The sequence below is a fragment of the Manihot esculenta genome, chromosome 11, assembly GCF_001659605.2.
Source record: "Manihot esculenta cultivar AM560-2 chromosome 11, M.esculenta_v8, whole genome shotgun sequence".
Lineage (NCBI taxonomy): Eukaryota > Viridiplantae > Streptophyta > Magnoliopsida > Malpighiales > Euphorbiaceae > Manihot > Manihot esculenta.
The window spans coordinates 24306306-24378394 of NC_035171.2; the positions used below are offsets into that span (position 1 = coordinate 24306306).

At 34.8% G+C, this 72089-nt stretch overlaps 3 protein-coding genes and 1 pseudogene across 4 annotated transcripts; 1 reads left to right on the forward strand and 3 right to left on the reverse strand.

Moving 5' to 3' along the window:
* Positions 1-3588: 3588 nt before the first annotated feature.
* On the reverse strand, positions 3589-40956 carry LOC110626769. The gene is made up of 21 exons (XM_021772845.2): positions 40541-40956; positions 40366-40450; positions 40174-40213; positions 39804-40052; positions 37363-37462; positions 37212-37286; positions 29844-29942; positions 29409-29525; positions 29172-29287; positions 28943-29042; positions 22015-22373; positions 21183-21513; positions 20441-20655; positions 18940-19158; positions 14779-14965; positions 7581-7831; positions 6994-7086; positions 6744-6845; positions 5873-6230; positions 4623-4760; positions 3589-4543 (listed from the first exon to the last, which is right to left on the reverse strand). Exons 1-21 carry the CDS (start codon positions 40670-40672, stop codon positions 3938-3940), a joined length of 3972 nt encoding a protein of 1323 aa, XP_021628537.1. The 5' UTR covers positions 40673-40956; the 3' UTR covers positions 3589-3937.
* A 2774-nt stretch (positions 40957-43730) lies between these two features.
* On the reverse strand, positions 43731-47412 carry LOC110626743 (protein GAMETE CELL DEFECTIVE 1, mitochondrial). 2 transcript variants are annotated; one of them, XM_021772811.2, is made up of 4 exons: positions 47193-47412; positions 46230-47065; positions 44987-45176; positions 43731-44665 (listed from the first exon to the last, which is right to left on the reverse strand). In XM_021772811.2, the coding sequence occupies exons 2-4, from the start codon at positions 46964-46966 to the stop codon at positions 44447-44449; spliced, it is 1146 nt and encodes a 381-aa protein (XP_021628503.1). In that variant the 5' UTR covers positions 46967-47065; positions 47193-47412; the 3' UTR covers positions 43731-44446. The 2 variants fall into 2 exon arrangements, with proteins under 2 accessions (XP_021628503.1, XP_021628502.1); XM_021772810.2 differs by having other exon boundaries at positions 46230-47015; positions 47193-47409.
* A 12287-nt stretch (positions 47413-59699) lies between these two features.
* Positions 59700-61278, forward strand: LOC110626267 (annotated as a pseudogene).
* A 1724-nt stretch (positions 61279-63002) lies between these two features.
* On the reverse strand, positions 63003-64568 carry LOC122725094. Its single transcript, XM_043961701.1, has one exon. The coding sequence runs from the start codon at positions 64559-64561 to the stop codon at positions 63536-63538; it is 1026 nt and encodes a 341-aa protein (XP_043817636.1). The 5' UTR covers positions 64562-64568; the 3' UTR covers positions 63003-63535.
* Positions 64569-72089: the final 7521 nt, after the last annotated feature.

The following is a 72089-nucleotide window of genomic DNA, read 5'->3' on the forward strand; positions in this document are numbered from 1 at the left end:
TCTTCTTAGGGCTAGGTCTCCAACATTTAAGTTCCTCTCATGAACCTTCTGGTTGTAGTACCAAGCTGCTTTCTGCTGATAGGCAGCTATTTGCACTTGTACTTCATCCCTAATTTCCTCTAGGGTATCCAAGTTACTCCTCAGTTTCTCACCATTGAGGTCTTCATTATTAACTAAACTCGATGTGTGGGGATTTGCAGCTCTATGGGAACTACAGCTTCTGTCTCAAATGCTAGTGCAAATAGAGTCTCTCCTGTTGGAGTCCGAGGTGTAATCTAGAATGCCCACAGAATGCTATACAGCTCGAATGCCCAATTCTTCTTAGCACCGTCTAATCGTTTCTTTTACCCTTGTAAAATAGCTCGATTTGTCACCTCAGTCTGGCCATTTATCTGTGGATGAGCTACCGACAAAAACTTATGTCAGATATCCATGTTTCTCGTAAAATCTTTGAAGAAGTTGCAGTCGAATTGCTTTCCATTATCCGAGATGAGTGTCCTGGATATCCTAAATCGGCAAATGATATTGCCCCACACAAAGTCTATTACTTTCCGGGCTGTGATGGTGGGAATAGCCTTTGCCTCTGGCCACTTGGAGAAATATTCCACGACTACTATTACGAACTTCTTCTGCCTCACAGTCTTAAGGAATGGTCCCATGATGTATATTTTCCATTGCGAGAATGGCCATGGACTTGATATACTTGATAGTGGTGTAGCCGGTATATTGATTGCATTAGTGAACCTTTGGCAGACATCACACTTCTTCACAAATTCTCCAACTTCATTCTTTGCTATTGGCTAGTAATACCCTTACTAGAAAATCTTATTTGCCAGCGTGGTGGCTCCCTCATGAACTCAGCAAACCCTTTAGTATATTTCTTAAATTATCCTGGATGCCTATTCTGCCTCTACACACCTTAGCCACAAGCTGGATTTTCCTCTTTGATACAAAGTTTCTCTCACCATCTGGTAGTTAGCGGCTTTAGCCGCGGTTTTTTGAGCCTCTGCTTTGTCTTCTAGCAATTTTCTAGCTTCGAAATAGTCAAGGTACAGGGTCATCCAGCTCCGTTCTTCATCAACTTGCATAATCGAGGCTGGCTTTTCAAAAGTAGGTGTGTCAATTTGTTGCACATACACCTTATCCAGGAGTTGCTCTAGCTCTTCTACTGATAGTTTGCTGAGCAGGTTTGCTTCTTCATTTTCCTCCCGAGGTATTCATCTGTATTCAACTATAATCCCTTGCTCACTGAGCTCAGCTCCCAAGGCTCGTACTTTAGCTAAGTACTTTTGCATAATCGGGTCATTCGCCTAGTATACCCCTGTTATTTGGTTCATCACTAGTTGTGAATCGCTATTTATTCTGAGGTCGATTTTCCCCACTTCTAAAGCTATTTGCATCCCATTTAGAAGAGTTTTGTACTCAAGTCATTTGACAGTTCTTGATTAGACATGAAAGTTCGAGGCATGGTCCCGGTTGAGCTTAGTGACGGGTTGAGTAATATAGGTGGCTGATTTACTGGGGCAATTAGGCTAGGGAATGAGAACTGCGGACATTCCTGAGTCGAGCTCAAGTCATTTGAGGTGATTCCAGTATGGTTTTCACCGTGATTGGCCATGTGGATCTTAGTGGGTGAATGAAAATGAGAACTCCGGTGATGAAAAGATCTCCTTCGTTCCCACAGACGGCGCCAATTGATGTCTGAGATCCAAGAATAGGTACAGATTTCCAGTATATTTTTGTAAGCTTGGCTTCTATTTTCCTTGCATATCCTTGTATTCCTTTTCTCTTTTGTCTTTTAGTGACGTGTAACCATCGTCCCGTACCCGTACCCGTACTCTTCTGCCACAATTATGTTGGCAATACCTACAAACATACGACGTCCTTTTCTCTTTCGTCAGGCGACTATTTAATTCCTTCTGCGCCACTTGGACATGATTCCAAGCATTACAGGGTCTATTTTACCATAAAGAGGAATGGGTATTGGGGGCAAGGATCCTAAGGACAGATTCATGTCCAGCTCGGTTTGTCCAGACTGTCTCTGATCCCAAACGAGGCTTAGAGCTGCGCATTGGGCCCTCCTAAAGCTTAGGCCCAATCTTTTTAGCTTGGGTTTCGCCAAGGCCTGGGAGCTTGGAGCCTGGCTATCATCAACTTTAAACAAATTTTCATTAAACAGGTGCAAAGCTTACTTTCCTCAATAAAGGACACAAACTAAAAAACATTTCTCTCCTAGTTAAAAGTGAATAAAAGAATATTTAGACCGTAAAAAAATCAGACAACTTAAAATTAAACATGTTCATAAATTGCAAACTACTATATAAAATTAAGGGAGATTTATAATTTAGTTTCCGAGTGTTATCATTATTTATAAATCAGTTCCTGCATTTTTAGAAACTTATTAAAATGTCCTTAATCTTTTACTCTGTTAGCTCATTCCATCCAAAATTTTCCATTTCTACCGTTCAAGGACCACAAAATGACCAAATTACCCATATTAATTAGTTGTATCTTCTTCCTCAAGCTCGACCTAAATCTTTTCTCCCAATTTCAACAATCAATTTTCTTAAACAGCAGCAACACCACCTCCACATCCATTTGGAACACCGACCGTCCAACCCTTACCTTCACCAAATCGAGTCCGGACATCCTCTTTCTCTTTGTGCCACATGTTAATAGCCCCACCACACTATATTGTGACATCTCCTTCATTCTTTTCAGAGTTGCATGTCTGTTTCTTCCTCTCCATAGCTAGCACCTGAGGCTCTTTGTGAGCATTATATTTGTGGACTAGAAGGAAGTTTCTGCACAAGGATTTGGATCGTCACATCAAACAACTCATGGATTGCAAGCCTTTGCTAGAAGTGGTTGAATTAGTTTGCTGATTTAGGGGCTGAATTGGTTTGTTGATTTGCTCTTAAAGATTTGAAAGCCACAATTGGTAAGGGATGCAACTCTAGATCGATGAAACCTAGCTGGAGATGAGCCTGAAACAGTTTTGAGCAGTTTATGCACTAATTCACCTTTTTCAAACAACTCTCTGTCCATTAATTCATTCATATTCTACTTTCAGTGTGGTAATTTTGATTCATTTGTTATTCCAGCTTTGGATAATGCTGTGAGTTAATTGATTTATGATTTGGAGCTAATTCATTAGTATAAATGAATCTCTTTGGATAATTTATACTCATGATTTTTTCGGTAATTTGAATGAAATTTCTAATATGCATTAGGGATTAAAACTTTTATTTGTATTGAATTAGATTGTATGAAATTTCTCCTGTGCATTAGAGATTGAAGCTTTTGTTTGGAAGGTGATTCAGTAATGGTTTGTTCCAATAGTGTCTGATTTGGTTTTAAATGATTCTTTACTATGGAGAAAAAATCGTGAGAAGGATTACTCATATTTTTTCTGGTACAAAAGAAAGTTTTGAGTTTTAATTAGAATTCTATTATCATAAGAAGTTCCATCTCCATTTACCACAATTTTAATATAAAAATGGGATTAAAATTGAATAAAAGGACTATTTCATTGACAGAACGAAAACTGAAAATACAAAATCACGACCTGTAAATAATGGCAATATCTGGAAACTAAATAGTAAATCTCTCTAAAACTGAAAAATGTGGTAAAATTTGTTAGTAACACTGGAAAATCCTGAACACTAGCAGATCAAGACAATATGTTGCCTTTATAAGAAGACACTCTGCAACTAACAATGCCATAATGAAACAGTTCCCAGACAAATCATTTCTAAGCATATATAAGATTTCATCACCAACAAATTATACAGATAAGGGTTCAACTTGAAGTAAAACTAATCTCTTGATCCAAATTCTGTTATTGTATCGCTAGACCCTGTAATTGTCCGCAATCAATCCATATAAAGATAAAAAGAATCATCATTCCAACACTAACGAATCTCAAACTTGATGTTCAAGCAAAATCATCACTCAAGGGCATGGAATTTTGAATTTGTGATCCATGGTTATCTGGATTTTGAGGGGGTACCTCTATTGATTCTGTGTTATCCGTAGATGTTGGTGTGGTGTTTTCTCCTGAAGCAACTAAATCTGGATTACTTCCTGTGGACGGCATAGGGGTTTTATCAACGGAACCATGGGGTTCACCCGCTTCTGATAGGGGTGAAGCAATTTCTGCATCTGGTGTAGAACTAGGTGCACTTTCTGGTACTGTAGCAGTAGCAGTGGCTGTGGTTGACGCAGTTGCTGTTTCAGAATTAACAGCAGGCGGTCCTTCTAATTGTAATGGTTTGTTGGGTTGCTGCTGGGAACTTTGTGTACCAGGACCAGGCTTTTTCTGACTAGTAATAAAAGTAGAAAGAGATGGCATCCCTGGAGGAAGAATTTCAAGCGGTGGTTTTTTCCCTGCATCTGCCAAACTTGTAAGCTTGGATTCCTCGAGGGAAGCCAAAAAGGCAGCTGTAGCATCTGTCTTTATAGATGGGCCATGTTCAACCTCCTTCTGTAGCATTTTGTTCCACGCTTGAACCAAGTTTTTAAGTGTAGGTCGCCCATGAGCCTGGAGACATGTAAGCTAATTAGATACTAATTTCAGGATTTGAATAACCTGTTTGTATGTGTGTGTGTGAAAAGCATACATGGGCATGCAGTACAGCCTCCGCAAGCATCCCTGTATCCTGCCAAGCCTTTTCCATCAGAGCATTGTCTCCCAAAACCGCAGCTGAAAATGCTGCTTCACGTCCCAAGCCAATTGAAGTCAAGTTGTTTACCAGGCCCTGCAGTTGTGCATAGAATTACTTTAGAAATAGACTAATATAAAGACATCATAAGGGCATTGACATTGAAACATGTAACATCACACAAACTGAGAACCATGTCTGAGGTAATTGATTTGACATACCTGGAAGTCATTCTACAAATTTTGGATCTTTCATTTATGATCACCCAGTAATTTACAAAAGCACAAAAATTCCATTTTGCAATATTTAGACAAATGTTCAAACGAATCCTAAGCAAACATAATCTATAAAAGAAACCAAGAAGAAAAAAATAGAAGCTAAGTCAGAATTTCAGAGGACAACCGAGTGTAGCGGGTTGTACTCCTATTTTCCACGCTTACAGTATATGCTTCACAGCTAGGAATTTCAAAGCTTCAGCGATGTTGGCAAGATGCATGATAGGAACGCATATAATTTAAGGATGAGCCTAATATTCCTAGAAAAGCAAGTCTAGCACATTTCATTTCCCATTTCCATCTCCTTTTTAGGTTCTTCAATGTCAGGATGTTTCAAAGTGTTTGAAAGGAGTAATCAATTTTTATAATCAGCTTGAAAAAATATGCCAAGAAATTATCACAAGAAAGATGAAAGGTGTTTGAGGTAAAAATGATTGCTTATGAATCATTGATCTAAGGCCATGTGAGAAATCACCACATGGAAAAGTTTTGTAGGCATCAGATAAGTCATATGCATGCCCAAAATGTCTCTAGTAACTGCATTCAACCCCATTAGCAAAGGTCAAGAGATTAAATTCTCTATTACTTCAAGCCCACAAGGCCAATTCTCCCTAATCCCATAAATGAGGGATTAGAACTAGCCCATAATTAATCCCTGTGGTTGTAGATAGTTATGGTTCAACAATATATTAGCCAAATATTTAATTTTTCTTGAGATTTGCCAAGGATGCATCAAATAACTAAAGAATAAGTAAAGTAGAATGGCTGTAATTTTTTTTATCAAGAACACATTCATAAAAGAATAAATCATGAATTTCAAAATGGAAGAACCGACAGACTACACAGAACATGTAGGTTGCTTAAAGTTTCTAGCATCCATCAAACAGTTCAAAAGGCCAAATAGGAAAAGTATAAATCAGTATAGCAACATACACTCAGCCTTGTCAACTCGCCATGATTTGCAAGGCGTAGAGCAAGTCCTCTTAACTCATGACCCTGTAAAGCTCCTTTTACAGAACCAGCAGCAGCTAACCTCTTGAGAGCTTCACGAGCAATGTCAGCTTGTGCAGTGGCATCTGCAGCATCAATGAGGTCCAAGAATTCCTTTGCAAATTTCACTATTCCTTGAACAGCTTCAACGAGATTTTCCTTTTTTGCTGTTAAGTTAAGAATGTCACTCAAACCAAGACCAGTACCATCTTGCCCTACATCCCTGCTGTTGCTCATTGTAAGAAGGCACTGAAGTGCTCTTTTTAAATCATTGCTCTGCATGGCTAAATCAAACTCCAACCTAAAGAAAAAGAGAATATAATTAGATTTGAAACAAGAAAAGCATGCATTAGAATGTAACAATAAAATGCTCTTAATGCATTTAAATTGACACGGATATAGTTTGGAAGTAGTTGAACTTCATTGATTATCATAAATAAAAAGAGAGTATAATTAGATTTGCAACAAGAAAAGCATGCATTAGAATGTAACAAATAAAATGCTCTTGAGCACTTAACTTGATGCAGATATAATTTGGAATTAGTTGAACTTTATTGATTATCACAAGAACTTATAAGCCTTTAACCTGACACATAAAAGATGTCTGATGTACAAATCAAAAACAGGATTGTGCATGCTTGCATGTAAACATGCTCACATGCACACATGTATAATATGGATCACAGAAAAACATTTGTATGTGGAAGCACATTTGCTTACAAAAGAATACTACCGACAGGTTTGAACCTCAGCAAAAGAGATGGCATGTGTAATATCCAAATTAATGGAGAAACTAAAATTATGCATGGCAGACCTCTTAGATATTCCAGGCAAATGAAGTGCTTCAGTAGCATAGCCCATTCCCAGCATAAATTGTGCCAAATCGTCATGATGTTCTCTACCAAGCCTACTTGCCCTGTGTAAAAAAGCGCAACGACAACAGAATAAAGATTATAACCTTCTTTCTTTTTTTTTTCTTTTTTGAGATGATATGTAAGAAAAAAACTAATAACATCTCTTGTAGCATTAATATGTAAGATAAGAAAGCTGAAAGAGTAGCATACCATTTAACAGCACTAACAGCATCTCCATAAGCAGCAAGACACCGGCAACGAATACCAGGATGACTCAAGGATAATGCATGTGCACACATATATCTACCAAAAAAGAACTTTCATATTTTTCTTGCATTACATAATAAGGCATCATAAATTCACAACAAAAAGATGTACACAAAGGAACTCCCTCATTCCAAATGAAAAGCATATCAAGCTTTACATGAGCTTTCGTACGTTGCACTGGAAACAAGTATATTGATAAAGAAGAAACTAATAAACTAGTTATTTGTGTTGATGAGCTTGGTACAATAATTTTCTGCCATCAACTAGAATCTAAAAAAGAAATTTAACCAGCCAAAACATTTCGAGTTTAGGACTCCAACAAACTTCATGGAAATGGTGGAGCACAGTGAGAAATGTAGGAGGAAGAATTAACATCCAGCCATCCAGGCATGATGACCAAACTTTTAACACTGCAAACTAATATCATTTGCAGGTAAATGATAAAAAAAGATGAGAGTAGAAACAACAATTTTATCTTCTTTACTCAATTGAAAAGATAATATGACTTTGAACAAAAATCATCTAATTACCTGTCAACAAGCCAAAGAACTCCATCTCTTACGCCCACCACTACTAGAGGCCCAACAGGTCGTTTCTGCTCACTAGGAAAACGAGTAACTGCCACAGACACCCCTCCGCCACCAACTGCTATCTCACTAACCCTTTTCTCTTCTATCTCCTTTGGCATTGCCAAATCAACATCATCAACTTTAGTCTGCTTTGGCAATGTCAAGAAAGGTGGCACAGAAGGAACATGCTGAAAAGAAGCTAAACGAACCACCTTCAAAGAAAACACATTGATTCAGATAAGAGAGGAGGAGATAAAGTTCTTCAATCATATAGTCATTATAGTTCAAAATAAACAAAGTCTGGATCTATTTATGATACTTTCAGCGCAAAAAAATTATAGAAGTATAGAAGCACATAACTACAAGAATTTATCACTAGATCTCTTGCTGCTGAATATATATTAAAGCACACAAAATTCAACTTAAGTCAATTACACCATTGGCCTGACTAAACTAATTTGGTCAGCATGGAAAAGATTTTTAAACAATTTCTAGTTTGACTTTCATCTTCATCAAAGTACCTATTGTTGAAACTTACAATAAAGCAACAATGTCTAAATCGGGTCATGCAATATCTATATAATTAGACAGGTTGGTTTCATTTACAATCAAGAATAGTTCTGTTCAATTTACTTTGATATGTTCCAACTTCTGTTAGAACTAAAACTTCAACATTCAGTTTACTTGAGAGGAAAGGGCCAAAAAATTCTGAACTCTCATACTTTCTACTATTTCACCTTAAACTAAAAATTTTAATAATTATACTTGTAGAAAGATAATATTTTTTGTATTTCACAATAGAGATTACAACCTATTTATACATGAGAGACGGTATCTAAATAGGAAAGAAAATCAAGTCTATGATTATACAATCCCTACGATTAAGTAACTGACCCATCTATCAATATTTACTTCCTATAACTTATAACACTTCCCCCTCAAGTTGGAGCATAGATATTAATCATGCCCAACTTGTTATATATATAATCAACTTGAGTCCCATTTAGAGGTTTAGTTAAGATATCTCCTAATTGTTCTTCAGTTCGAATATGTCATGTTGATATTATCTTTTGTTGGTCCTTTTCACGAACAAAATGACAATCAATCTCGATGTGTTTAGTCCTCTCATTAAATATTAGATTGGAGACAATATGGATAGCTGCTTGATTATCACACTACAATTTAGCAAGCACCGAATTTGTGAACCCAACTTCTTCCAATCACCGTCAAATAATTCAGCTTGCAAACTAATCTTCTATACCTTTCAGGATCTACAAATGGCTCACTGTCTTCTGTGGTAAGTTGAAGGTTAGGGGTCATTGGGGTACTATAAGGCTTAATACCCAATTTTCTTGTTTCTGCCCACAAATCAAGAACATATTTTCTTTGAGATAAGAAGATGCCTTTCTTACACCACATAACTTCGATTCCCAAAAAAAATATTTTAAAAAGCCCAAATCCTTTGTATGAAACTGTGTTAAGAAATTCTTTTAGAGATGTGATGCCAGCAAATGTCATTTACTGTGATAACGATATCATCCACATATATTACAAGCAGAATTACTCCACTATCAGAAATTTCTATAAAACACTAAGTGATCACACTTGCTCATTGTTATAGGTTATAGGAAGTAAATATGTTAATATAGGAAGTAAATATTAATAGATGGGTTAGTTACTTAATCTTAGGGATTGTATAATCATAGGCTTGATTTTTCTTTCTGTTTAGATACCGTCTCTCATGTATAAATAGGTTGTAATCTTTATTGTGATATAACAACAAATATTATCATTCTACATGGTATCAGAGCCTTTCTCGTAGAGATTTAATTTTTTTTTTCCTTCTCGTCAAGTTTTAAATTTCTTTTTGGAGACTTAGGGCTCTGTTCATTTGGGTTACCCATAAAGGGTAACATTTGGATCTCACCGTCGCTGGAGTTGCCACATGGTCCCCTTGTCAGATCTGAGGTTTGTTTGCCGTTCAAGTGTTGGGTGGAGGTGTTTTTTTTTCAGTACTGTTCTACAGAATAAGAATCAGTGCACACAAATGGCGCATATGGCAATTGAGACCCCTTCAGATAAGGGAATTTTGATATCTACAGATGAATATGCACAATTCATCCAATACCAGGCATCTCTGAAATCCTCTAATTCCTCCTCAATCACTGCAATTGCCGAGTCAGGTAACTCTACTGCATGTCTTGTATCTTCATCCTCCAAATGGGTTATTGATTCTGGTGCTACCGATCATATGTCAGGTAATTCTACCCTTTTGTCCAATCTGGAGTCTCATGCATCGCCTTCTTATGTTACTCTTGCTGATGGCATTAATTCTTTTGTCATGGGTTCTGGTCATGTCAACTTAACCTTTTCTCTTTCTGTATCCTCTGTGTTATGTCTCCCTAAGTTCGCATTTAATTTACTTTCTGTTAGTAAACTCACTCGTGCATTGAATTGTTATATCTCATTCTTTCCTGATCACTGTATTTTTCAGGATCTTTCGACGAAGCATATTATTGGTAGAGGGCGTGAGTCAGAGGGTCTCTACGTCTTGGATCAACAACTACCTAGATCTCTTGCATGTTCCGCGCGTTTCACACCTTTTGATGTTCATTGTCGTTTGGGGCATCCTTCTCTCTCGGCTTTGAAGAAGTTATATCCACAGTTTCATTCTTTGTCTGTTTTAGATTGTGAGTCTTGTCAATTTGCCAAACATCATCGTTTACCTTCAGTGTCTCGAGTCAATAAACGGGCTTCGTTTCCCTTTGAGTTAGTACATTCAGATGTTTGGGGTCATTGTTCTACTATGTCTAAGTCTGGCTTTAAGTACTTTATTACTTTTGTTGATGACTTCTCTCGTACTACTTGGTTATTTTTAATGAAGAGTCGTTCATAATTATTTTCTATCTTTTGTGCGTTTCATGCTGAAATCCAAACCCAATTCAATATTCTCATTCGTATATTGCAAAGTGATAATGCTAAAGAATATCTCTTTAGGGAATTTCAATCTTATTTGTTACAAAAAGGGATTCTTCATCAGTCCTCTTGTGTTGACACTCTTTCATAAAATGGAGTTGCCGAAAGAAAAAATCGACATCTTCTTGAAGTAGCCAAAGCCCTCTTATTCCAAATGAAAGTACCTAAATGTTTTTGGGCTGATGCTGTATCCACGGCTTGTTTTTAGATCAATCGCATGCCTTCCTCCATCTTTCATGGTGATATTCCTTATAATATTTTGTTTTCCACTAAATCTTTGTTTCCTATTGAGCCACGTATCTTTGGGTGTACTTGTTTTGTTCGTGATGTTCGTCCACAGGTTACTAAATTGGATCCCAAATCCCTCAAATGTGTCTTCCTTTGCTACTCTCGACGTCAGAAAGGGTATCATTGTTTTTCTCCTGATCTGAATCGGTATCTTGTGTCTGCGAATGTAACATTCTTTGAGTCCACTCCGTTTTTTCCGCCATCATCTGTTTATAACACTCAAGGAGAGGAAGATGACCTCTTGTTATACACTGTTCGCTCTCTATCTCCTTAGACTACTCCTACACCTTTCGCTCATGTGCCAGGTCGCTCTCCCATCTTTCATGTGTATTCCAAACGCTTAGAGGACTCTGACTCCGCTCCACTACCCGCTTCTTCATTGACAAATCCTGCTCCCACTGATCCTTCACTGTCTGATTTGGATTTGCCCATTGCTATTCGCAAAGGTAAATGTACTTGCACTTATCCTATTTCAGCTTGTGTCTCTTATGATCAATTATCCTCTTCTTCTCGTTGTTTTGCCACTGCTTTAGATTCTATTTCAGTTCCCAAAACTGTTATTGAGGCTTTGTCCCATCCTGGTTGGCGTGCTGCAATGGAAGAGGAAATGATGGCCCTTGACACTAATGGTACTTGGGAGTTGATGTCCTTGCCCCCAGAAAAGCGGGCTATTGGGTGCAAATGGGTGTTTGCAGTGAAACTAAATCCTGATGGATCTGTTGCTCGCCTCAAGACCCGTTTAGTGGCCAAAGGTTATGCACAAACTTATGGAGTTGACTATTCTGATACATTTTCCCCAGTTGCCAAGCTCGCATCTGTTCAATTGTTTATTTCCTTGGCAGCTACACATGATTGGTCTTTGCATCAACTGAATATTAAAAATGTTTTTCTTCGTGGTGATCTTCAGGAGGAGGTTTATATTGAGCAACCACCTGGTTTTGTTGCTCAGGAGGAGTGAGGCAAGGTTTGTAGACTTCGAAAATCCCTTTATGGCTTGAAACAGAGTCCTCGGGCATGGTTTGACAGGTTTAGTGAGGTGGTCCAACAGTTTGGAATGAAGATGAGTAAGTGTACTGTATTCTATGCTAGGATTATACAGATTATTAAGGAGTAAATCATGCACATAATTATAGGGATTATTCATAGTTACTAATTGTGTATTTCCCTATTTTCTTCAATAAAAATATATATAAAAAAAAATCCAGCTGCCTAAGAGAATATAACACAACAACTTAATCCAAAATTAGGGGAATACAATGACAGCTGCTTGAGGATAAAATCGAACAATTCCATTCATTCCCTTCTATCCTTGTCTAATTTTAACATGGTATCATAGGATTTGAGTCCAAAAGCTACTTTTCTCTCATATTTATCCTCCTTCAATTTAGCCTAGGGTTTGAGACCCAAAGCTATTTTCTCCCAAATTTCTCTTCTTCTCCATGGTATTCAGCTAAAAATGAAAGACATATTACCAAAAAAGAAGAAAAGGAAGAATAATAAAAGAAAGCTTAATGATGAATCCATAACTTTAGCAAAAATATTATTAAGGCTCTGTTTGACAACAATTTTGAAGGTAGTGTTTAGTGTTTTGACTCCGTATTTAGAGGTTGAGGGAGCAGAATACGAAAAGTTATTTCTTGCAAGGTTTGGCTAACCATTGCTAAAATGGCTACCGGTTACTAAAGTAGCTAACAACTACTAAAATAGCTAGTTTGTCGAAAAGAGTCTAAAAAGAGTTCTCCAATTGATGAAATATTCCATTAAATTCACGGAATGTGCGAGTATTAGCAAAATCACCAAATTGATTAAAGCTTGTATTAAGGAGTGATTTTTGGGATGCCATAAATATCTTGTATCTTCCATGATAAATATGGTCGTATGTATTATGCTAATACGCAAGTGAATAACATGTAATCTTTTGAGGTTTTATTTCTATGGATGTAAATTTTCAAAGCCAAACCACCTAAATCTTCTCTAGTTATTTTCTCTTACCTTTTTATATCATTCTAAATTTCAATATGGTACTAAAACCTGTCTTGACACCAAGTGAAATATTTAGATCTTTGGGCTTGATTATGGGGAAATATTTTCTTCAATGGTGTCTCTATTTGATTTCTTATTGCCCTAGCTGCAATCCCCCATCGAATACTTCATCAATTACACATTAAAGTTGTCTTATCCAAGCATATATGGAGCAATTTCTAAGGTTTGTTGCTCATGGGAAATTTGAACGAGTATGACGACTACAACAATTATTGTATTATTTAAACAATCTCCAAGTGCATAATTTGGATGCTTCAGTGCTATTGTCCAACAATTTTTCATGCTTTAAAGTGAAGCAAATCATTCAGTCATTTACGTTATGGTGATCATGATAAATATAGGCTATATGGATGATATTGCTATAATAGGAACAACCAGGACCTCATCTCTCAAGTCAAACAACATATATTTAGTCATTTTCAGCCAAGGATATAGGGAAGTTGAAGTATTTTTTGGATTGGAAAAACACTCAAAACAAGCATTATTATTTCAAAATAACAATATGTCTTGGACATTTTGGAAGAGACTAGCATATTAGACTGCAAACATGCAGATATTGACCCAAATAAAGGAGCACTTCTTAGACAGTGGGAGCCAATGAAGGATCCTGGTAGATATCAGAGATTGGTTAGCAAGCTAAACAATCTTACAATCACACAACTAAAGATTTCCTTTGCTGTAAGTATATCTAATAAGTTCCTTGGTGTGGATGAAAGTAGGGGTGAGCATTCGGTCGGTTCGGTTCAAAACCGAACCGAACTGAATAAACTGAAAACCGAAATTTTAGTGTTTATGAAAACCGAACCGAACCGATTTTGGTCAGAAATCGAATCAAACCGGTCTGATTCGGTTCGGTTTGATCGGTTTCAATTTTTAATAATTTTTTTATTTTTTACACTTTATTTTTAGTATTTTAAAATTTAATTAAAATATTTTAATCTTAATATGATTTAATTTCTCTATATTATTGAAAAAACATATTATTATCACTAATCGGTTTGGTTCGATTTTTTCGGTTTTTTTATGATCAAAACCGAACCGAACCGAAATAACCAAAATTTCTAAAATTAAAAACCGAACCGAACCGAAATATATAAAAAACCGAACCAAAATTTTAAATCGGTTCGGTTCGGTCGGTTTTTTCGGTTTGAACCGAATACTGCTCACCCCTAGATGAAAGTAGTGAGGACTGAGGAATTTTTTGGAAAGTAAAAAAACAGCAAGCTAAGAAACAAAGGAAGAAAGCATGATAGGAACAAGGGCAAACGAAGAACATTTTAGTAGGGACAGCAAAAGAACACAGAGAAAGACATGCCCTGGGTGTGTACCTAGTCCCAGGAACATGCTCAAGGGATGCAGTCCTCCACCCAACGGACTAAGGACGCCTTTTCCTAGGTTTATTATGTTTCTAGCAGTCCAAATGCACTTTGGATTTCTTGTCTTTTTCAATAACAGCAGCAGAAATTATTTAGAGATAATTTAGGAGCTTTCCAACTCTATCTAGGATTTATTCATGTTTTACCATTTTAATTACCATTAGTTTTATCTCTTTCTTATCTAGATTTTTTAAAGTAGTTGGGTTTGTTAACGTCTTGTTTAGTCGAATTATATTCTTCTTGTATTTATGTTAAAACTCTATAATTACCCCTAAAATATGTGTATGTAGAATTATATGGGCTAGTTTAAATGTTTCATCCAATTCGGGCTATTATGATGTAACATCAAATCCCACATCATTTCCCTTTTTTAAAACCCTTAATCAAACCTCTAATTTATCCTCTTCCCTCCCTGGAATCAAATAAAGAATTTCATTCAATATCAACAAGAACATGGTAAACTATGAATTCTCAACCTGTAGCATAGGTGGCCTTAGTTTTATGCTCTCTTGTGTAGCACTTTGGGGACCTTCTACTGTGATTAGGGCCAAGTCTCCATGTTCAGCAACTGCTCTTGCCTGTGCCTCTTTCAATCTCATCTCTTCTTTCATTCTTCTTGTTTCTATATCAATTGCTGCAACTCCAGCATCCACAAAAACACATCTGAAAAAGTACTGAATTGTTAGATATTTAAAATACATTTCTTCCTATACTTCAATGTCTTTCTTTTTAAAATAAATTCCATGGACACAAAATGATAACAATACACTGAAGGGAATCATATATACAAAAGATATGTTCAGTTAGAGGAAAAGAAAAAGGAAAAGGAGACTATGAATAATCAAGGAGCATCACATTAAACAATCAACGAATACCAATTCCTAAAAATAAAGCTTAAATAACTCCAATAATAAGCAGTGGCAGTTGAATAGATGATGGGGGGCACCTCACAGAGCTGCAGCTGTTGTTACATGCCCCTCTTTGAAAGCCAATCACTCAGAGAATACAAATTTCAATTCAAGTTAAAGTTTTTGCTCACCCTGTCACTACTAATTGCAAAAGTATTATTTTCCAAAGGCCAATAATTGGGGAAGGAGGAAAAGATTGCAGCTAAGCTAGCTCCAGTTGCTTCCAGCAGCATTTTCATAAACCTTTTCCTTAAAAAACTGAGGTTCAACTGATTCCATTTTCTTTTTCAAAAAAAAAAAAAAAAGGAAGAAGAGTAACAGAACATATAAATTTTGACCTTGAAAATCATGCACCAGTCATCTAGACACACTACACTACCACAATTATGACACTCCCCTAAGAAAATTTCTTTCCATCCTTTCTATCAACTTGGTGAACGGTAATTAAACAAATGCAAAGAATGAAGGATGACAGTATAACGAGGCACTAATCAAATTGCAAGTATCTACTATTTTAAAATTGAAAAATAGACCAAAAGGATACCATTAGAAAATTGATATCTAGAAAGTTACTTCTAAATTAGTAATTAATAATATTCACTTAAACATTTGTATGTAATTTTTTTTTATGAAATCACTGTGCAGCAATTGGCATAAAAAAAAATAATCAGCTAAACATTCTTAAACCATTAAAGAATTAGTGAAGAAAGAATTTTATGCATTTTTAGTTAAGGTGTACCTCACATTGCTCAGGTGCCTTTAGACCTTGAGCACCTTCAATCATAATTATTTCAACCACATAATTCTTCAGCTTATTTGGAGAAAATACTTAGCATGATAAGTTAGAGAAGCGGACATTGAACTCAAGAGAAATTCATGATGTGACCACAACTTTGACAATTCTATAATTGAATTGTATTCCAAACTGACTGGGACTCTGGTTGTTCAAAGAATAAAGTAGAACTCCACCTTATTTAGGTTGTTGGATTTGGAAGAGAGAAAATATTATCTGCAAGCTAGTTGCAGGAAACTGACTCATCAACCAGCTTGACTTGCTCACAGACAGAACGACTACGAGCTAGAAACAACTCACAAGCATTAAAGAACTCTACTTCTCCCAAAACATTATGAAAATCATTTAAAGGTCAGAAGGATTTAATAATAAAACCTTACTAAAGTATCTGGTACAAAATATAAGGAGAAGAATTTCCAATTGTGTCTTCTCTTCTGCCACAGACACAAGCAAAAAATCATTCACTAGCAAATTATTGGTGAAGCACCTAAACCATATGTGTACTTAATACAAAACTACTTATAGCCCCAAAAGACCCTTGGCTTGGACCCTATACATGAAGTGGGCAAGTGGCTGCTTATCAACTAACACCGACCAATTCCAAGTGTGGCAAACTGGCAATAGAAATCACAATTAATAGAGCACTGTATATTAATTGAACTTTTTCATTGAGATTTAATTATTACCTGAGTATTTACCAATGCAGAAAACTGGGATAAAAAGGCTTAATAACCTGAGGTTAAACCTATATGAGGGCCAGGCACAAAAACCAGAAAAACAGAATCATATTCCCCCATTCCTTGTAACTAACTGATGCATTACTGTACCAGAAGCATGGTTTTAAATAACGGCCGTTACGTTACTATTTACAGGTTTTGGAGAAGGTCGTGGCCGTTAAGGCTGTTATTTAACGGCAATAAAATTTTGTTAGAGTAACGGCCGTTACATAATGGTCACGGCCATTTCAGGCTGTGACTTTCTTTTCTCTGCAAGAATTTGCAGAGAATGTTGTGTTCTTGCTGGGACAGCCTTCTTCATGTGATATTTGAACAGTTGAAGGATTGAAAACTCTCTTTTTAGCCTTATCACTTCATTTCCTAAGCCAAAGTGCCAAAACTATAAAAAAAAACATTACATTTCCCTTAATTCTCAAGCTCTCTTCTCAACTTTCTCCTAAATTTCTGTAAGCTTGACTACTAAGGACTGCAGATTCCTCTGTTCACTTCTTCAAGTATCAAGAACTCTATATTTGAGAGTGGTTTCAAAATCTATTGTGCAAAAAAATTAGTTTTTATCATTTTTTTCAACAAATGTTAAATATTTTTTGAATCATTGTTGTAGTTAATGCAAAAATAAAAATAATTAGAGGTTAGAATGTTATATAACTTTGATTACAAATTCAGAACTTAAGTTTTTATTATTTTTCAATAATTTTTAGAGTTTTTTTGAATCCCTTTAGTTTTTATTTTTGTAGTGAATGTATAAATAAAAATGATTAAAAACTACTTTTATTAGAAAAACAAAGTGGATCTACTCAACAACCTACTAAACGCTCATTCTGGTGATAATTGAGGTTAATCATCATGCATGATGTTTAAAAATTATAAATTTTGTGTTTATTTAATATTTTTATACTTATTATTAAGTTGTATAACTTAGTTTTGATTGCACCTTTAAATATTTATTAATTTCATTAACTTTGCAAATTTTTCAAAAAAATTTGCATAGCAACAGGCCGTTCCCATTACGGTACGACCATTACAGGCCTATTTCCGTTTCCCGCGTCCACGATTTAAAACCATGACCAGAAATCTTACCAATCTACAATAGCAATCAGAATCTCTAATAGCATATCTTCCTTTAAAATTGATTGATCATACAAAACTTGATCCATAATTATGTCTACTTCGAGGGAATTTTAATTATTTTGCTAATATAGAAACTCCAACATATTCAGCATAAACATCACGAAATTGGTCACCTAATGCTACATTGTTGCAAAAAGAAGTTTCCCAAAATTGTTATGCACATTATATTGTCCTCATTTTCATATTTATAAATGCTCCATTACATGGAAAATAACCAATCTTATCCTAAGTCCCAGCCAAGGAAAAACTGATATATTTTCATCAATAATCTAGATCTACACTGCAAATAAAAGGAAATGGCTTCAAGCTCCATTCTTCCTTCAAGTGGATTCCACTATAATAATCCATATAAATTTGAATCACATTTAAGCTAGTGTAACGATCAACTGCCTGCTTGTGGATTACGTCCCACATTGGGAAATTACGGCAATTCTGAATTGTATATAATAGTTAGCACGAAACTACTAAATAATTTGGGTTAACTATTTTGGAGCAAGTGGAAAGTGGGTCCAAAAGTTATTTGGGCCAGTTTAGGCCGAGCTGTTTCAATTAGTATTAGAGCCACTCTGGGTCAGAAAAATTGTGCGGAGCTAGTGGACCTGCGAGGAAAGAGCTACCCATGTGAGACGAGATAGAGCCGCCCGAGGTACTAGCGAACCACAATACCCGAGGGTATGGTCCTGATTTAGCAATTGTATTCAATTCAGTTGTGACGAGGACGTCGCAAATTTGGCCGGACCGAGTGTAACGGTCAGCTGCCTGCTTGTGGATTACATCCCACATCGGGAAATTATGGCAATTCCGAATTGTATATAATAGCTAGCACGAAACTACTAAATAACTTGAGTTAACCATTTTGAGCCAAGTGGAAAGTGGGTCCAAAAGTTATTTGGACCAGCTTGGGCCGGACTGTTTCAATTGGCCAAACATAATATTTCCCTAAGTGAGCAATACTAGTTTATATTTAAATTACTAACCAGAGATACAAGAAAAATCCAGTCTCTCTGAATAAACCAGGAGTCCAACTTAAAAATAGACATAAAACATTAATCAATAAAAAAAACTTACTCAATAGTAGTTGGTGTAGCCACAAAAAGCTGTCTACGATGCCAAACAGCTCCCGTAGCATACGGAATTGCAACATCTCCTAGATATCGATATTGAGGCCTCAAAGAAGATATGACAATATACTGCTGATAGGCAAAAGCACAGTACTCAACTGTTTGATCCCATGCAGTCCATTCTGGCTGAGGAAGCAGACCACCCACAGGTTCAAAAGTTTCCCAACTGCAAATTATAATTTTAATCAAGCATTAAAAAGGATCAAAAACCTTAGGTCTTACTTACCCTAAGGTAAAAGAAAAAGTACATTAATCTGCTTGGATAAAAATTGCTAAATGCTTCAGATAGCAGCCAGCACACTTTCATGTTCAGTATGCAATTAATGTATGTTATAGGAGCCTGATGGACCAATGCTTGTAGAATGAATCAACAAAAGCACAATATGACTTGTAATTACTTGAAAAGATAGCATTGTTGAGCAATTATGGGAAGGATGAGCAAGAATGTACTGAAGGGGAGAGCAATTAGCAAAAATGTTGGTTAGTTTAGAGAGAGAGAGAGAGAGAAAGAGAGAGAGCACAGTTAGAAATGGTGCCAGTTAAATACAGTGGAAGACTGAAGACCTGCAATTTTTGAGTTCTTTTATCTCTTTTGTTCCTTCTCATTGCCATTTAATCAAGTGCCAATACTATCAGAAAAATTCCATGTAGCAACTCTTCCGTGATATCAAAAAAGGCAATTACATATTTACATGACCTTATTCAAACAATTTCTCCATTAAACTTGCTATTTTACAAAAGTTGGATTCTTTTCAATTGTCAATTATGGAATAAAGAGGGAAAAGGATAAGATAGTCTAAAGAATGGAGACAAGGTTGCATGTATTGGGAGTCAGCTTTGAAGAGGGGAATGCAACCCTAGGAGTTGCTTTGTGTTTTGGTACTTAAGGTGAATGGCTTTGTGTAGGTGTTTTTTAATCTAACTTGTGAGTTGCTGGTTGTGTTTTTTGGTTTCAACAAGAATCGCATCAAGGGCAAGCGTTGAAATTGATGAGAGATTCCATGCTCCAACTTAAGGGGGAGCATTATGGAAAGTCGATATGTATTTTATATTTTTCTACGTAGGAGGATTTATATACCCTATTTAGTTGGAATCCCTTGATTTATGATATCATGCCATATATGTCTCGAATCTTCCTTTATAAATAAAGAAGCTTATGCATTATGACATATAAAATACAATTAAATAAAGATGTAGCCCTTTAAGATTTTGTGTCCATAGGCGTAGATGTGGGCTTTCATAACTGAACCACGTAAATCTCATTATTTTCCTCTTTATTCTTTATTATTCCAACTTTAACATCATAAAAATGTTAGAATGATGCATTTTAATGCGCCTACCTAGTTCATCCATGAGCAAACAATGATAAAGAAGTTGACCGATATTGGTGTCCCAACTCGCATATCTCTTGCAATTAACTAACAACAGAGAAGTATTATGACTCTCACCTAAACAACTGAAAGTTTTGAGGGGCTGCCTCAGCAGGAGATCTCTGTGAAGAAAATCCATCATCAAACGTACTAAATGAAGAACCAGGACTACTTCCAAATCCTGACAGAGGCATAGATTGAATTGTGGAAATAGCTGTTGCTGCAACAGCGCTAATCCTCCGAGATGTTCTATAGGCCACACCTAGCAGTGCCCCCCCATGCAAGCCAATGACCTAGAACAGATAATATTCAATAAGAGGACAACTTCACTCCACACAAGAGCAACAATTGAACATAGTCTTTGCAATTACAATGGAGAATGCAGAAAAAGCAATAAGATGCACAATGTTGTTGAACCACATGGATTATGGAGTTATAAAACTTTCTAATTATTAACAAACTATCAAAGTATCTGTAAGGCATCAGGAACTGCAGCTTTTTTTTTTTGTCTACATGATACTTTGATGGTTTAAAATATAAGAAATTCTGAGAATAAAGTGTCAATTCCATCTGTACATGCTTTTTGGGATTACTAAGAAAAAATGGGAAACTTTGTATGTGTCTATGTGACGCAGATATATCAGAAAATTCAGCAGATGTTAACACCAAAAGTGACTACCTGCATAAAAAAAATTCAGAATGAGACAAGTCATGAGCCTGAATCCTATTGCACTTGATTGCAGGAAAAAATTCACAAAGAATGAACTTAGATTAAGTGGAACTCATATACACCCTGGAACAAGAGAAAGGCATCAATTACCGGTTCAGAACGACTTCCTACAGATCTCATCAGGATATTTGATGTACCATCATCAAGCAAGATACGAACTTGCACACTGGCTGCAGAAGCAGCACTAGCTGCTGCTGCTGCTGCTTGAGCTGCCGCTGCAGCTGCTTCTTTCGCTTTCCTTGAGGAAACACCCTTGGGAATTATAGGAATTCTAGGAGCTATTGCAGATTCTAGTATAGCAAATCTATCACGACATGTATCCCAAGCCAGAAGTCTTGCACTGCCTGAATCTACGATGGTCCAATCACTAACCTTGTATATAGAGAAGTAAGGAATATCAGGCCACACAATTGCGAGGTATCTGCAAAAGACATTTGTGGTTAGAAAGTAACTTCACTGCCACGAGGATTTCTAGCTCCAAAATGGGAATGCCAAAACAACTAATAGATGAATAGAAGATGACAAAGCAAAACCCCGCACCCCCAGCTTCAAAACGTCAATGCAAAAAGCTAAGACATGCAGAAAAACAACATAAGTAGAATAACCTTTGCAGCAGCCACCACTATTTGAGTAAAGGAGATTTACTCCATGTTATATTAAAAAAAAAGGAGAAAAATAAATAATTCAGTGCAACTTCATCCATCTCCGAAACATGAACAAGAATAACTAGCTGAAAACCTAAATGCCATATTAGAAGTTATTCAGAACTAACAGTCCACTTTTATAGGTGCCTGCTACTTACCTAATGATGATGTCTGCACTTCATATTTCAAATTACAAACAAGAAATAACAAACAAATCAGTGCAAAGGTATGTCCACGTGCAATATATCAACAGCATTAGAGAAAGTTAGGAAACTTACTTTCCCGAACTGCTCACAGAAAGAACAGAATATGAATCATGTGGAACAGGTGTACTAATATGCTTCTTAATCTGCTTGACATGCAATGGTTCAGCTGAGTCTCCCCTGTGCTTTCCTGTTTCAGACAAGGAACCATTGCTACCGAGAGATACATTTGCTGTGTTGGACAATTGAAAGTTTAGTAGTTTCAATTCCCTTTCAACTACATAGACAGCCGAATGCTCCCTATTTCCTGATGGTGTTGGCAGAGGAGCTACACTTGGGAGGGATGTGGCATCAAACTCACTAACAATAATACCAATATTGGTTCCAGTAGCAACAAGGTGAGGCTGCAAAGGATGTGCAACCATACAATAAACCTGCTATGACAATCCAATGCATATCCAGGATGTCATATATATGGAACAAAGCATGGGAAAATATTAGCGCTTATGAAGCATGATTAATAACTTCTTTAAACCAAATTTTACTTAAAGAATCTCAAGCGCAACAGTAATATATTGAAGATACAATTGCCTTTATTACAACAAGCACACAAAAGACTAGTAGTTATCAAATGCCAAACTGCAAGAAACACTGATTTTTAAGAAAATAAATTTGCATAATTCTAGTTTAAAGAAAGTTTGGAGGCTAGAGAGTATGGAACAATAAAGTCTTAATCTCAAACTACTTGGAATCAGTTATATGGATCCTTTTTCACCATTCTGCTTTATTTAAGACCAACTTCACATCAATTTCATAAAATTGTAAATCTTCTCATGCTACTTCTCTCCATGTTAATTTAAGTCTCCAATGTCCAATCTCCTCCTAACCCTTCCATCACTAATTTATCACCTTTTTGCATTGGAGCATTTGGTTCTCTACCAGCGTGAACCAGTCACCCTCACCTCCAAACAGGAAACAGGATTTGCATCATACAAGTAAATTTGCCCATGCTATTGATGTGACTTAGTTATAGGAATTCTTTTAACACAATATTTAATTTGTTACTAAAACAATTTAACAAGTATCTTTGTTCATGTGGTGTGGTGATCAACTTGTAATTGTGGTATTGTTGCATTTCACTATCGGTTGATTACTTGGTTTTGGGTTTTGTAAGGTAACTTTCATGAATCCCAAGTGCTCAGAGGGAGACATTTGAATCTGTGTTTTTAATTTCTGCATTAAGTTTTATTATCATAAATATAGAAGTTTTTATTAATTAAAAATAAGAAAATTATTTTTTTTTTCTAAGAAAACCTAAATTTAGACAAAAATAGAAGTTGTACTCTAACTTGAGCCAAAGATAAATTTATTTTTCCATTGTTTTCCTTATTTATTCTTTTATATCTTATTTCCAAATCTTATAAATTTATTTAATCCATGTCTCTTGGTTGCTGCACCTGACCAGATCACATGCAAATGTAGCAAATCTGACAAATATAATTAATATTAATGCATCTTCAATGTATGAGCGGTTAACAGATAAGAAAGAAACAGTTTTTCCTGGAACAGTGACAGAAAGTTGGTGTTTTATTATATATAATTGTTGACTTATTTACTGATCCTAGCTGATTCTAGGGATATAATTTGATTTGATTAAGATCCTTAATTATCTCTGTAATTATAATTTGATTATTTGCTTCCGTTTAGATATAATTCTTTGTATATAAATAGTCATGTAGACCAATTGTAAAGATGAAGAGTGAAATACAAGAATACTCTAAATTTTCCCAAACTTCTTCATGGTATCAGAGCCTCCCCATCCGATGTTGCACCTCCCATAAATATGTCACGCACCAATAAAAATTCTGGGCGTGGGGGTGTGTTGAATCCCACATCGGTTGTAGAAAGGGGTAATGTGCCCCTTATATGGGCCATAAACACTCCTCCCCCTTGAGCTAGCTTTTGGGGTGAGTTAGACCTGATCCAAATTTAACATGATATCAGAACTTTTTCTTGATTTTAGGGCTCACATTCAAATTTTCCTCTTTAGGGTTTCAAAATCCTAGATCTACCTTTTTGGTACTAACCCATCTAGAAGCCTTTTCTCCTCTCACCGCCGGCACCAGGAGAATCGTCGGACTGTCACCGGCCGATCGCCCAGCTTCGACGCCGGAAAAACCTGCGCGTGAGGCTCACGCGCCTCCCTTTCTCGGTGCATGACCCATCGCTTCCCGACGCATGACCCATCGCCTGACGCTGCTTTGCCCTCCGATCACTCCGGCGACGATTCCGACCACTTTCCGGCCTTCCCGTGCTGCTACCCGATCTTTTGGTGAATCGATTGGGCTCTCTTGTGTGTACAACCTTGGATACATGGCAGAAAGTAAAAGGTTGTTGATGGCAGAAGGTAAAAGAGTCTCGATTCCTAACTCTAATTATTCATCCTTCAGTGCCACATCTAATTTTGTTAAGTCAAGTAATGCTTCCTCTCTTAATAATATTCCATGGACTATCGATTCTGGTGCGAATAGACACATGACAGGCTCTTCTAAAGGCTTTCTCAATTATTTTCCTTCTCTAACCAAAAATAGTGTCAGAATTGCTGATAGCTCTTTTACTCCCATATCTGAAACAAGTTCTGTTATTTGCACATCCAACATTAAATTATCATTTATCCTCCATGTTCCCCACTTTCCTGTCAACCTTTTATCTGTCAGTGCTATTACCAATGCCCTTAACTGTAAAATTGAATTCTTTCCTGATCATTGTGTTATTCAGGATCTTCGCACAGGGAAGAGGATTGGCAATGGTAGGCTGCATGATGGCTTATACATGTTGGAGGGTGATCCAGGTTCTTCGATATCTCAAGTCTGTTTTGGAGAAAATAAGGATATCAATTAGCAAATAATACAGTTGCACAGGCAGTTAGGGCATCCATCATTTTTTATCTTAGAAAAACTTTATCCTAATTTGTTTGCTAGAACTTAGTTTGGTTCTTTATTCTGTGATGCTTGTGAGTATGCTAAACACACTAGGACATCCTATCCTTTGAGTCATAATAAAAGTCAAATTCCTTTTGCGACTATTCATTCTGATGTTTGGGGGCCTACTCAAACTGTCTCCTTATCTGGTAATCGATGGTTTGTTACCTTTATTGATTGTTGCACTCGAATGACTTGGGTGTGATGTCTTTTCTTGTTTTCAATCCTTTCATAAGATGGTTTGTACTCAATTTGATACTAAGGTGAAAATTTTGAAAACTGACAATGGAAGAGAATACATGGATAGTAGATTTTCTGCTTATTTGGAGAGTAATGGGATAGTACACTAGACTAGTTGTCCTCATACTAGTGCTCAAAATGGCGTTGCTGAGAGGAAAAATAGGCATCTATTAGAAGTAGCTCAATCTCTTATGTTCACCATGAATCTACCCAAAGCATATTAGGGAGATGCAATCCTTGTATCTGCTTATCTTATCAATAGAATGCCTCTCAAGACCCTTGACTTTATGAGTCTTTTGGATGTTCTACAAGGTAAGAATTCATATGTTGTTCCACCAAAAGTATTTGGGTGCGTTTGCTCTGTCCATACTAGGACGGCAGGGAAATTGGATCCCAAAGCCCTTAAATGTGTGTTTGTTGGGTATTCTCCGACGCAGAAAGGATACAAGTGTTATCACTCTCCCTCTAGGAAATACTTAATCAGTATGGATGTTACCTTCCGAGAAACTGAACCCTACTTCAGTACCACCCATTCACCTTTTCAGGGGAAGAATAATGAGCAAGAAGAGGTGATCCCGAATTCTGTGATTCTGAATGATATGGTTCAACTAGAGAGTTTGAGTTCTAGTAGACAGGGGAAGATGTCCAATCAGGAAGAGAGAATTGGTCATTTGGACAAGTCAGATTTGAGAAGGTATTTGAGGAGAGACAATGCAGAAGAAGCCATTATGCAGTCTACTCAGAGTAAAGAATCTTTTTCTGGTGAGTTACCCAATCAAGAATCTTCTTCAACTCTTGAATGCTCCAATGACTTAGATAAACCTATTGCACAAAGAAAATGGGCCAGATCTTGTACTAAACACCCTATTTCTAACTTTATTTCTTATGAATCCTTGTCTCCTTCCTATAGAGCCTTTGCCTTGTCTATTTCCTCTGTGTCTATTCCACAGGATTGGAAGAAAGCTCTTGCAAATCCTAAATGGAAGGGAGCAATGATTGAAGAGATGAAAGCATTGGCTAAAAATGAGACCTAGGAGCTTGTCACTCTCTCACCTGGAAAGAAACTCGTTGGTTGTAAATGGATGTTCACAGTGAAACACAAAGCTAATGGCACAATTGAACGGTTTAAGGCCAAATTGGATGGAGTGGATTACCAAGAGACATTTGCCCTAGTTGCAAAAATGAACTCAATCAGAGTTCTGTTATCTTGCGCTGCCAACTTGGATTGGGACTTGCAACAGTTTGATATGAAGAATGCTTTCCTTCATGGAAATTTAGAAGAAAAAGTGTTCATGGAAATTCCTCCTTGGTTCACCGATGAGAAGACACAAGGAAAGGTGTGCAAGTTAAAAAAGGCTTTGTATGGGCTAAAACAATCTCTCAGAGCTTGGTTTGACAAGTTTAGCAAATGATGTCTTTTGGTTACCAGCAAAGCAATGTTGATCACACTCTATTTATCAAACATCACAAGGGTAAGATCACCCTTATTGTGTATGTTGATGATATAGTGATGACAGGTGATGACAAAGATGAAATGGCTCAACTAAAGAGGTTGTTGACTCAGGAATTTGAAATCAAAGGTCTAAGAAAACTACAATATTTCTTAAATATCGAGGTGGCTAGATCAGAAAAAGAAATTTTCATCTCCCAAAGAAAGTACATTCTGGATCTTTTGGAAGAAACTGGTATGATAGGGTGTAAACCAGCAGAATCTCCCATTGAAAGTAATCACAAGCTGGAAATAGGAAGGTTGATTTATCTCTCACACACTCGACCGGATATAGCCATGGTTTCAAATCGTAGTCGTAGTCGCAGTCGCGTTTGCGGTTGCGGCCGTATGTAACGGAAACAGGCCTGTAACGGTCATAACATAATTGTAACGGCCTGTCGCGGCGCAAATTTTTTGGAAAAATTTGTAAAGTTCATGAAATTAAAATATATTGAAAGATATAATGAAAATTAAGTTATACAACTTAATAATAAGTACAAATATATCAAATAAACATACAATACATATATTTTAAACATTATATATAGTAACTTACCTCAATTAATACTACCAGAATGATCGTTTAGGGTAGGTTTTTTAGTAGAAATTTAAGAATATAAGCTGCTATCAAAAAATTTAAGAGAAATATGGCAGTTTTTGGCTTGAAAAGTTGAAATGGAGGCTGGAAATAAGTATGGAAGAACGCTAGAGCCTATAGCTGGAGTCTGGACTCTGGAGAAAGGGAGAGTGTGCTGGATGGAGGACTGCTTGGCTTGCTGGTTGTGGCAAAGACACAAAGTAGTAAAGAGTAAAGAAAGACAAAAGGCCAAAGAGAAGAAGTAGAGAAATCGGTTTTTTCCCCTTCAATAATGCATACAAAGGCCGGTGTTGGACTACTGGTAAGGAAAGTAGCGGTCGTTATGGCCGTCACATCATGGTCGATAACAGCCATTACCTTTGCGTAACGGCCATAACGGCCGTTACAGCAATAAAATTTTCCTGCCGTTATTTACAGGCCTTAACGGCCACAGCAGGCTCGAAAACTTATAAATAACGGCCGTTACGTAACGTAACGACCGTTATTTAAAACCATGGATATAGCCTATGTTGTTAGCTTAGTCAGCCAATTCATGCATGACTCTCGCGACACTCATATGCAGGTTGTACTTCGCATCTTGAGATATCTAAAGTCTGCACCAGGGAAAGGGCTTCTTTACTCCAAACATGGTCACCTCCAAGTTAAAACTTTTACAGATGCAGATTGGGAAGGATCTCTCGATGACAGGAGATCCACCTCTAGCTACTGCACAAGGAACCTTGTTACTTGGAGGAGCAAAAAACAAAGTGTTGTTGCTCGATCAAGTGCTGAAGCAGAATACAGAGCAATAGCCCAAGGTGTGTGTGAACTCTTATGGTTGCAGAAGTTATTGAGGAAGTTAAGGTTGCCCGAGAGAGACAAGATAACTTTGTATTGTGACAATAAAGCTACTATAAGTATAGCACAAGATCCAGTCCAACATGACCGGATGAAGCACATTGAAATTGATCGGCACTTCATTAAAGAAAAATTAACCGACAATGTCTTGAACCTAGTTCATGTGACTTCTACTGGGCAACTTGCGGATGTGTTTACTAAAGGGCTCAACAACAAAATCAACCATAATCTGATTTACAAGTTGGGTATGTGCGACATCTTTGCACCAACTTGAGAGGGAGTGTTGACTTATTTACTGATCCTAGCTGATTCTAGGGATATGATTTGATTTGATTAGGATCCTTAATTATCTCTATAATTATTATTTGATTATTTGCTTCCTGTTTAGATATAATTCTTTGTGTATAAATAGTCGTGTAGACCAATTGTAAAGATGAAGAGTGAAATACAATAATACTCTAAATTTTCCCAAAATTCTTCAATAATAATAATAATAATGTGTGAAATGTGAATGACAATACTAATTAAAAACATATTGTACAATTTTTACATAATATTATGCATGCTACTTTTTTATGACGTGTCAATGATAAGTGTTGAATAGCATAGTAGACAAAGATCAAATCCTAAAAGAAAAGGAAGGCGGAGATAGGCCCATTAAAAGGGAGGGGGGGGACGAGAAAGAGAGAACAGAAAAATACTTACATCTAGAACAAACCTACTTCGTTGGAAAATAATCACTCTTATCTCTCCAACCATTAATTGCAATAACTAAGAGCATAGCTAGAGATGCTGAATGATCACTTAAACTTTAAAAAAATAAAGTGAAAAAAAAGGGGACCAAAATCAATTACATACTCTTAGTTTCTTGTTTGGTGCAAGAACATGAGGAGGGATGAGTGAAGAAAGCTCACATAATGGCCTTGTGAGAACTGAATAGGTGGGGTGTTCAATAGCCCTGCAAGAAGTTCAAAGTGAATTCTTTACATTTTGACATCCACATCCCATCATCAATACCTAATGCCCAAAGGCAAAACCCATAAAATATAGAACTTGCAACCAATACTGTCAAGAGATAAAACTATACCATATATGTGAATCCTTGACGCAAGTTAATATATCAAGGTTTGGAGCTCGAGGATGACACCATGAGGCCACACTGTGACAAGCCAGTTTGGGAACAGGCTTTATTCGCCGCAACTCCTGCACAAAGGGACAAATGGATACTAAATTTAAAAGGAAAAGAGCAGAATAAGTATATTAGAATATGAAGGAACATAAATGTCAAAGCCTGCATATAGAGTCCTTTCACAAAATACAACACCTTGAAAGAAATTGTGTCCCATATAGCTAACGTTTTATCTGCACCAATGGTAATAAGTTGTGGAGAACCTCCTATTACTCGGGAAAGCTCAACAGCCACGACCCCACCATCATGTGCCTAAAGGTATGGTTCATAAACAAACTATTAAAATCTGCCCTCAATTTAACAAAATAGAAAGCAGCGTGAATTTTACATCTATAGATCAGAAAAATACTAAATTGGTGCATACATATAACTACAATACACAAAAAGACTTGGAGAGAAATTGCCGGTAAAAAATTTACAGAAACTTTTGAAAATTAAATGGAAAAGCCATTTTAACATGTCATCAGTGTAGCATGAGTTCATTCAAATATGTATGGATATCCATATCAGGGAATGATTACTTCATTATACGTTGAAAGTGGAGCACAAAGTATGATGAAGGAGGTTAACCTTTAAGCTTAGCTTGGGTACAAGTTCTCGAGAATCTTGACCATGGTCCGCACTCCAAAGTACAAGTAAACCATCACTACCACCTGAGACGAGAAGTGCCTGCAATCCCATTTAAGCATAAAAGTAGATAAAGCAATTAAAACAAAATAGATAAGAATGAACAAGCAAGTGCATGTGTATACACAGGGAAGATTCCAATAAAATTAGATGCATAGATATATATATACACACACATATATACATATATTAACCAGAAAAAATAACAAGGACAATACATATACATATTGGTAAGCATGTATTATTTCACAACAACAAAAATACAGGAGAACATATTAGATGCCTAAAAATGCGGGAGAACGTACATCACAACAACAAATCAAGTAAAAGTACAGGAAATTCCAAGGGTTGAGCAAATCCAGTAACTATAATTATGCCTTCAACTTTACAAAAAAAAAGGTTACAAAAACTAAAACACTCAACATAAAATCCTAAGAACAATGCCAACAGAACCCCTATTGTGATCTAATATCAAAGAAATTCTCTTCATGATGCATTCAATCAGTCTCTCCATTGCTCCATCTCTATTTCTCATAATAACCATCTGCAACAATATTGTCATGATCAGCCCTGAATTCATCCACATCAAAACTATCGAGTCATTTCTAATCAATTAGCATCCAAATATCACCAATATCTACACTCTATATACTCAATGTCAAATACCCACAATAAATGCATTTCAAATGTCCAACTAGCCCATAATTCAAATACTAAGGGACATGCACTTAGATCTGAAGTTGGAAAAAATTATAATCATCTTCTCCTATAATAAGTCAATGACTATGCTGTTAGAAGATATATAGCTGTTGTTTAAAATTTATAAGCTCTCCCTATTCACTAATGTGTGATGATACAATCCATCTACTTTCCATTTGTATCGTTGTTTTAACATAACAGCTGTTATTTGTAAGTTTTTGACCCTCCCATTACCGTTACACCTGTTGTTTAAGGGCAAAAAAAATTTGTTCCTGTGAAAGCCGTTACGGCAATTATATAATGATAATGGCCGTTATTTATCCTTCAGTAATGGATAACGGTCTATTTCCTTTTCTTTAAGCCATATGAGGACAACAACTCATTTCTTTTTTTTTTTATTAGATTGGGAAGTTTTATACTGTTGTATCTTAATTTTCTCACATTTTCATCAAAAGTTAACTATCTATCTACAATTGTCTCACAACTTTTGTCTTAAGCTATGATTATGAACTATCTTTCTAACTCTAAATATTTAGCTAAGATTATCAACTATCTCTCTAATTCTTCATTTATACCTTATAATTTGTTATTTATATATTTGTTTTGTCAATTTTTTACTTATTTGTTAAAGAAAATAATGTTGGATGCCAACTTTTTTTTGTCTAAGTTAGAGTATGAAGAATTATTCTTTACTATCTATGTTATCTACATTGTTATTTTAGCTATAAATTAATTATTGTTAAAGATACCTAACAATGAATTGGATGTCTTTATTTGATGCATTAATACTTATTATTTGATTGAGTGTCTTAATTATACTCATAACTTTAAATATCTTTTCATTTCATGAGATGCAATTTTCTTTTTAAAATTTGCATAGCGATAGGCCATTATCATTACGCTACAGTCATTACAGGCCTGTTTAAATTACTTGTGACCATGACCACAAACACAGCCGCAACTGCAATTTAAATCCATGATTTGTATCCCTCTAAAACTTGAATTCCTCACTTTATTCGGGAGAAAAAATTTTCGTTCTTTTCTTCCTCATTCACACCTATATTATCTCTTAATGTAAACAAACTTCTTTCCCTATCTCTCATAAGTACACAAATTAACCACAAACAAAAATATTGCCCCTATCATGTTGGATTTTCAATTGCTACATCTGACGCATAACTACTCCCATGCCTGTACATCTAGCACCATGTCAAGAGTAGTGCAAAATGCTATGGCCACTTCACAAGGCATTAAGTCATGAACTGAATAACCTATTAGAATATGGATCCCTTTACTCAATTTGCCCCCAAAACTATATTGATGCAGGATTGTTTTCTATGGATTTTAGGATTGCTTATTTTAGAAAGTAATACTTTATTTTGTTTAGGAAGTTGAATTGCATTTAGGATTCCTAATTACCATTTTCTTGTTTGGGATTCCAAATCTTAAGCTAGTAGGATTTGCAATTCTATATGTATACTTGTATCCTCTAGGTATTTTAGTAGCCTTTAATTATTGACAATTTAGCCACTAAAATTGAGAATTAATACAAATATGGAGCATTTTCTCATCCAAATAATCTAAGCAATAGTGTATCTGATCTTGCACCAAGCCTTGCCACATCAGATTCCACATCTCAAGACATCAGCAAATGTTTGCAAAACACTTCTCCCACTTATTTTATTGCCTTGATCCCAAATTTGACTTCCAAATCCATTTAGACAAAAACAAATATTTAAAGATGGTAAAAGCTTTGAAATGTGTTTTCAATGACGTGCGCTTCTCTACTTGAAATTTGATTCATATTTATATATTGAGCAGTTCAATAAAGTGTTTTGGGTCCAAGAATTTCTTCATCGTTTGCTTAACTTACTCAAACACATGTCATGCTCAATTTATTGCATTTGCTTTATATCTACTCACTTTTCCTAGTCTATTCTTTCATTCACAACTTTTTGACATAACACTTAAAATTGCATTCAATAGTTTTATTGGTGAGCGCCTCAATTAAGATTGTCATCATGCATTAGTTATTGGCTATACCAGTCTTTCATTGTCATTCATTATTCACTATGACCAACAATAAACATAATATGTCCACTCCAGTTAGAGACTCCTAATTTGATAGACTTGAATTTAATGAATTACCTAGTGAGTTACCACCTATGAGAGACACTCAACATGGCATTGATTATTCTCCTCGCATGACATTGACTTTAATCCTCCTCCCCCTAATATTTACATTTCACCACCTATTGATTTGCACAATATATTCATGTTTTACATACTAAATGATACCTATGAAATACCCGGACTAGGAACAAGATTCGTCCAACATGAGTGATTCTACTTCACCCAACATGGGTGATTCAAAATAGCCTAGAATCTAAATCACCCATGTTGGGCTGTGTGGTTCCTAATCCAGGTATTTCACAAGGAATAATATCATTAGTTCCCCTTGAGTTAAAAATCTTTAGTTTTAATATTAGAGTAAATTATATCATCTATCCTCAACTTTAAAGATAGTTTCATATTCGTTTCTCAAATTTATTTTGTTGCCAAAAAATCTCTCAACTTTAATTTTGTTTCAGCAAAAGTCTCCTTACCTACAACAGTAGATTTATAGATTAAAAAGAACAAAATTATCTTTTCTCCTTTTTTCTTTTATTTATCTCTATTACTTTAAAAGTAAATTAATAAAATATTGTATTAATTTTATTATATTTACCAATAAAATTAATTACTATTAATTATTACTTTTATTATTACAATAAAATGTTAAGCTTTTATATTACTTTATTAATTTATTTAAAATATTAAGAATCTTAATTAAAATTTTATGCAAATAAATAAATATTATAAAAGTAAGAGAAATAAAAGGGAAGAGAAGAAAAAAGTAATTTCATTCTTTTTAACTTGAAAACTTACTATTAGAAGTAAGGGATACTTTTGTTGAACTAAAATTAAATTAGCAATAAAATAAAGTTGAGAGACCAACATGACATAAGCTCTAAATTTGAGGGACAAATGACATAATTTAGAGATGACAAAACTCTAACCATGCAATGGAGCCTTTGAAATTTGGCGAAATTATCGCCATAGAGATTTTGATAGTGGTGAACTATGGACTTTAGGAATTGACCACTCATTGCTTTAGAAATTTTATTAGCGGCAAATTATTGCCTTGGAAATTTTGGTGAATCATCGCCTTATAAAATTTGAGATTTTTGCCTTAGAAATCTTGAACAATTGATCACCAAAGAGATTTTTGGGTCAATCAACAGGACTAATGATATTGTTCTCCTATGAAATACTTTGTTAGGAACCACCGAACCAAATTCACCAACATGAGTGATTTAGATATGCCCAACATAGGTGATTTGGATTCACCCAATATATAGTAAAGTTTTGGTAAAATCAACAGATAGAGCTCTAGCCATGTGAAGGAGCTGTTGGAATTTTTGGGGACATGGTTGCTATGGAGATTTTGATAGTAGCTAGCTATGAACTCAAAATTTTTTTTGTGAATCATACCTTAGAAGTTTTAATATCGATGGATTATCGGCATAGATATTTTGGGTGAATGATTGCTACAGAGTTTTTTACACTAGTCATTAATACTAATGATAGTAACCCCTATGAAATATCTAGATTAGGAATCGGATTTGCCCATATAGGTGATTCAGTTTCACCAATATTGTTCCCAATGATAAGGAACCAGATTCGCCCAACATTGGTGATCAGGGATAATCCATATTTCATATGGATCAATATTGCTAAAATCAGGCCAAAAAATTATTTTAAGTAATGAAAATCAAAAACTTGTTGTCAATATGCACTGTAGGAATATAAATCATTCAAAGATGGTGACTATCTCATGGTCACCCGGAAAATCCTTAAAGAAATTGCAATGTCCATTCTCCATTTTGCACAACTTGGATCTAATACATATTTAATTGATTGCCTTATTATATGAACATTAATCATGTTTTCAATGTTGAGGATTTATCACCCCGTCAATTTCTTATCCTCCTACATTGCCTTCTAGAGCGTCACTGCGTCTACAAGTCAACATGTGCTAAAGTCGCCGCCTCTTTCTGAACAGAAAGATGCCATTGAAATTGAGTTAGATGATGAATTTGTCGCTTCCTCTTAAGGTGGTTTCAACACACTACTAGTCAAGTAGCATGAGCATTACAATTCCGATGCTATTTGGATTTCTAAAGAGAAAATTCAAATTTTGGATCCTTCTCTCTTGGATTTATTTGTAGTTCAACTCTCGAGAGTCAAGTACTTTCAAACCAAGGGGAAATGATACTATCATACGAGATTCTTCTAGATATTACTACTTATTTTAGGAAGAAATATATAAAATAATATTTCATTTCATTTAAGAAGTCTGAGTTGATTTTGAAATTTCTAGTTAGTATTTCTTGTTTAGCACCAAATCCAAGGCACAAGGGTCTTGGAGCCTAAATGAGAGGCACACTTGAGTGAGGCAAGATGCAAAAATAAGAAAAATTCATCAAAAATTAAATAAATATGAACAACAAATAAAAACTCAAATAACATAAGATCATTCGGGAACAAAAACAAAGAGCAACACGCCCACATAAATTCAAATCCAAGTGAGTAGGTAAAGAAAAAAGAGCAAAAAGATGAGAGAGGAGAAGAGCCAAAAGGGGGAAAAAAGCCTAGTTCCAAACATTGACACTACAAGAAGCAAGAGAATTTAGGTAAGGAGCTTAAGGGTAGCAGCAGCAGCAGCACAGGAGTTGTGGATTTAGGCCCAAGTCTATTATAAGTATACAACAAAAAGAAAAAGAGAGAAGCAGAGGTCTTTGGAGGGGAGTACTCCAAAAACATGGAGTTGGACAGGTTAGGGGCATTAGAGGGAATTGAGGGAATGCTTCCTAATAACAAAAAGGGGATTTCAATTCATTATATATATGAGACAGCTAAAGGGGGAGATATTTTCTTCTTAATTTCAGTTGTGCAGCAGGCTAGCCCTCTGCTAGTTCAGGAGCTGTTCTCCCAGATATTTTATTCCTTTTTTGTTTTTGCCTATTAATAAAAGAAATATATTATAATTAAAAGTGACAACAACATGCACTCTGCTTATCTGCTATTTGATCCAGACATTCAGTATAGAAGTATTACATATTTTTCAGCGAATTCTCTACTCTTTATTTATTGCAAAAAAGCCCTGCCCAAAGTAATCTGAATAACTTTTAAACCCATTTTCCACTTTGGTCAATATGGTTAATGCCCAAAGTAATCTAAATAACTTTTAAACTCATTTTCCACTTTGGTCAATATGGTTAATCCAAATTATTTAGTAATTTCTGAACAGCTATTATATACAATTTCAAATTTCGTAATCAAACGATGTGGTATGCTTCACTCTCCTCCAATCAATTTTGCAATGTCGTCACAACTCTACTGTGCTGAATAGGTACAATTGCGAAATCAAGACCGAATCCTCAAGTACTGTGATTCGCTAGTATCTCGGGTGACTCCATCTACGGTAGCCCTTTTCTCAGAGGCCCACTAATTCTGCATGCACAATTTTCTGACTCAGGGTAGTTCTAATACTAATTGTAAAAGTTCTATCTAAACTGACCTAAGTAGCTTTTGAATCCATTTTCCACTTGATCCAAAATGGTTAACCCAAATTATTTGGCAGTTTCTGGTCAGCTATTATATACAATTTCAAATTTTCATAATCAAACGATGCAGGATGTTTCACTAAAGGCCTAAGTTAGATCATCTTCTTCTAACTTCATCCTCATCCTCCTCCTCCTTTTTTATGTTGTGCCTGCTAGCTGCATGTAGGTAAAAAAGAAAACACAGCTCCTTGGTGCTTTATGGCTAGGTTCCATGGGGCGCACCTGAGCATGTCTGATGCCTAGGAGCACCCAAGTGCAGTTGCCTGCCTAGATGGTTCCAAGGTGATGTCCCCTTCACCTATCTTGTCTCGCATCTCAAGCATGCGTTTGATAACTACAGAAGAGGATGCATATTAGCTATGCCCCTTCAACTTTCTACACATTCTTCCTAGCATTGTATCACATTTTTCTCAACTACCAAGTGAAATACTTTCATTATTTTACAAATTCCTAGGCCCATGAGCTTAGATCATCAAAAAGACAAGGTAGTTCATTAAATTGATTGGTTAATGCTAATGATGTCTATGAATGATGGATTTGATATCTTTATTTGATATATTTATGCTCCTTGTTTAGTTGTGTGATGTCTCATGAACAATTGAACTTTGCAAATTTTCGTAAAAAAAAAAAAAGAGAAAAAAAAAGAATCCTACAGCAACAAGCTATTACTGTTATGTTATATGTCTGTTTCTATTACTCACATCTGCTATTTGAAACCATTATTCCAATGGAAAAGAATTAAGACAAGCATCATTAATAAAATTAACCAAAAACCATAAGTTAAAGAACATACGTCCCAACAATTCTAATAAATCCATGGTAAAGCAAGAAAGAAAGCACCCTGTCCATGCAGGTTGCATAAATATTCAAAACCAGATTACCAAGTTTATTGTTAGAGCTGGCTGAAGGAAACACAAAGTGAATAATGGAAATGAAGAACAACCTCACCAGAAGTTGCCATGAAAGTCATCAAACAAGAAATGGATCCTTTATGACCTCCAGTATATCTACGTACAAGCTGCAAGAAACAAATATTAGAGAACATGGGAAATAACAATGACAACACAAAAAGAACCTTTTGAAGACACACAAACCTTCCATGTAATCATTGAAAGAACTCTAATGACACCATCTGATCCACCAAAAGCAACCAAAGGACCATCCCTGGCAGTAGATTTACAGAGAAACTCCATACTGCGGGAAGGGACAATAGAACTCGCAATATTTTAAAATAAACACAAAAAGGAACACAATAAGAGTGCAAAAAATAATAGCAAGCACATTCATGCCCTGTTTTAGGCACTAACAGTATTGCTAAAACATCATTATGGCACTGCTTTTAACTGTTTGGAATATCTCTTGCAATTAATTAAGAAAATAGCTTGCAGTATAAAAGAAGAAAATATTCAGCTGATTGCATTTAGGATTAGGATTTGAATTTAGAAACGAATAGTGGCAGAAGGAAAGAACAACATTAATTATTGTTATTCAATAGTTGTGATGATCTCCAAACCTTAATAATATACATTTTGAAAAACATAACTTAACTAGTTATCAAAACTACCCATAGCTCACCAAGAAATTTCCAAACTTCAAAAGGAATATCATCAAAGCCCAACGCTTCTTTTGCTTTCATCCTTTACAAACTTTTTTTTTCTCTATTAAATCTCCCTTTAGGCACATTGGTTTAAACACACTAAGTTCCACCCAAACCTTCTTTTTAGCTTTTCTATACCATTCATAAGCATCTTCACCAAGAACCATGGGATCAGTGCACCATCTCATTTCTCATATCCTCATTATCACATTCAACACACTTATTTGCATATCCTCAAATAAAGGCAATTTACTGCCTTGTTTAATCCAGCTTCAAAGCACCAGCATCGACAAAATTAATCCTCTCTCCTTGGAGAACTACTTAACCAACAAAATCCCATTTCCCAGTCTCTTTGCCCAAACCACTTCATTTAATATATATCAACGCGCACACACACACACACACACACACATATATATGATAATCCCACTCCAATATTATTTTCATTACCTACATATCCAAGTTGCATTCTCAATGGCCAGCTTTCCTTCCTATACATTTTATTTCCTAAATGTGGAGAATACAAACACCCTAAAACTCACACTGTCAACAAGCTCTATCAATTTGCTTATTAGCATCTCAATATTCCACACACCAAAGAAATTTCTCATAAATTTGCTTTTTTACTAGATTTGTTCACAAGCCCCTGCCTAAACAATCCTACAAAATTGCCGAGTTTAGACTAAGGTTTTCTCTTTAGGCTTGAGGAACCTTAGTTAAAGCTGCCAACAAATCCAACCACTCTGGCACATTTATTTCTTGAAGGCATAGCCTACTTTAAAAAACATTGGTACGGATGTAGAGTCTAACAAAGTTAGATGACCAAAAAAAGATCCATATAACCAAATCCAACTAGTTTGGGATTATTGTTTTTGCAGCCTACTTAACACATAAAAGAAAATATTAATCAAATTTAACCCCCAAGACTAGCCCAAAAATAAAGCCCCTTGGAGAATAATAGGCTTCAATATAAGACAATTTTTAGGGCCGAATTGGGCTTCGTCTAGTCCATACATAGAATGACCATTTCTTCACCTATCTCATACATTGCCACGCATAAGTCCTTTAACCATTTCCCACAATATCCATGTGGCGTTTCCTACATGTGTTCACCATTCACTAATCCAACTTTGCAGTCAGAAGCCTATGGATTTCTTGGTAAGCAAACATAGATGAAATTACTTACCAACAACCCTAAAATTAAATATAAAAAATATCCAGGACCCACTTTGTGAATCCCTAACCCAACTAATCAATAACTAAAACAGAGTTAAATAGAACATCAATACCAATCATCTAAAAGTGTAAATTATATACCATTATGATAAGAAAATATATACTAGCTAAAGTCATGTTAACACATAAAAGCATTGAGAGGACTTAAAATGTTTCACCTCATTTCAAAGTTGCACCACTTTTTGAATAGTTATGCCCATTAGAATTGCTCATTTGAAGGATCAAAGACTTTGCATTGAAATGATAGAGAAAAGGATTGATTTATATAGGAAAGAGATAGACACCTAAATACGAAACAACTACACCACCCACATGCTATCTATAATAGATACAAGTGCTTCTCATAGACTCCTTTTATGTATCCACTCCAGCACTGGTTTCCCTAGTACAGATTCCACATTTCGTGTAAAACTAAAGCTAGAGTCTAGACACAAAATTTTCAACCATTGCTTTCCCTTGAAGACATTTCTTAGATAATATGTAACATAAGAGAAAGTGAAAATGCCTCATTTTAAATGAATTATATTAATTATAATGGCAATTAGAATGAATCTTTTATGAATATAAGAATCAAAAAAATTCTATGGAATCATGAAAGACAAAAGATTCAAAATAAGAATTCAGAAAATATTAAGTATATGAATTGTGTGTGCTCTTGCATGACTATCATAAAGAAATGGGATTTCTCAAAGTGGGACTTGCCATAAAAGTGACTTGTTGTCAAGCTCTTGCTTGGGTACATCACGGCCACGCATTGTAACCAGGTCCAAAAAAATGGCTTTGTTTTCACAACAAATGACAAGAAAGTGCCTTCCTTTAGTTGATGGAGGCAGGGAAGTAAAGGCTGAAGTGACATTATTTACAGCAGAGGGAGATTCAGCAGCTGCAGATCGATTACGCCAGAGTTGCCAAAACCGGACATCATCATCATAAAAGTTAACCTGTTTGACACTTTTTTTTTTTTTTTTGCATAAAAAGGGGAAAAAAAAGATCAACAGATATAAATCTTCTTCTTTCAAAAATGTAGAAGATGAAGAAGAAGAAGAAGAAGAATATAAAAATGCAGAATTACCTGCCTCCCCTCATTGCTTCTGTGGGTTTACCTCTGGAATCTGCCAAAGGCAAAATTTAGCAAAAAATAAGCATTTGAACCACAACAATTCTCGGCATTCATCAAATCAAATGAAAACGTCACACTTTCCACTAAACAAAAACAAAATTCAAACCAATGAGAGAGTGAACTAGAGTAAAAGCATAACAGAACCTGATTCACCCTCAGCAAGCTTCTCCAACTTAGCTCCCACCAATCGCCTCTCATCAACACCACCGGCTTTTAGCTCATATATTATCTTTCATATACATATGGAAAATCAGAAGTCATCAATTTACACAACCAAAAGAAAAAAAAAATTAAAGGAAGAAAAGGGTTTAGCTAAAACCTGGCGGTGTTCCCAATTCCAAACAGATACGCGATCAGAGTCATCGGCAGTAACAAGCCATGGATGCGTTGGATGCACCTGAACCTTCACTATCTTATCGTTGCTCGGCCTGAATGCCCTCAAGCGCAGCATTTTGCTTCCCTTCAATCAATCTTTTATTTAGGATTCCCGATCTGGCTTATACAGAATGTCTCAGATTTGAATTTCTCCGACCTCTGGATCGGAGTCGACACTCGCAGATGCTGCAGGAGATTTGGCAGATCGAGCTCTTCCACTTCTCTCTCGCCCGCAGATCCTTGAATTTCAGTTCTTTTTAGGACCTGCGCGCAGTTGTCTGGATTTCATTCACCGTTTTTCTAATAAAACTGCTGTTTAAGACTTCAAGGAGAAAAAGAAAAATTAAAACTGCTATTTCTATTCTGGGAAGTAATGTATAGTCATAAAATTTCAGGATATTAATTAACGATTTCTACGGTTATTTAGTCCCAAAAAAATTATTTTATTATAAAAATAAATTATATATTTTTGTAAAATAATTTTTCTTTTTATAAATTAATCATTTTGAAAAAAATATATATTAAATTGAGGAAAATTGAAATTTCAAATACGTAAAACTTAAGTTTGTCAGTTTTTCACTGCCTTTCTTTCTTGTGGCTTGCTGATGTAATTACAGCTTGGGTTACTTTTGATATGGCTTAAAGAATGGTTATATAATTTTGGATTAAATTTTATATGACGACAGTGAGTGCAACTTTTTTTTTTAAATTTCTGATCTTATCAAATCAAATATGAAAAGGATAATTAAATTCATTTTCAATATTAAACCAAACATCATAAAAGAAAATATTTTTTAACCATTAACTATTATTTTATGATAAAATACATTATTAACCTTATTTTGTTAATCCTATACTTAGATCTTGTTAGTTATTGAAAAATAAAATACCAAAATATTTATGTTCGTATTCATCTTACTAAGCTAAATAGTCATCAACTCTTTATTTGTCAATAAAGTTTTGCATTTCTTCTCCAAACTAATGCTAGAACTAGATTGCCTGCATGAAGGATGACCATAAAGTGCCTGAGCGTCATTGAATACTTGAAGCAGCACATAAATTTGACCTGCAATCTTCTCAAGGCCGTAAACATACGAGGGACTCCAAACTACAAAGAAAAAGACAGAGCTACCGACTTCCACAAACAATAACATAAGAAGCACATTGTATAAGTGATTTATTACGATGAGAGTTGGAATCTGAGATTTTGGGAGCTGGAAAGGAAATATATTGGGAAATTAATTGCTAGCTTAAAAAAAAAAAAGGATTGTGATATTGGAGGGAAGAATTATAATCCAGTAAATTTTTTTAGGTATATGCATCAAGCAGTTTTTGCATGAAGAATTAAAATATGTATGGATGATAGGAAAATCGAGGATTTTACTGTATTATTTGTGAATGTGATATTTACCTAAATTTCAATGTCAAAATCTAAGGAATTTAAAATGTTGAGATTCGAGATTAAGAGCCGGAGTAAAATGTTCTTTTCATAAATATTTTTAAATATATTATATAAATATTAAAATATTAAAAAATAGCTTCATGTTCTTCAAGGTTGCACCTTAGGTCTGTAAAAAAATGCTATGGCATGCTATTTATAAATAAAAAGGGCAATAAGTTAGATATTTTTAGATATCAGTCCAATCCAACCCTATTAAGATATATTTGATTCAGGATAGTTTAGATTTAAAATTAATGAGTTGAGTTCAAATTTTATATATTAGGTGTCTTTATCTTAATTTAGTTATATAAATAATTAATTTAATTTAAAATATATATTTTATAATAATATTTATAAATTATTTAATATATTTTCATTTAAAAATTAAAATTTAATATTTTTTAAAGATTTTATTTTTTAAAATAAAAATTTTTAATAAAAAATATTTTTTTATGTAGATTATTAATAAAAATATATAAAATTAAATTAAGTTTGGGACATGTTGAATTAATTCATAACGAATTATATTTGAGATTGGAATAAATTCGAGTATTGAGAATATTAATTAAATTTGGGTTCAAAAAGAGTGATTTTTTTGGGTACGCTATTCATTTACATTTCTAATCTAAAATTTGAGAGTAATTTATTTCCAATCTAGGTCAAATATAAGTCCGGCCTGCGTATTGATTATTTTGGTTCTTTTACTTAAAATCCATCAAATTGTTAAGAGATTTGAACTTTGACTTTAAAGATTTAAGTGTTGATTCAAAGCTTTCTTGGATTTGGAAGCACTTCTTCAAATCTTGTCTTTTTGATTGATATCACAAGTGATAGGCTCCAAAGATTTTCCTTCTATTTTTTGTGATCTTGTGAGGGACGGTATGAGATCGCACGTTACTAGGGCCGAGCAGTATTCGGTTCAAATCGAAAAAATCGATCAAATCAAATTGATTTAACATTTTAGTTTGGTTTTTTATACATTTCGATTTGATTCGGTTTTTAATTTTAGAAATTTCGGTTATTTCGGTTCGGTTCGGTTTTGATTAGAAAAAAACTGAAAAAACCGAACCAAACCGATTAGTGATAATAATATATTTTTTCAATAATATAGAGAAATTAAATCATATTAAAATTAAAATATTTTAATTAAATTTTAAAATATTAAAAATAAAGTGTAAAAAATAAAAAAAAAATTATTAAAAATCAAAACCGATTAAACCGAACCGAATCAAACCGAATCAGACCGGTTCAGTTTGGTTCGATTTCTGACTAAAATCGGTTCGGTTCGATTTTCATAAACACTAAAATTTCGGTTTTTGGTTTATTCGGTTCGGTTCGATTTTAAACCGAACCGAACGAATGCTCACCCCTGCACGTTACTTCTCTTGTTTGGAGTTTGATGAGAGGGACAGTAATATGTATATGAGTTAACTTGTCTTATGATAGTGTAGGCTTAATGAGTGGGAGTCTTTGAGTTTGATAGTATCTAATGTTTTAAGTACATTTTCTTTAAGCTATTGCACGTGGATATGGTGGATGTTTTGGAAGATTTCTTTTTATCGTTAAAAACTAAATTGTAAAATATATTTTATTTTTAATTTTGTTTTATAATAATAAGTTTAATTTTATTATTATAAAAGCTATTTTAAATAATTCTCGAGTTTTAATAAAAAAAACACATTTAAGCATAATGTTAGATATAGGAAGTTCCAATTTTTCATTGACAAAGCTTGACTTGTTACAAACGACTCAAATCTTATTTGAATTAGAAAAAAGAAAAATAGAAAATTAAAATTACAATTCCCTATTTGAAAAATTGGGATTCAAAAGAAGGTACCTAGGCAATGAAGAAAACTCTAAGTGTCCTATATGAATACATATGCCGAATTACTATCAAGTAGCAACACATTTTAACCAAGTTCCAGCTCAAGTATTATCTAAAACAACTTAATCCCCATAGCAACAACAGATTTTCTCCCATAAAAAAATGTGAAGCTAGCCTATCTTTTCTTGCAGGATAAGGACCCCTAGCCAACCAAGCTTTTGAAAGTCTGCTCTAGAGAGCAACAGCCTCAAACAAAAACCTTCACTAGGATCAGACCATCAAGGAAGATCAAAGAAGCTTTCTTGCATACTCAAAACTTGTCAATTGTCATGAGCTCTGCTGCAATCAGACTCAACTCCGAACATGATAAAACTATAATGCAGCATGATCATAGAATGAAATGACATTGATTATGGACTTTGGTTAAGGTGCAAAAGAAATTGAAATATGATGAGAACACCATGACATCCCAAGCAAGAAAAATGTATGTTAATTTCTTTTTTATTATGTTTTCTTTTCTTTTTCTTTTTCTTTTGGTGACGAAGGAAAAACGGGTTTTAACATCTAACAGGGCAAACTTGACATCAAGGGAGAATCTTGGGTCTGCGACGGGGAGTCTCTCGCTTCACATACATTTTCTCCGTCTCATTCAGTGGTCTGCTGGATCCATCTGGCAAGCTTACAAACTTCCAGCCACCACCACCTCCACGCTTCCCTCGTGGTCCCATTTTCTCCACTGTAAAGTTCCAACCCTCAGAAGGACGCCGCCTGCTATATTTGTGGCATTTTACCTGTCCTGCCATCTGTATACATGGAAACCAAATTATGTATATATCAAATTAATTGAAATTATAAATTGAATTTTACTGTAAAATAGGTTTCCAAAAAACAGCACATGCGTGCAACAGATTCTACCACCCTTCATTATTGGCATTGTATGAACATTCCCTATTGAATCACGCAAGTTTAGCTACCTCATGATGTCTTTGGGAAAGTGCGCTTAAGCAGAACTTAATGCTTGAGTTGAGAGAGTGCATGTAGGGACGGAGGATGATTACTCTCATGTTGATTTTCAGGTTTTTCTCAGTTTAAATGTGAGAAGCATATGGGATAATGGTACTCACTTTCATTTTGTTGAAGTTCATCTTCTGGACAAATTCTTGATAAAGCATCTCATCCTCTTTCATTGATATCTCATAATGGACTTCATCCAGGTCTTTGATGGTACCATCCCATCCCTCTGGCATGACCTTGAAATCAGGCTTATAAGGAAGTGATGCTACATGAAATTCTCGGTCATGAGAATTAAAAAATCTGGACAAGAAAAAAAGTGAATATCATGGTGAATATTATGAAAGAGAGAATTCAATTACTGTGCAACACATCAGGTCATGATGTCCTATAATTTGCTACCTGATACCCACGCTCTTAGATACATTCACACCAAAACCCAATTGCTTTATCTCTATATGCATCTCTGATGTATTTATGAACAAGGAGATATGCATGAAAATGCATAGCAAGAAAACTAGAAATTATAATCTACCACAGCTGGATGTTCCCACTGACTCAACCAACATCCTAAAAGTTTCCTAATTCCTAAACCATTGTTTAACAGATTACTACTGCCAACACCAACGAGCATCAGCACCTCTCTCAGAGCTTCAGAGTATATAAACTTTGAATTCAACAAATAATTACTTCTTTAAACCAATTCTAAATCGTTTAGAAAATAATAGAGCAAAACAAAGTCCATCTTACACCCTAACAAATTCATTTGACAAATAGTAGCATCACGGAAAATAAGATGTCTTCTCATCGTTCATTTTCATGCAGCCTTTTTGGACTTGTTAGATGGCCTAAGAATAGAAAATCCCCAGATTTCAATTCGTAATTTTTTTTTGGGAGACAATTTCTTTTGACTTTGTAATCCCAAATTTCTTGTTAGTGCTCCTTATCAACGCATATGAACATCCTATGCAAATACTCAGAGCTAATTTGCTAATTGTATTATAAATAGCAATGAAGCAACTTCCTTCTCTTGCACAACAAGAAAATTGGGATGGAAAATAAGCGCAGGCCTGCTATTTATAGGATAGTATCACAGTAAGCAGACATCATAGGAATTGTCATAACAAAAGCACATAAGAAATCTTTTTTCTCCAAAATAGATTAAACAACACATATCTTGTGACTTATTCAAGTATGTACATGCTCAATGTTTAATTCCATATCAAATATAAATTCCAACCTATAGCATGATAAAAAAGCATGTAAGATCAATGATATCAGTCACAAAGTTTCATGTACTCCAGTTACCAATAAAGAACGATAAATTCAAGGGCAATTTCAGAAACTACGTCTTACTCTGGGCAAGTATCAAGCAAGAGCTCTACAGAGTCATCCAAGGGATGACCACGTTTTTTCTCCTCTTCCTCCTCAAGTTGTTTCAGCCAAAGAATGGCATGCACTCGCTGTCTCATAATCCTATAGTCCTTGGCAAGCTTCTCAACCGTGTAAACTTCAGGATTCTCCTTGTGCAAGCGGTACATCTCAGCCTTCTCCGAGTCCTTCAGGTAAGATCCTCTTGCACCAGGTTCCCTTACTTGCTTCAACAGCACACTTATCTCCCGCAACCTCTCACCCCAGCCATCCACAAAAACCCTGCTCTTTTTGTTCTCATCGTCCAATTCTCTTATCTTATCATCAATCTCCTGCAAACTTGAGACCAAAGCAGTCTGCGAAGCATCTAATCCACCACCAACAGTAGAGCTAGAACCTGTCTTCTGACCCTCAAGCTCTCCATCAAAATGATCCTTAGTCAATCCAGTGGACCATGATGAGACAGAATCCCAACCCAGATCACTACCATTCCCACCAAAAGATCCACCCATCCCACTCTCCCAATCATCTTTCCCTTCATTTCCATCACCACCTCCTGCCTTAGCTGAAAACACCTGTGCTCTAAGTTGATAGGCTGTTGCAACCCTTGATAAATTTCCAAAAGCGGGTCTTCTTTCTCCTTTCACAAATCTTTCAGCACCTGTGCCAATGCCTAGTGCCGACGACGAGAGACGTGATAGAACCCGGTGAATATTCTGCATATTTGAACACTTAATCCCAGAAGTAGCAAATCAAAACCCTTTGCTTATCCTGAAACCAGCACAAACCTCATCTTTAACATTGATATTACCCAGAAATCACTACATAAAACCAGAAAATTAACTTAACATTATTCATTTATGCTCCAAAAAGAAGAGATTTAAACTAAAGATGGGTTTTGAAGATGAAAATTGAATATACACAGCATTGATGAATATAAGCACCAACCTAGATGATAAGAGTTGAAGCTCAATCGATGCAATTAAGGTTTTTGAAAATTGGGAGTTTGTTTTTTCCCTCTGCAATGCAAGTGATTAATCTAATAAGCTTAAAATCAGTTTCATGAAGAATCAAAATCGATGTTTTAGATTTTCTGAAAATGTGGTATTATTAGGATTGCGGCTTCAGAGAAAATGAAAGAAAGACCAAAAGGGTAAGGGAGGGAGAGCCGCGGCTGCATTTCACAACCGGGTAGGGTAGAGATGGGCTCGTCCCATTCCGGTTCGAAGTATTGCGACCCGGGCTCAATTCGGGTCTGATTTAAATCTTAATTAAATTGATATGATTTTTTTAAGAGAAATAAAAATTAGTTTAACTACCATAAATCATTAAATTCATTTAGCTATTACAATTAATTTATTCTATATTTTAATTATTTAAATTGATATTAGAATTTATATAAAATTAAAATTTATAAATCTATTTGTACTTAAATTTTATTTTATTATAATAAAACTAAAATTCTATTAAAAAAATAAATTAGTAAATTGATAATAATAATAAAACATGAAAGAAAATGTGTGTAAAAGAATTTTAGCTTTTAAATTTTTTAATACTAATTTAAAAATTTTATATTAAAAATAATAAAAGGAAATTATATCAAAAAAAAAATTTATCAATTCAATTTAAATTGAAACAGGTAAAATTAACGATTACATTTTAATTAAAATAAATTGATTACGCATAATTAAATTTATATTAATTATTTTAGTTGATATTTTATAATAAAAATAAATTGAGGTGAATATGTACTAAATGGACACGATATGCTTATTACTTATTTTTTAATATTATTTTATATGCATATGTAATTTATATCATTATATCAAACATTATGTAGTTATGTACTTTTCAAATACTTAATTTATATGCATATGTAATTCATCTTTTTCCTATGGAATTCACTAGACTTGGAAACTTCAAATCAGAGTTCAAAAATGCAGTCTACAGCATCATTCCAAAAAGTTTAATATGAAAATCAGAAATTAAAACTGTGGAATCAGCACACGATATCATTGAAAACTCATTATCAACAATCGATAATCGACAATTTACTATCGGCAACACCAAACAATGAAAATTTTTAAAAAGTACATGCAAACCAACGAGACAAAATAAATCTATCCCAAATAATACACTTCATCATTTATATCAAAACTCAAAAATATTAACAAAATATATCGAGCTTTCAATTAAGACAAGAAGTCACGAACTCATAAAGAACAATCGCCAACGAGCAGAGTCCAACAAAAGGACCAAACTGAGCAAGAACAAACACAAAACCTCAATGAAACAGTATCTGCAACCACCGAAAAAAGCTGGCCTATAATGATTTCACTCTTTCATAACTATGGAGTTAACGCAAACTGTGTTCTGGTGCTGAATAATCACTAATCCTCACTGACAACATCGACACTTCGACTAGAGTCTAACAAGAAACCATACAATACAAAATCCAAACCATCCCAAAAACCATAATAAAACGAAATTTAACTAAAACAAACCCTAGCATAAGAAATTTCCGAAGAGACATTCTTCAAGAAAAGTGAAAGAGTCCAATAAAAACTTTGTTGCTCTCTCTTTCTTCTCTCCTCCCTCTCTCTCTTTAATTCAATTGATAGTAGTTGTTAAACATAAATACATAATTTCATTATACTTACAATTACTTCATATGAATATTAATCTTTGTCTTTTAACCAAATTCTATTGTTATTTAAATAATGATACTAATTATTCTTAAATTAAATTTTATAATTCAATAATATTTTAATATATGTTATATTTTACAATAAATAATTATATATTTTATTTATTATATATTTTTCTTTAATTTCCCACATTTTTTTCTCCTTCATGTCAATTATATATATATTATCATTTTAAATTTATTATTTAACTTAAGTTGTAATGTATAAATTTCATGTAATTGTAATGAGAACGTCGAGAGAAAGTCGCATATAAAATTTTATTAATTATATATTATTATTATATAAAATTTATGTAATACTCGGCTAGACTCCGGTATCGGAATTTCTACCGTCCAGTGGAATCTCGGATGTCGGAAACCTCTAGAAGGGTAAAACCATGTTTTCATAAGATGTTTTAATGTATTTGATGGTTTTAAGCAAGAAAGAAATTAAGTTTTGAATGAAAATAACCTTGAGAGGAAGACTCAGGTTCGGCCGCCGAACCTCAAGTTCGACTGCCGAACATGCATGCGCTTCGGGTGCGCTTTAGGCCCCCGAAGGCATAAGTGAGGGAAGTTCAGGTTCGGCCGCCGAACCTTATGTTCAGCCGCCAAACATGACATGCATGCGGAGGCACGTTAGGCCCCCGAAAGTGGCCTGGCCAGCCACCTATAAAGGGGTCCCCATGTCCGAACGGGTGAGCTTTTCTCCCCGTTTTTGGCCAAGGTGAGTTCTCCGCCATCCCTCATCGATTTTGAGCTTCTTTCTTCGAATCTTCATGATTTTCTTATGAGTTTTCACTTGATTTGAAGATATTTGAGCAAAAGAGCAAGTTTGGAAGCTTGGAGACCAAAGAGGTGATTTCTCCCCATCTCCAAGCTAGGATCGTCTTTCCTCTCGATCTTCAAGAGGTAAGCCTAGATCCAACCTTCCTTGTATGTTTTAAACAAGTTTTATGAAGATCTATGGGATAGAAATGCATGTTTAGGTTATTGTTGAGTTTATGGGTTTATGTTATGCTTATGAGCAATGTGGGTTGTTTGATGTGTTTTAGTTGGGGTTTAAGTTAGCTTCAGACCCCTATATGCTTGTTGGCTTGAGTTTGCATGTTGTAGACTAGGTAAATGCATGATGGTTTGGAGTGGGAGGTATTTGTGCATGAGTTGAGGCTGAGTTCTGCCTTTGGAAGAACTCAGGTTCGGCAGCCGAAGGGACTTTCGGCCGCCGAACCTGCCTGTGGAGGCCAGCCTTTGGCTGCCGAACTCTGCCCCCGAAAGTGGACTTTCGGCTCTGGAAGGGAGTTTCGGCCGCCGAACATGCATGAGTTTCGTCTCTGGAGGGAACCTTCGACCGCCGAAAGTGTCGCCGAAGGTGCATGACTTTCGGCTCTGGAGGGCCTTTCGGCCGCCGAACCTGTCGCCGAAAGTGCCCTGTGCAGCCCTCCTTTGCATGTTTTCTATGATTGTTTTGAGGTGTTTTAGGGGGATTTTGGGGAGTATTTTAGAGTCATGTTCATGGATGTTTGGTCCCTCATTTGAGTCCACCAGTGTAGGTTCGGACCCGAGGAACCGAGGACCTCAGCAGTGAGATAGCTGCTTCAGAGTCATTAGAGCTTCAGCCAGAGGTGAGTGGAATAACTCTTTATGTTTCAAAGCAAATAAATAAATTTTGAGCATGATACATGCATCACGTATGCCATGAGATATACTAGGTTGTTTGCACTAGAATTCACGAATATATTGCATTGCATAACTTGATGATGATGTAGATGGATGTTGGATGACCCTTTAGTCCTCATATGATATGATATGATGATGATACGGTATGGAAGACCAGTGAGGCCCATTCTACGCCCCTGGCACTATGTTAAGAGAAAGACCAGTGAGGCCCATTCTACGCCTCTGGCACTATGGAATGTTATGCTATGTTATGTTATGTTAAGAGAAAGACTAGTGAGACCCATTCTACGCCCCTGACACGATTGGACTATGTAGAGGACTATTGGTGACAAGTCCATCATTGATGTGATTTGTTTGTGATGTGTTGCATTTCATGAAAGCATGAGATTTAAATTGAATGTTTATTTATTCTGTTCACTGGGCTTTATAGCTCACCCCTCTCCCTTAACCCCCAGGTTCGCAGGTACAGGGTAGACCAGGAGGTCAGCAGGAGTAGAGTCATGTTTTATGTAATAGCTAGATGTGGACATGAATATGATGTAATGTAAAAGTATAGTATAGAAATGTAATGTAATGATGCTTATGGAAGTTAGAGTGTGCTTGACCATAGTATGTTGTTAATCCCTTTTTAGTACATGATCTTAAATGTTTAATGATGATTATTGTAAACCACGCTTAAGGTATGTTATGATACCCCATTGGAGTATATGATGAGGACTCCAGTGAGAGGTTTTATGTTATGATTTGTGCATGCACAGATTAAGCTTGGTGAAGGAATGAATGAATGAATGAAGGAATGAAGGAATGAATGAATGAATAAATGAGAAAGTTTTAAATTTTTATGTAATTGTTGATCATGTATGGGATTAAACATGTATACAGGATGTATATTAGGCTTGCTACGGGTCCCAGCGGCCTTAAGCCGATCTGGATTCTAGCGCCGGTAGCGGTCCAATTTTCAGGTCGTTATAATTTATTTAACAATATTCTTTATAATATAATTTTTGTAATAATTTTTTTTATAATTATTATTCATAATATATTATTTTACAGAAAGTATTTTATTATTATTTTTTGCATATTAAACATATACAAAAAAGTCTTATCTAATTTGATAGTGGCTATTGAATCGGAGTTGAACATGAATTTTCTCTTAAAGCGTAGTGTGTTTTATTATAACCATTGGTAATACTTATGATCAATAATCAATTTTATCATTACCATATTATGATATGGTTTGATAATGATTGTATAATTTTAAAAGGAATAAAAATATTAATAATAATAATAATAATAATTTTTTAAAAAAATATTAACCGGTTGGTCACTTAAAACATAAAAATAAAAAAAGAAAAGAAAAATTAAAAAATGGCCTCTGCTGATCACTGGCGGAAGACATTGATTGATGATCTGCTAGCCATCAATAATCAATCAAAAAAATTAAAAAAAAATAAATAAAAATGAATTGTTATTCTTGTCGAGTGGAAAAACACATCCATATTTGACAATAATTTCTAAACCACACCTCTTTTAAAAATTTTTTTTTTCACATTATTTAAATAAAACCTTTTCTCTAATTACTTGATGTGCCATCATCTTATACATCAAATTTTTTGAGCACTGTACCTTCGAGTTTAGTTAATTTTTCTCTATATCTAACTGATTATTATGTTCCTTTCATTATTCACCAATAAGAGTTAGCAATATTCGATTCAAATCGAAAAATTGAATGAACCAAATTAATTTTAAATTTATTTTGATATTTTATTTGGTTCAATTTAATTTTTAATTTCAAAAATTTCAATTATTTCGATTCGGTTTGATTTTGATCAGAAAAAATTAAAAAAATCAAACTGAACTAATTAGTGATAATAATATATTATTTTCAATAATATAGAGAGATTAAATCATATTAAGATTAAAATATTCTAATTAAATTTTAAAATAATAAAAATAAAGTGTAAAAAATAAAAAAAAAATTTTAAAAATTCAAATTGATCAAATCGAACCGAATTGAACTGAATCAGACCGGTTCAGTTCGATTCAGTTTCTGACTAAAATCGGTTCAGTTCGATTTTCATAAATACTAAAATTTTAATTTTCGGTTTATTCAGTTCGATTCGGTTTTGAACCGAACCTCTATTCACAAATAGGAACCATCTGAGTTGTAGAGCAGAAAGAAACAAAACAATGTAAAAAACACTGTAAATATGTAGAAGCCTGAGATCTTATTCACAAACTCGACTCTTCTTTTACTCACCAACTGCCTCATATAGCTGGCCTCCTTTATGCCTAGCAGCTTACTACTTCCATCATATTGCTATATACTATCTCCTATAGCTGTATGAAGTACTCTTGCATTATAATTTTTTTTAGCATAATATAATAATAAAATGAGGAGTTCATATAAATTTAACATATTGTAAATTTGTATTAATTGCATGTGATCTCACATCTACAAACTCATTTCTCCATTTTCTCTTATGTGTAGTCTCAAAAAATTCGTGATGATGTAGATTTCTTCCTATCATTTCTTTTTGTTGAAAATTAATATATCAATGATAAAATTATCACGACAATAAAAATAAATGAACAATACCAATTTTTGTTGGCAGGTATAATGTGAAGCAGATCCACAAGCGTGTTAGGAAATACTAAACTCTACCCCTTTAGCTTCATTGCATTCATTTATAGAAAACTTTTCACTCTCTTTATACTCAATAGTGTTTTAATTTTCATGCCACTTCTTTAAAAAAAAATTCAGTATAACTAAATTCTTTGTCGTTTCCTTTCTGGTATTGCACATGAGCCCCTTATATCTCTTAATGGCCTTCCTTTACTAGGCAATTTTCATTAACTTGTCAATTGCTTTATTTCGTAGAAAGTATTTATGTAAAAATATTAGAATACAATTGTTAGTTATTTAACAAATTACATTAAACTCTTTGATACAATATACATATAATGTTATCGTTACTTTAAATTATTGTAAATAAAAATCCTTTGCGTCATCTGGTATGGTCTTCCAATAATAATATATCTTGTATGGTATAAGTATCTTACTTTTCCTACAATGTCTTTTTGTCATTTGAACCTTGCATATTCATAAACTTTCCATCTGGTTAGTTCCCTGCCACCTCTCCAATAAAGCATACAACTATTAGTATAATAATGTATCTTTTTAATGGAAAGCCCTAATCCTTGCACTAATTTTTTTGTGCACTAGTTTGTTATGCAGAATTTGTCCAGGCAATAATTCTTGCTTAGCTATATTAATATATCATATAGTTTTTACGTAATAGTATTTGTTAGCTCACATGTCTTATTATTTATTATGTATTAGGGTCCTTAGAAATGGAGCGAGTTATAAGTCTGTGCTAGAATTTTCTAGAGACAAAATTTCCTTTTTGGGACTTATGGCTGTAATGGAACAAACTCCTTAGAGAGAATCTGAAAATCTTGAGTTGAAGTGCTAAAATTTTTCTCATAATCTTTTATTGAGCTTCTGCACTTAAATATAAGTACAAAACATAATTATCTTCTAAAAACAGGGAACCATTAAGCAATATGGAGAATCACCCTCCTACCATTAAGGAAAAATAAAAACTAATTTGCACTATCCACATCACGGGTTAACCATTAAGAACATGGGTTAACCATTAAGAACATGACTTAACTACTAAGAACATCGGTTAACTACTAAGATCATGACTTTTGAAAATAGAACAATAATTAACAACTTAAGAAAATGATAACTAAAACCCAACAGCAAAACAAAAACCTGGGTTGCTAACATTACTCCCCCTTCTCCACTATGCGCTTGTCCTTAAGCGCGAATCTGGAAATTTTGTAGAACTGTTCAGTCAGTAGCTAGTTCATTGCGACATCTCCCGATTCATTATCTGCTAAATTTAGCCATAATAGTTTTTTGCACTTGTGTCCTCAAATAAAGGGTTCATCACAATTAAAATAAAGTCTTTTTTATCGCGTTCCTCCATCTTATCGCGGTTCAAGTGCTTAGTTATTCAGGTACCTTTTGCTTCCATTGTTTATTGAGATGAATAGTTTATTGAAGGACTTGCAGCACATATGGATTATTTTTTTTCTTTTATAGAGTTTTGACATGCTCATGGCTGTGAATAGATTTTTTGGTTGGTGAAGTTCCACCGCCATAATGATATATTCTTACAACCCACTAAGATAAAGTTGTATTTTTTTTTTATCTAGTTGAGGCTTGCAACTCGAAAGATAAAAACCTCAAATTGGGTTTGGCGATCAGCAATGGTTTCTTTTTGCATTAATTTTGCTAGCTCCCCATTTTATTATTACGGATTAGTTGTCCAAAACGAAGATGGCATGGTGTTTGAACTCTTCCCAAGTCAAGTTAGAAAAATCATGCATTAACTGTGAGAATCACAATCGAGCTATACCTTCTAAATGAAAAGAAGCCATGTTGACCTTTTCTTCTATAGAGGTATGTCGGTGTTGAAATAAGTGCTCACACCTACTCAACCATCCTAATGGATCTTCTTGACAATTGAAATGAGAAAAATCTAATTTGATGAATTTTGAAACAATCATACAATTTCTTGAATTATTTGAACCCGCTGATTCTGCTACTCCCTTGCATCTGGATGTGAAAGAGTGGTTGCTTTCCTCTATTACGGATGTTGTGTTTGAGTTGGTAATGTCACAAGTAAGAGATTCCAACTTAGCACTTAATTCTTTTTTATGAGCCTTATTGGCAACTTGCTCTTCCAAGAATAAGGCAAGAATTCGATCAAGTCGCTATTGGATTGAGTCGCCCATAACCTCTGGCTCTGATACCAAAATATTAGGGTCCTTAAAAATGGATGGAGTTTTGGGTCTGTTGCTGGAATTTTCTAAAGATGAAATTTTCTTTTTGCGATCTATGGTCGCAATAGAACAAGTTCCTTAGAGAAAATCTGAAAATCTCTTGAGTTGAAATACTAAAAAACTTTAAAAAATTTTCTCATAATTTTTTTATTGAGCTGCTGCACTTAAATACAAGTGAAAAATATAACCATCTCCTAAAAATAGGGAACCATTAAGTAACATGGAGGATCACCATGCTACTACTAAGGAAAAGCAAAAACTAACTTGCACTATTCACATTATGGGAACCACTAAGAACATGGGCTAACCACTAAGAACATGACTTAGCCATTAAGCACATGGCTTTACTACTAAGAATATGACTCTTGAAAATAGGACAACAATTAACAACTTAAGAAAATGACAAGTGAAACATGGTAGCAACACTAAACCTAGGTCTCCTAACATTATGTGAGGACTTGTTGCATCCATGGCCATATGTTAAACCGACTAAAATGAGCATAATCATCATTCTCAGAATCATGAGATATGTCTAAGGCTGCATTATCCACAAATGTATGACATGATTGATGTGCTTCAGTTCTACTGTGCAAGTACCAAACAAAGTAATTTTAAACAAAACCTTGCTTCAAGGACAATAAATTGTTTGATTGTATTTTTTAAGGACAAAGTAATTTCTAGATGATATTTGATTATATTTTTTTTATCTTGGAAGCTATGGTTTTGACACTTAAATTAGCTACAAGGACAACGAATTTGATCATTATTTAAAAAACTTAGGGACATTTTTAGCTTTATCTATGAATTCATTTATTCCCTTCAAAAATTTTAGACTTAATAAACTCTGTTTGAGCAAGAAATACATCTAGATTCTTTCAGAAGACATAAGAATTTTGTAATGTATCATGACGAGAAAGTTCACTATTGACTAGTAAAATATCCTAAAAATAAAGTTGGAACATGTGCCTAGTGTTAAATAATTTAATTGACAACAAAAAATTATTTAATTTGCTAATGATGAAATAAATCTCATTGCAAGGTAGACAACTAGCAAATGTTACAATTGAAGGGAAAAGAAATCCAATTCCAGCTCAACAATTTCTCAAATCACACAATTCCAAAATCAAAGTGATATATATATAAGCAAAAGAAAAGAAGACCAATTCCTTGTAGCTAATTTAATGTGATATAAGAAAAGGCTGCCAAATTTTCTTTAGCCTAGTTACATGTTAACATGCACATTTATCATTTAAATATCACCAATAAAAGAATATAGAATTTTTTTCTTTTTGAATCATGTTAAATCAGTGTGTTGATTTTTTTTTAGCTTATTTTTTAGATTGTGTAATTGTTCGATTCTTAACAACTTGTATTAGAGTTTTTGGTTCGTATCAAAATAATATGAAAAGATGATGAAAAGCCCGAAGGTTTGACTCTTTCATGTGCAAAAATAGTTTTTATAGGAGTGAAAAGGATCAGTATTATTATATTAAGAAGTCTATTGACTTCTTTGATATTTTACTATTGTATGTGGATGATATGTTGATTGTAGGGTCAAGTATGAAGGAGATCAATAGTCTTAAGGGAGGCTGTCATTAGAGCTTGAGATGGAAAATTTGGGTGCAGCAAAGCAGATTCTAGGGATGAGGGTTTCTGGGATAGGTCTGCTGGAGTTATAAATTTGTCCCAGGAGCAATACATTGAAAAGGTGTTGTCCAGGTTCAAAGTTGATGATGTTAAGTCCAGGAGCATGCCTTTGATTAACCATATCAAATTGTCAAAGGAGCAATCACCCAAGACAGCTATGGAGTGTGATCACATGGTAAAAGTACCTTATATTTCTGCAGTTGGTAGTTTGATGTATACTATGGTCTGCACTAGACCTAGCACATGTAATGGGAACTATGAGCATATATATGTCAGATATAAGGAAAGAGCATTAAAAACTTGTGAAGTGGCTTCTGAGATACTTAAAAGGAACAACTAGTACATTACTTTTGTATGGGAATGGCAAGGTAGTATTAGAGGGTTTTCGGGATATGGGTTTTTAAGGTTTGATATTTTAGTGGGTTTTATTTTTTGAACCCTAAAACCCTTTGTTTCATTGTTATGTTATCCCTTTGGCCATGGGCCTATGTTGATGTAATTTTGGCCTTCTATGCCCCTTTCAGTGAAATCTTTATATCTTTAGAGAAATAAAAAGCCCTCCCATTGTAATAGAGATGAAGTGTGCAATACACCCAATGGCAAAAGTGTGTGAAGAATATGTTCAATTAATAAAATATTTTTTGAATTAAAAAAAAAAAAGGAAGACCGGTATTTAGGCAGGGAAAGTTTACACGTGGCACACTTATAAGAAAAGGGTTAAAACAGGCCTGAAATCCCTAATTTTGCCCAAATCAAATTGCAATCCCAAATCACAAAATGTTCTCGTTGGAGTCACATTCATAGGATGCATTCATCAGAGTTGAAGTGAGCTAGTGGAATCACATTTATGGGACGCGCATTCATCTGAGTCGAAGTAAATAAAGGGAAGCATATTACTGAAGCTTTCTTTCATCTGAGTCAAAGTGAGCAAAAGGAAGTAAATTCATGGGACTAGCATTCATAAACGAAGTGAGTTAGGAGATTGGAGTTCCATTTCACCATTTTTCCTTGAGTTTAAGTGATGGCTAAGAAATTTATGAATTGAATGTGAAGAAGAGACCCATTGCAGACATTAAATTTGCAATTAGGTTAGCAGGGTTATCCATGAAATTAATTAACTAATTTTTATTAAAAATGAATAGCATTTTGCTGCTATGTAATACTTAGAAGATTGTATTTGAGTTGAAGTATTTAGTTGGTAATTGGTATTGTTTACGACAGATGGTGTACTGTGTATTTTCCTAATCTATTTATTTTATTTAGTTTTATAGTGTAAAGATTAAATGTTTTATCATTGAAATAATAATGTTGTATAATTCAGTATTTTCTTAATCTTAGTGACACATTTATAGTGGAAATTTCTAATCATTAAAGAAGATCGGTGTGCACGATTTGACGTAGGGAGGACTTAATTGACCGAAAATGACGACTTCCAGACTTAATTAATCCAAAATTTCATATTAGGCTTATTTGGCCTTATTTTTATATTATTAATTAAGCTCTTATTAAAAACATAAATATATTAAAAGAACTGCAGAAATTAATTAAACATTAAACTTAATTATTATAATAATTAATATGTTTTATTTTAAAAATAATATTTAAACTGATTTTTTTTAATAAAGTATATTTTTAATTTTCAAGCTTAATCACAAAGGGAATATAACAGGTATCAACATAAAAGAAAATCGGATATTAATGCTTGCCGTTGCTGAGGTGGGAATTGTGTGGCAATTATTTTGTTCCTTATCTTCTCACGCATTAGTAAGCAATCATTAACTTCACCAAACTTCATCTTCTCTACTCAAATCTCCTTTTTTTTCCCTGGTTCGGTGACGCTCTCATATGACCGAGTTCAACTTCTTATTGCAATATCAAATTTATTCAATAAAATGAGAAAAATTCCTAAATATAGAAATTCTTCTTTTGTATTTCGAAAATGTTAATTATATAAATATTCAAAATCCCACTTTTTAATTTACCCTTTTATTACCTTGCTTTTAAAAAAAAAAGGATCAATTCACTCCATCCAAAGACGCAGCTAATCAATTAGCAAAAGTATTTACGTGGAGAAGGAAACAAGGAAGAAAATTCCCCCATAAGAGAAAAAATAGGGCTGCGATTTCCTCACTAGAAAAAAACAATCCACAGTCACAAAACAAACAAATGCTTTGTTAAAAGCATGTCCTCGCCAAACAGCTGTAAGTGCAAAGACAAAGAGTCGGTGCATAGATTAGAGACCCCATCACTTTCTGCAAATGCATGTCTCTCCCCCAAAGCACAAATATTTTTAATTTATTCGACTGAAATTAAATTTATTTTCATTGGATTTTACTTAATTTATAAAAATTAAATTCTTAATTTTATTTTAAAAAAATATAAAATTATTCATTCTAATACTTATTGGTCATTTTTTTTATTTAATTTAATAAAAAATTATTAGGTAATATTTCATCCATCATGAATCCAAAAGATATTGAAACTAGTTTTATTGATAAATATTTTTCAAATTTCTGTACATTCAACGCTTTGAATGCTGACCTGTACTCCAAATTCTCAGGCACTCCCCTCTGTATATATATATACATATTCCTGGTTTCCTTGTTTACTACTTGCTCTTGTTTTAATACTCTCTGCTTCTTCTTCGCCAATCTCTCTAAGCCACATTGCTTCAAAATGTCTCTCTTTCTTTGCTTTAGCTTTCTTCTCTTCTTTGTGTCATCTGTGACAGCTTGTGATCGCTGTGTGCACCAAACTAAGGCTGCATATTTCTCCAAAGCTTTCTGCACTTAACTGTGAGGATCCTCTTTTTGGTTTTTCTCTTGTTTTACTTGCTCAATCTATTTGATTGAAAACCAAAAATTTTCAAATACCCAGATGATATTTTTACAAGATTTTTTGTGGGTAATTTTTGTTTTATTGATTTGATGCAGCTGGGGCTTGTGGGTACGGTTCTTTAGCACCAGGTTTCAATGGTGGACAGCTTGCAGCTGGTATTCCTACTCTTTACAAAGATGGGGCTGGTTGTGGGGCCTGCTTTCAGGTTTAGTCAATTTTATTAATTGTTATATTTTGATTAATTGCTTTCTGTTGTTGAAAATTTCATTTAATTTGATTTGGTTTTGGAATTCTGGCAGATAAGATGCAAAAATAAAACCCTGTGTAGCAGCAAAGGCACCACAGTGATATTGACTGATCTCAACCACAATAACCAAACAGATTTTGTTCTGAGTAGCAGAGCATTCATGGCCATGGCCAACCAGGGTATGGGCAAAGACATTTTGAGACTTGGGACTGTAGATGTGGAATATAAAAGGTAGTTCAATTATTCCATTTCCTTTGTTTATATAATATAAATATATATAGCATAAATATATATAGCGGGGATTTAATATTTGATTTAAATTAAAAAAAAATAATCTAATTGAATTAATTTAAAAATTCAGTTTAATTTTTATTTAACTGTTAACATTCAAATAAGTACAATGTGAAAATGAAAATTTAGCCATTGATACATGCACTTGTTCTGTTATTTTAATTCTGATTTTGTTTGTTTTTAAAATTTTTGGAGCAGGGTACCTTGTGAATATAAAAACCAGAATTTGGGCGTGCGAGTAGAAGAATCAAGCCAAAAACCAAACTACTTGGCCATCAAATTGTTATATCAAGGAGGTCAGACGGAAATAATATCTATTGATATGGCTAAGGTGAGCTAAAACCACAAAAGCAATATCATAACACTTGAATAACAAAAAAATTAAAAAGAGTATACTTCTTAAACAAGTAGTCTAATTTTTTTAGTTGATATTGGGAAATGATTGCAGGTTGGTTCTTCAAACTGGGGCTATATGAGCCGGAAATCCGGGGCAATATGGGACATAAGCAGAGTTCCGGCGGGGCCTCTACAGTTCCGATTTGTGGTAACAGCAGGATATGATGGGAAGTGGATTTGGGCAAAGAGTGTTCTTCCTGCAGATTGGAAGCCAGGAGTTGTATATGACTCAGGAATTCAAATAATTGATATTGCACAAGAGGGTTGCTCTCCATGCAACGATCGAGTTTGGAATTAGGGAAACATTTGTCTAGATTTTTTAGGCTAATAGATTAAATGTAAGGATTTATTCCTTTACATGCAATCAACATTTCTCAATCACGCTACTTTTAGCAGTTTTTCTTTTTTTAACTGAAAATTAAAAATTGAGAGTAAAATTTAAAATCACTCAAATTTATTTAAATATATTTATTATCAGACTAAATTTTATGTGTATAATTTTTAACTGCTCTTTTCTTTGAATTGAAAATTGAAGATCGAGAGTAAAATAAAAAAGAACTCAAATTTATTTAAATACATTAATCCTAGGGCTAAACCTTGTGTGCATGACTTTTAGATGCTCCTTAAATGCATCGTATCAACGCCCCTACCTTAACCAAGTCCTTGTCCTCAAGGATGAAAAAGAAGGAAATCACAGCTTAACAGCATTATCCCACTAACATGTAGCTGCCTCGGGAGAAGAATTAACCCACTGAATTAACCACTCCCGTGCCCCCAAATTTTACCATCCTGTCCAACACTTATAAACTTAATTTATTTTTTATTTGGTGAGAAAAATGTTACTTGGAAAATTATTTATTAGTTTAAAAGAAATTGAAAAGAAAGAAGGTTTAAACCACTTTTAGTATTAATTTCTTCTTATCTTTTTAGAAAAATGGTGATCCAAAGGAAAACAGTTATTGAATCGCTATATTTTATTTTAAAATAAATTTTCATTAAATTAGAAAGGGATAATTCTAAAGGAAAACCTATTGAGCTCTCCATAATTCACATTTTAATTCACTTTAAAATGTGTTAATCTTATTGTGATCGTTATTTTGGAATGAATTAAAGCGGCTTATTGAACCCTTTTGCCTTCTTAACAAATTTTAATTAAATTAGAATTAAATTTTTTAAAAATTACTATTTAGTCCTTATGTATGAGAAAACTCATTAGTATGTCTTTCGATTTTAAAAAATATATTAAAATATTATTGACATTTTAAAAAATTTATTAGTTAGTCACTCCATTAATTTTAATTGTTAAATATTACAAAAAAATCTTTTTTTTTTGAACTAAAAATGTAATTGCATTCAAATTTGGAAGTCCAACATCAAAGCATGAACAATTAATTGTGGAGGGGTGCTTAGCCACTCCATCCTGTCTGAAATAGTAGAAGCAGCTCTAACTATAAGATGTGCCACACTATTGGCAGATCGAGGAACAAAACTCACAGATACTGAATTCATCTCTGCTATTAGAGATTTACAATCATCAACAAGGGACCCAAAACTAGAAAAATCAGAAGTTGAAGAAGAAAGCAAAGCCTTCACTACCGTAAGAGCATCTGATTCCAACACTATCTGATCATAACCCAGCCTCTTAATCCAACTCAGAACTTCTCTAATGGCAATTAGCTCAGCTGTTTTAGGAGAGAAGTAACCAAGGAGTCTATGTTGACAAGCGCCAACAAAAGAGCCATCATATGAGCGAAGCACTCCACCAACTCCAATGAAGCCATCAGGGAAGACTGCTGCATCTACATTAGCTTTCAAGAATCCTTGAAGCGGTGGAACCCAGAAATGTAACGGTGGAGGAGCTGGCACAGCATCAGAAGAACTGTCATCAACGTGTCGCGCATTACACCAATCGTAGAGGATTGTCCTAGCCCGATACACCACAGCAGCAGGGCTCGACCACTTCGAAGACCAAACCACATCATTCTGTGCCTGCCAAAGAGCCCAGCAGATCATTACCACCATAGCTTGGTCTTCCTTTCTCACCAGCTGCAAAACTGAGCACAACCATGCCAAAAATGACGCCGACTGAGGAAGAAGCCATCCAATCGAAGACGCAAGCCATACCCTCTTGGCAAAAGGGCATGTAACCAGCACATGGAGCACAGATTCACTAACAGAATTACATAAAGGACATGAATTATGCACAGGAACATGTCGCTGTTGAAGCAGCTGCAAAACTGGTATGGCATTATTGGCTGCCCTCCACACTAAGTCGCGACACTTAGGAGGAGCCCTAACGTTCCATAATTTCCGCCACATCGCACTAATATGACCTCCCACAACTCCATCCCCAATATTAGTTAGGAATTTATAAACTGATTTAACTGAATATTGACCCTTTGGCTCCAACTTCCAGATCAATCTGTCACTAGCAGCAAATCGAGGGAGGGGAATAGACAGTATGGCCTGCTGCTCTTCCATACTAAAAATTGAACGTAACAATGGCAAATTCCAAAAACCATTAATCATCAAATCATGAACAAAGTTTACCTGTGAGTTAACAGGCTGCGATGTTTGCACCTAGGAGGAAGGCAAATTTGGGATCCAAGGATCTTCCCAGACTTGAATTTGCTGTCCATTTCCAACTTTTCAACACATACCGGCCTTAATAACAGATTGTGCTTCCCAAATGCTTCGCCAAAAATAGCTCGGATTAGACCCCAGACGAGCCGTGATAAAATTAGCATCAGGAAAATAACGAGCTTTAATTAACCTTGCCACCAAAGAAGAAGGATTAGTCACAATATTCCAAGCTTGCTTTCCAACCATAGCCAAGTTGAACTCCCTTAACTTCTTGAAGCCCAACCCTCCAACAAATTTTGGTTGACTCATCCTATCCCAACTCATCCAATGGATTCCCCTTTCATGGTTAATACCTTTACCCCACCAAAACATATTCATCATCTGTTGGAGGTCGTGACAAAGAGTTTTAGGGATTAGGAACATGCTCATCACATAATTAGGAAGTGCTTGGAGCACTGTTCTTAGTAAGATTTCTTTACCTGCACGAGACAAGCAACGACGTTTCCAGGAGTTAAGTTTCTGCCACACCTTGTCCTTTAAAAAACCAAATATTTCCCTTTTGTTTATGCCCACCACTGATGGAAGACCCAAATATTTGCCCAAACTTGAATGCTCTTCCACGCCTAACACAGAGCACACACCAGCCCGATCATTCTGTCTCGTGTTCTTAGAGAAGCATATGGCAGATTTAGTGAAATTTATGAGCTGCCCAGATGCCTGTGCATAAGTAGAAACCACCTCCTTCACAACCTGAGCTTCAGCAGCAGTGCTATGGAAGAAAATCAAGCTATCATCGGCAAAGAAGAGATGAGTTATCTCAGGGCATCTCCTAGCCACCCGACAACCATGTAAAGCCGAACTAGCCACCTTGTGCGATATAAGCTGTGAAAGTCCCTCAGTACACAAGATAAATATATATGGGGACAAGGAATCTCCTTGCCGCAATCCTCGTGTAGGCATAATTGGACCCAATTCCTTCCCATCATGAACAATATGATAGCTGACTGAAGTAATACAGTGCATGATCACACTCGTCCACTGTGTTGAGAAACCCATTTTATCCAAGACATCCGAAACATAATTCCACTCCATACGATCATATGCCTAGCTAATGTCCATCTTTAAGGCACCATAACTCTCACGACCATAGCGCTTGCCTTTGAAAAAGTGCATAAGCTCGAAGGCAATTATAGTATTATCATGGATGCTTCTCCCGGCAACAAATGCCGACTGTGATGGAGAAATAATCCGAGGCAATAGCCTTTTAAGTCGATTTGCAACCATCTTGGACATTATTTTATAAAAGACATTACACAAAGCTATTGGCCGCAAATGCCCCATCGTCCCAGGAATTGTCTTCTTTGGAATCAAAACTAATGCTGTTTCATTTAACTCTACCGGGAATGTACCGACAGCCAACATTGAAATACAAGTAGATGAAACATCAGACCCAATAATATCCCAGTGATATTGGAAAAAACCTGGGTTGAACCCATCGAGACCAGGTGCCTTGTCCGCCTGCATGCTAAACACTGCTGCACGGGCTTCCTCAGGTGAATAAGGAGCAATAAGAAAAGCATTATCTTCCTCAGTAATACAATGAGGGATATGATCAATAATAGGCTGAGTATCACCTGAATTTTCCTGGAAGATATCCTGAAAATAATCAACAATAAGAGTGTCGAGAGCTGGCCCCCTCTCACACCAAACCCCATTGCTGTCTTGGAGCCGATGAATCAGATTCTTCTTTTTTCTGTTTGTAGCCATTGCATGAAAGAATCTAGTGTTAGAATCTCCTTCTTTCAACCAAAAGACTTTGGCACGTTGCTTCCATTGTATTTCTTTATCCCTCAACAAGTCATGGTATCTCTTCTTAGCCTCCTCAAACTTGCGAACATCAGCCAACGAACGAGAACCCCGCAAGTGCTGCATATCTAACTTACACTGTACCAACTCCTGCTTATGTAGATTTCGAATGTCCAGCCCCCATCTATACAACAATTCTCCACACCGAAGTAATTTATTAAACACATCCACAGAGGCACTCGAATTCCAAACATTGGAGATCAACTCACGGCACTGCGGCTCTCTTCTCCAACTGTTCTCAAATTTAAATCTCCTGGCCAACTGGGTCGGAATAAAGAGACGTATCTCCAACAGTATTGGAAGATGATCAGATGAAGAAGCTTCCAACGAAGCCGCTCTAGCATGGGAAAACAAAGAATTAAATGATGGAGAGGTAAGAACTCTATCTAATTTTTCTTCAACCCACCGATCTGAGCCCCTACCAGTTTTCCAAGTAAATTTATATCCGCTCATGGGAAAATCACAGAGTCCCGCTGCCATTACAGCATTGCGAAACCCCTGAATCAATGCATTCGGTTGCCGTCTGCCTCCTTTCTTCTCATGATTAGCTAGAATGTCATTGAAGTCCCCCATACAGACCCAGGGACGTGTGCTCATAGTTGCTAAATTCTGTAGTAAAGCCCAAGACTCCTGATGATGATTACGGTTAGGATGTCCATAAAAGCCAGTTAGTCGCCAACTACCCACCGAATCTAAGTCAACCTCCACATTAATACATCTAGCCGATTGAAATAGAACATGCACAGAGTCAATAGCACGCCAAAGTAAAGCCAGACCACCACTATGCCCCACACAGTCCACAGAAACAAAATCATCATAACCCAATAAATTTTTTATTTCTTCAATCCTATTACGATAACAAAGAGTTTCAATTAAAAAAATAAAACTTGGCCTCTTTTCCCTAACAATTTCTTTTAGGAAACTAACTGCCCGTGGGTTGCCAAGCCCACGACAGTTCCAGCTAAGGCAACTCATTTCTCTCGACGGGCCTGGTCCCCAGAACCCGCCGATAACATGTTTTTTGGTGCAGCCCTTGAAAGTGTAGAATCAGGTCCTGCATTGGTACCACCATCTTGGGCCCTCTCCTCATTTAATGCCTCCTCCATACGACGCCGCTTCAGGTCCACAATAGTAAGCCCAGTAGGAGATTGCATTGCTGGGTGTACATGGGAATTAACAGCATGTTGAGACAAAATAGGAGACTTAGCTAAAGCAGCTCCAGTAACCACTCCCTTATCTTTTTCAGAATTTGAATTTAAATTAGGCCCGTGATAAGCGGCATAATCTTGATCAGTTTCCATAGCTGAACCACTACTACCTTCTGATCGGAAAGACCTCCCCGGCGTACGGAGCCACCGTGAGCTCTTGTTCACCATTCCCCCTCTGCGAGGTTTAGCATGGATGTCCAGAGAATAGTTGCGAGGGGCCTGTCCTATAGGATAATGAATCAGTTGAGGGCAGAATCTATTTGTGTGGCCAAGGATACCACAGATCAAGCAGAACGTGGGCAAACGTTCATATTCAAACCTCGCCCAAAACCAACCTGCACCTGTTCTTCTCAAGTTGATGCCTTGCATCAGCGGTTTCCGAACATCCAATCTAACACGGATTCGAACAAATGAGTCGAACTCCCCAGTAAAATTGCGCTCATCTTAAGCAATAAACTGACCGACCTGATTGCCAATATCTTTAGCTACCCTTTCAGAATGAAACCCAGTCTGTAAATCAAAGATCTTGAGCCAAATATAGATGTGATTAAGAGGGACCTCTGTAGGAGTAGAAAAACCTGACATACGTTCTATAATCAGAATCTGATTATCAAAGGTGCAAGGGCACATTTCCAGGGCACGGTGAATATCTACCTCATGAAAAAATTGAAACACATAAAGACCACCACCCAACTCCCTAACAGTCATCCCTTCACGAGGTTGCCACAGCTCGGCTAATGAAAAAGACATAGCATTATAGTTGATAATCCTCTCCGAAAGAAATCTGCCCACCAAACATAGCTCAAGATTGTCTCCTGCCCCCAACTCCTCTTGTTGATATTCAAGACCCATCTGACCACCGCTGACCACCGCCGTCCACCGATAAACCAGCCATCTCTACTGATAAAGCATCTCGATCCTCCATGACCTCCCCTTCCATAATATCGAAGTAGAAAGAACGAAAGAGAAAAAGGCTAAAACGGTGATGAAAAGAAAGAGAAGAGAATCAAAAATCAACAAACTCCTCACTGAGGAGACAAACCCTAACTCCTCACCGAGGAGACCTTTTGACTTCCCCCATGTTACCGACAGAAGATGAGAAGACTCACTTACAAAAAAATCTTAAATATCCATTGCATGGATGGAGTAATTAGTAAACTTTTTAAAAATTTGAGTAACCAATTATAAATTTTTTAAAACCATAGATACTAAATAGTAAAATATTTATGGCTAAAATTAACAAATAATAAATATTTTAAAATATTAGGAATGTTATAATGTATTTTTCACGCACTAGTGAATATTTTTATACCACATAAACTAAATAGCAATTTTTTCTTAAAATTTGATTGAATTAGAAATAATGTGATTTAAGGAAAAATGCCCATCGAACCCTTAAATATTTTTATTTTTATGTTATTTTTTTTATTTTAATTAAACTAGAGTAGAGGATCCAAAGGAGAAGCCTATTGAATCTCAAACTCTTTTTAAAATATTTTGATATTTATCATTGCTAATTTCTAAGCTAGAGCAAGTTGATTCAAAGGAAATTGCCTATTGAATGTCTTAAAGTTCTATTTTAATAATTTTAATTTTGTCATTCTTTTGGTTTCAATTAAAAGAGTACAAGGATTTAAAAGAAAATGTCTATTGAATTTCGTAATCTTTATAAAAAAAATTAATTACTTTTAAAAAAAAAAGATTCAAATAAAAATTCCTATTGAATCACTTTTGCCTTCTATTTCCTAGCTTCATTGTCATTATTTTTATTTTTATTTCAACCGAGTTAAATCCAGCATTCCGAGCACTCCAACCCTTCTTTCATTAGGCAAGTCGGCCCTTTAGTAAAAATCCGTCAGCAGGTCATTACACGGATCGTCACCTCATCTTATCATTACCGATCCTAGGAACTCTCTATTTTTACCCATAAGTTTCAAGCTTTTTTTGAAGAATTTGAGCATCAGTCTTAGGATTCTCCAACTGTGCTTTAATATCTTCAACTCATGTGAATTCTCATTCCTTCTTGGATCTAACCCTCTTCAATCTACGGTTGGTCTCAACAAGCTCAGCGTTCTTTTGAACTTGTTAACCGGTAAAATCTTGGTGAGTGCATCGGCAAGGTTTTATTTTGTGTGTATTTTCAAAAAGTTTGACAATGCCTTTAGATATCAGATATTTGATGAACTGCAATATGATATTTATGTGCTTTGAGAATCACAAAACACCTCCATTGTCTCTTGTTTGAATCCAAATTCCTCCATTAGACCTTTTAACCAGATTTTCTCTTTAATGGCTTCTGTTAATGCCATATACTCGACCTCTACAGTAGAGAGAGTTACCATAGTAGAGAGAGTTACCATATGCTGACTTTTAGCTTACAACATTTTCACCAACAGGAAATACATACCCTAATACCGAGTATCCAAATCAGCTGTATAATTCCTCTGTATAATTCCTGGACATAATTGAATTTTAGCTTCTGTGTACCTTTGATATATCTAAGTACCCACTTCACAGCATTCCAATCATAAATATGCTGATAACTCCTATTGAATAAGTCAAATCTCACCTTGTTCCGATCGTAGCATACATGATGCTACCAATAGCACTTACACTTTCCTTATCTAAAGGATGATTTTCTTATAAGAACCCAGAACATCATCAATGCCCTTTTCATCCTAAAAAACCAAACCAGCAGTAAGAAATGTACCATATTCCTACAAGCAAGATGGAGCTCTAAAGTGGGCTGTTGAGATTTAGCTAGGAATCTTTACCCAAGGCAATAATCTTTCCCTTCATCTATTATAAGATTGCATCCAACTCAAATTTGAAAAATTTGTAGCTAAAAATTACCAGAGAAAGATGTTTTTATCACAAAAGAGCAAGAAAATTGGAGTAATGGCAGTGTGAAAGAAAACAGAAGTAGGCCAGATATGGGATATGATGTTGGAGGGATTGTGGTCAGGTGTGCCACACGGAGCAAAACAGGATTGGTAGGCCATTCAGAGAGAAGGATATGGCAAAAGGTATTGCACCAATGATGAGTAATGTGAAGGCTCAAAGAAGGAAATGGAAGTTGAGTCGAGGGAAAAGAGCCCCCGTTTTGGTTAGTGTTTATTAGTCGGAAAAAAGAGAAGTTTGGTTCAAAGAAAATGGTGAGAAGAGATGGTTGAATTTGCAATGGGTTTAAATTCTATGAGAGAAAAGTTAGGGCTAAATTAATCATTACTTTTAAAAGGCATAAATAGCTTATATGGTGCTTTTCAGCTGTTTTCGATGGGCTCTAATTTTAGAGTTATTTATTATTAGTTGATAAAAGATTAGGATTATGAAATTAAGGGTATTTTTGAAATTAAGTTTATTTACCTCTAGTTTGATCTATGTGATTTTCATTGACTAACAAAAATTTATTTATTGAATTGGATGGGAGAATTAGATGATTAACATAACCTTTGAAAATAGAGTGGTCAACTAATTAATATTAGTAATTCAGAGACTAAATTACTCTTTACTTTTATAAAAATAAATATTGTTTTACATAATTTTTTGAAAAAATTTTGTGTTTTGATCATATTAATGAAATAATCTCTTAGATTTTGAAATTTAATTATTTAGTCCTTAATTTAAATTTTATTAAAATAAAAATTTTCTCGTACAACTTAACTATTAATCTCTCTCATTTTAGAGAGAGAAAATTTTTAAATTATTAAATTAGCCTTATTTCATTCTCTCTTTCCATTTCTCTCTATTATTTCTCTTATTCTCCCTCCATCCGAACTCTGAATCTCTTTACACTTAGAAAGCAATCAATTCAACTCCCATATCAGTAACCCATGCAGAGAAAGAGAAAGGAGATGATTACTTCTATGAGTTTATTGAAATTTGCTCATTATCAGCCTAAAGCAACATTCATGATCTCTCTCATTTTTCTCTTCATTTGGTGCGAGTGATATTGTGGCTAGAGATCTAATTGAGTCGTGTTTGGAGCAAATAATTGCACTTAAACTTCTACTTTTTAGATTTTTTTTTTCTACTCATTGCAAATTGAATTGTATTATTTTGTATATTAGTAGAGTTTGGAGTAAAAACTTGTTGCTGTTTTTATTTTCTGATTCTTAATATTTTCAAGTGCCGATTAAAATGATGAATGGTAAAATTTGAACTCATAATAATTTTATAGTAGTAAATTCGTCAGCTGGGAAGCATCGCCCAATTTCAAGAAATTGTTGATGAATGCTCTTTTCCTCGTTTAGGTATTTATATTTATTGAAAATAGGTTTGAGGTGTGGTATACTAATTCTAATGTATGGATTTTCAATTGTTATTGCATTTTGTTATTCAGCAGAGCTAAGTGGTTTTCTTTGAATGTTATTATGATGTCCTAAAATCGTTTAGATCAATGGGTTTATTATAAAGGAGTTATTTTGGGTTGCTTGTACAGTGATATTTTGAAATTCAAAAAAATAGAGTTTATAGTATGAAAGAGTGTCACATGTTTCTGTCACTCAATCCGAATGTACCAGTGTATCTCTCTTTGTCAAACGACCATTTAATTCTCCCCTAATGCAGCCCTGATAGGGTTAAGTTATAGAGTCAGTCCAGTCTGCTTTAGTCATCGGCTGAAGTATGAAGTATTGGGCCGATTTACTTTAGAGAGCTCTAATGAATTTTGAACTTATTTTCCTTTTTAGGGTCTAGCCTCACTCCGGATATGAGAAGTGGTCATTAGAAGGGGTTAATTAGGAGAAAAAACCATTGTCCTCATTTTCATTGTGATCGGACTTGCCATCTTTCACAATGTATAATAGAGAGAGAAAAGAGCAATTATTTTGGGTTAATTTTTTAAAATTATAAATTTTCAAGTACTTGTAATTTATTTAAGTATAAATTATATTTTAACTCCTAAATTCTACTATAATTAACAGATTAATCATTCTAATTTTAAAATCGAACATTTAAGTCGTTACATATTTATTACCTTCAATAAATAATTCTTTCATTTTCTTTTTTTTTTAAATTACCCTTATATAATTGTGAAAAGTCTATTTTATTTCCATATTTAACATTCAATAAATTTTAAACACTTTCATTCATTAATTATTATTTATTAATATATTTTAATCTCTAAATAATATAAAAAAATTCAAACACCTAGAATTACAACAAAAAAAAACTTTCTTATTATACTTTTACAAAAAAAAATTTCTCATTATATTTCAATTATACCGCGAACATCACCGTCACCCACTACATAAATTATTCTCTATTCACAAAGGATGGAAAAGAATTCAACCATCAAAAAATTAATTTAATAAAAAAAATATAATTAGATTAAATCACACAAATGCATTCAATTTTTTTTTTATTATTATAAAGTTATCATCTATTTCCGTTACAGATAACATTAAATTATTTAACAAAACAATCAATCCATACAATTTAAAAATAAATCAAATTCAACATTGAACAATCTTGTTAATAACTTAATTTTGATAATAACTTCAATATTTTAGTTATGTCTATTTTTGTAATAATTATTTGATTCA

Excerpts from the sequence above, each read along its gene's own strand:
- LOC110626769 (XM_021772845.2), bottom strand. The coding sequence starts at position 40,672 with ATGCTGCGCTTGAGGGCATTCAGGCCGAGCAACGATAAGATAGTGAAG. Across the intron at positions 21,514-22,014 it reads TCTGTGAGCAGTTCGGGAAA|ATACCTCGCAATTGTGTGGC; the intron begins GTAAGTTTCCTA and ends TGTCTTTTGCAG. Across the intron at positions 14,966-18,939 it reads GCTACACCAACTACTATTGA|ATGTGTTTTTGTGGATGCTG; the intron begins GTAAGTTTTTTT and ends GTACTTTTTCAG.
- LOC110626743 (XM_021772811.2), bottom strand. The coding sequence starts at position 46,966 with ATGCAGAATATTCACCGGGTTCTATCACGTCTCTCGTCGTCGGCACTA. Across the intron at positions 45,177-46,229 it reads TTGCTTGATACTTGCCCAGA|ATTTTTTAATTCTCATGACC; the intron begins GTAAGACGTAGT and ends TTTCTTGTCCAG. Across the intron at positions 44,666-44,986 it reads TGAACTTCAACAAAATGAAA|ATGGCAGGACAGGTAAAATG; the intron begins GTGAGTACCATT and ends CCATGTATACAG.
- LOC122725094 (XM_043961701.1), bottom strand. The coding sequence starts at position 64,561 with ATGGAGTGGAATTATGTTTCGGATGTCTTGGATAAAATGGGTTTCTCA.